Source organism: Gobius niger (genome assembly GCF_951799975.1).
Source record: "Gobius niger genome assembly, chromosome: 2".
Classification (NCBI taxonomy): domain Eukaryota; kingdom Metazoa; phylum Chordata; class Actinopteri; order Gobiiformes; family Gobiidae; genus Gobius; species Gobius niger.
Window position 1 is genome coordinate 11940141 of NC_136853.1, and position 58672 is coordinate 11998812.

Consider the following 58672-nt stretch of genomic DNA (forward strand, 5'->3'; position numbering starts at 1 on the left):
TGTAGATAACATCTCCACAACTGATAATTCATGTGAATGATATAAAGTAATATGGACTGTCATCGATTTTTATTTAATAATTGTGTTATTATTGGGTACATTTTGCAACAAGTTTGTAACAGCTACTGCACATGAAAAATCTGGTTCAGATATGTATCAATACTCAGCATAAATGTTACAATTTTCATAGGTCTAATTATTAGTTGTTGCTAGAGTTGTTTGTATTTATGGCTCCGTATTTACTTCCGTGGAGGTTAAAATGTAACTGAGAAAATTCATATTTCCGGTATTTGAAGTTCAGGAAAGAGACAGGTCCACACAAAGAACAATATTGTGTTGGGTCAGTCACTCTTGGAAGTATTAAAAGTTGTGTTAAATTATTGTACTTTTCTTCCAAGCGCATATAACAGGTTTGAGTACGTATTTCATCACAACATATCCATTTAAAAAAAATGCTCACACTTTTTGCTAGTTTCCTTTCCTGGCAATTGGCACAGGATGTAATGTAAGAAAAGGTAAATAATCTGTAACTGCCTCTGTGAAATGATACTGTACATAATGGCCATGAGCGAGTCTGCTTCTTGTATGCCACTGTGCATAGAACATAAAAAACACACACACACACATCTTTTTTCAGCTTATTATCGCAAAACTGTCACTTCACGGTTGTAAAGCTGTGTTTAACACTCACCAGACATGATCCCAACCAAGTATAGTAAAATGTGATAACCGGCCTTCGTAGCTTAAGCCTCTTTGTCCACCAATGGTGCAAATGCCTACTGTAAATAATAAACTGTAAGTAATAAAAAGATATTACACTGTTTTTGCCAGATCCAAGTTTCCACACAAGGCACGGACACAGTTAGTTTAACTATTTAGCTACAATGCGCATCTTTGAAATGTTTTCTTCATGGATGTTTTCGACACGGCGGCCCCTTTAGAATCCCTGAACTCGTTGTGTCTTTGGGCAAGGCACTTCACTCAGATTGCCCGCGTGAATGTGCTCATGACTTGTGATCAAAGTGGCGGCAGACTGGCAAACCACGCTCGTCTTCCACTTTGACCCAGAGCAGCTGTGTGGTTGTAGATTACACCGGTTGAATAGTGGGCCATTGTTGCACTCGGAGAAGCTTGTAATGCACTATGTAACTCCATGCTACTATTGCTATATTACATTATTATTATATTATTACTCTTTCCTAGGTCTTAAACATGCGATATAAATAACAATGGGAGCCATAGTGTCATTCTTTGAGCGATTGTTTGGACAAGGAAAAAAGAAAGGTAAGATCATCGGATTCTGTTCTTTCCTCTTTTTTTCATTTCTTCACGGTTCCTCTTTATTTTCAGAGGTGGAAAGATTTCTTCGCGCCAATGACAGGCCTTTCAACTTGTCTTACCAATATGCTGTAAGTACTGATGTAGCACCTGTTGTTATTGTTGGTGGAAAAGTGCTGCATGAATGAATTATGTTTGTCTTAAATATTGTAGAATTTGAAATCTAATAATAATTGTTAAGTGTCAGGCAGTAACATAACAATGAGCTGATTTCTGATTTCTTCACTCTCTTTAGGACAACTCCATTAAAACCTCCAAATACAACATCATCACCTTTCTACCGCTGAACCTGTTTGAGCAGCTACAGAGGCTGGCCAATGTGTACTTCTGCTTCCTCATGGTCCTGCAGGTGACCAACGTTTCAATCGACTTTATTTATTTATTTTGTAATCATTATCGCAGCATTGTTAAAGCGTCACAAACAAGAAGGTCCTGGTTACGAATCCCGCACTAGACGGGTGAGGTGTCCTGTGGGGTGTTTGCATGTCCCGACCGTGTCTGTTGCCTCATGGTATACCTCAACCTTCCAAAACAAAAAGCTGGACAGATTTTTTTTTTTTTGTGTGTGTGTCAAAATGTTCAGTTTTGTTAGATTGTACCAACATTACAATATATGAAAACATTTATACAACTTTCAAATAGGAAAAAAAGGTGTCTAATTATAAGCTGGACAGATTGGCCCATAGACACAGACGGCATCTCGTCATAGAAGGGGGCGTGGCCTCGCCGAGGGGGAAAATAGAATCTTTTGGGAAACAAAATATTTCACTCTTATTTGCCATTTTGAATGTGAACTTATTTATCACACATAAATAAAGTCAAGTGTAAATCGGGCCCATATGGATATTTTCTCACAGCGGATTGTTCAGTAGAAGTGAAAAAACGGCAGTTGTGGCTAGTGCTAGCTAACTGTTAGCATTAGCCCGATGCTAACATGTAGCATCAAGTTAGCATTCTCTGTTATTTCTGTATTTATGGGCTGTTGAACCACGTTGCACCTCTCCATGTCTTTGTATCTTTATTTAGTAGAAAACAATATTCAGAATTCAGAATTTGTTGAGAAGTTATTGAATAGTTAGAGAAAGATTACATTTCTTTCAAAACTGTTTTCAAGCATGACCATATATGGGCAATTCCAGAGATGCCGTCTGCACTTCACTTTACCTGTAAAAGTCTCAGCACTGAAAAGTTTGATTATATTTCTACAACTATATTTAAACATGTACCTGATTTTCATTTGTTTTGACTGGACTGATCCAAAGCAAAGCATGGGGTCATCGTAATTCTTTCTCCATTTCGATAGATACAGACGGCATCTCGTCATAGAAGGGGGCGTGGCTTCGCCGAGGGGGAAAATAGAATCTTTTGGGAAACACAATTTTTCACTCTTTTTAGTCATTTTCTGGTGAAATATGAACTTATTTATCACACATAAATAAAGTCAAGTGTAAATCGGGCCCATATGGATATTTTCTCACAGCAGATTGTTCTGTAGAAGTGAAAAAACGGCACTTGTATCTAACGCTAGCTAACCTTTAGCATTAGCCCGATGCTAACATGTAGCATCATGTTAGCATTCTCCGTTTTTTTATGTTTATTTGGGCTGTTGAACCACTTTGTGCCTCTCCATGTCTTTGTATCTTTATTTAGTAGAAAACGATATTCATAATTCAGCATTTGTTAAAGTAGTTTTTGAATAATTAGAGAAAGTTTAGATTTTTTCAAAATTGTTTTCCCCCTTAACTGCTTTCAAACATGACCATATATGGGCAATTACAGAGATGCCGTCTGTATCTATACCATGCCCTCAAAATTAAAGAATAAGGCCCGGACCTCATGCATATAGGATAGTGTATTGTCATTTCATCATTACAGTGTTCTCAGTGTCCATTCAGCTCAATCATTTGTAATACTTTTTTTCCTTGATAGCTAATCCCTGCAGTCTCCTCTCTGTCCTGGTTCACCACCGCAGTGCCTCTGACCCTGGTGCTGGGCATCACTGCAGTTAAAGATGCCTCTGACGACATTGTGAGTGGATTCATTTGACACACATTGCCATGCTCTAAAATAACATTGCCTTTTGTTTTATTTTGCAGAACAGACACAAGAATGACAGACAAGTAAATAACAGAAAGACAGACGTTCTGCTGGATGGAGAGTGAGTCTTTCTCTTAAAGCTTTTAAAAACATACCCGGAAATATTGCCTTCACTACAAAGCACGTAAAATAGATTGTTTTTTTGTTGATTTTTTTTACTTGCATCAATTCGCCCCATCTTGATTTGACAATGCACCTTTTTTTTTCGTCAGGCTGAAAGAGGACAAGTGGAAGAATGTGAAAGTTGGGGACATCATTCGACTGGAGAATAATGAGTTTGTCACAGTATGTGCAGTGCTACCCATAAGACTGTAGATATATTATGGCTTGTCCTGTGGCATCCTCAGTCAGAGCTAAGGGTTCTTATCTTATCGTATGATCACTTAGCCTTATCTCTGACTTGTGTTTTATTTTCAGGCTGACCTCCTGCTGTTATCGAGCAGTGAACCTCTCAACCTGGTCTATGTGGAAACCGCTGAACTGGACGGGTATGATTGTTTGTTTGTTTATTTTGATCCCCACTAGCCATTGCCTTGACGATGGCTGGTCTTCCTGGGGTCCAGATTAAGAAATCACATTTTCGTACAATTAGCTCAGATCACATTCGAAAATATTTGTGCAGTATTTACATTATATGGATCTACAACATGAATACATAATTACAACATTAATTTCACTTCATGATTTCATTAATTGCAGTCTTTTCAAAAATGTTGATGTCTGCAATGTTAGAAATATCTTTCGGCATATTTCCAGGATTTCATTCCTCTGAACGTAACGGCCTGCTGTCCAGTCTGACCGTTACATGATGATGATGACCGATGCAAGATATATCGGGCTATAAGATCAGAATAATAATAATAAGCACATTTATGATCTAGTTGTGGAGACTGATGCAATTCTCCTGTGATTGATGGACTCTGATCAGTTAAATACTCAGAGCCGTGGGAAGATATTTTAGATAGGGGTGCTGAGGGACAAAATTTACCCCCAAAATACTTTTTCTGTGCATAAATCCTATTTATTAACCTCTTAACTCCCGCCTGAACCGAGAGCATTTTCTCCAGTTCAGCTTTACTCAAATCCTGTAGGTTTTCATCAATTTTTTTGTTGGGCAGTCATCTCATTTTTGTCAAATTTTTGTGACTTTTTTGTCACTTTTTCGTCAAATTCTTCGCATTTTTTTGTCAAATTCTTGTCACTTTTTCATCCATTTTTTCTCAATTTTTTTGTCCAATTTTTGTCAATTTTTGTAATTTTTTGTAATTTTTTTGTCACTTTTTCGTCAACGTTTTCTCACTTTTTTCACATTTTCATCCTTGTTTTCGTCTCAGTTTTGTTGCTATTTTCACACCTTTTTTCCAGAAGCTTTTGGACTGGGGTAACACTGGAGAAAATGTGCTCGGTTCAGGTGGGAGTTGAGGGGTTAATATTGCCTGCAGTTCACAAACTATCCACCGGGGGGTGCTGCAGCGCCCTCAGCACCCTGGGTTCCCACGGCCTTGTAAATACTTTAATAGTTTATACAATTTGCCTGACGTTGATATATTTGTAACGTTCCGAGAATATTTTTTAGTCTGAGATAATTGTATTTCTCCCTCTCTCCCAGTGAAACCAATCTGAAGGTGAGGCAAGCCCTGACGGTGACGGGGGAACTGGGAGACTCCATCGAGTCCTTGGCTTCCTTCAACGGTATGTCAACACAAGTTACTTTTACACAATCAGCCTCATTTCTACTGTGCTCTTCTTGGCCCGGTGCTTAGGTGAAGTCAGATGTGAGCCTCCTAACAACCGCCTTGACAAGTTTAAAGGAACCCTGATCTACCAAGAGCAATCATATGCACTGGATAACGACAAGGTGCTGCTCCGGGGATGCACTTTGAGGAACACCGACTGGTGCTTCGGCCTGGTTATTTTTGGAGGTAACTCCTGGTTTAAAGCATTGCACGTCAAATTGTAAAAATATATGTATCCAGATGCAACCTGTGACTGTTGGTAAACGTATACAGTATATGCTATAGTTGGGACTGGTACTCTTAACAAATGAATGGCCCCATAAAGTAGTATGTTGGATACTAACACTCACCCAGCTCATGACATCAGCCTGCAATTTTGGGGGAAATTAGGCTTATTTAAAACAAATATTGTAATTTTTGGGCAGGGCCGTGGGAAGATATTTTGGCTAGGGGGTGCTGAGAGACAAGATTGCCCCCCAAAACGCTATTTCTTTGCTTATTTCCTATTTATTTAATATTGCCTGTAATGCATAGACGATCCACCAGGTGGTGCTGTAGCGCCCTCAGCACCCTGGGTTCCCGGCCTTGTTTTTGGGACAATGTGACAAACGGATAACTTTTAAATATCCTAACAAACTGTGTGACAATTGAATGAATGTGCGAGAAAATGGATGTGATGTTTTATGAAAACTGTCTTTTAGTTTCAACTGTTATTTTGATATTATATATTATTCTGTTTCTGAGGTGCTGACACGAAGCTGATGCAAAACAGCGGAAAGTCGATGTTCAAAAGAACCAGCATTGACCATCTCATGAACGTCCTGGTGCTTTGTGTGAGTTCATAAATAATACAATTAAATCCATTACAAGTACATTGTGATGTCTTTATTCTCTGTTCCCTGTCCAGATCTTTGGTTTCCTGGCCTGTATGTGCGCTGTCATGGCCGTCGGGAATGCCATCTGGGACTCAAGGGAGGGCTCCAGCTTCCAGGTCTTTCTTCCTTATGAACCTGGGATCAATGCTCAGCTCTCCTCGTTCCTGTCCTTCTGGAGCTATGTCATCGTGCTCAACACTGTGGTGCCGATTTCTCTATATGTGAGGTATAGCAGCGTTCACCTGTTACTTCAAATATATCGGAAAAGAGTCATGATGAAATGAGTCAATGATGTAATAACGATTTGACAGACAATAATGAAATATACTATTATTATTTTTCGATGCGAATTTTACGTATCTCTTCTATTTTATTTCTGATTAGTGTTGAGATCATCCGCCTGGGGAACAGCTTCTACATAGACTGGGACAGGAAGATGTACTACCCCAAGAGTGACACCCCAGCGCAGGCCCGCACCACCACGCTCAACGAGGAGCTGGGGCAGATCAAGTACATCTTCAGCGACAAGACGGGAACTCTGACCCAAAACATCATGACATTCAACAAGTGTTCCATCAACGGCAGAAACTACGGTCGGTAATCACGTGCCTTAATTTTAAGAAAGTGCAAGGATAAAGAAGCAAGCACTTAATCACAGTAAAATGTGAAAACTTCAGACAATTGTTTACTTCAGGAAGGCAGATGCTAACAATATACTAAAAACTTGTCATTTTATTATGTTGATGGGAATAACGGGAATTGGGAATTGTTGTGATATCCACTTTTATTGTAATGATTTCGGGGTGGGCGTCTATAAGCTTTTGCTTCGGCCCACTCCTTTTGAGCAGAATTTTAACTGCTCAAATGAACAAATAAACTAAACTAAACTAAACTACGAAACTTTTTTCATTAGGAGTCGTTACACAGACGTTTTTTTTTTTTTTTTTAAGAGTTGTGTTGTGAATTTACTGTTTCCATGTTTGTGGATGCTAGCAAACATTTTCCATAGACTAACATTAGCTAAAAACACTCTCGGTAAGCTGCTGAGTCACTTACTGGTAAATACATCTAACACACTGTGGTGTCCAAGTGTTTTAATGTGAACAATAACTCTGGTATTTTACCTTTTAATATCTCCATTAGTTTATTATTGCTGCAAATCCCATGATGCTTAGCGATATGACATCACAATCCTCAACCCTATATTGTTTTAGCTACTATGCTAGCACTTTCCAACACAGAGGAATGTTGAATTCATAATATTTCATCCCAAACACTATTCTTAATTCCAGATCCTCATTCGCTCTCAGTGTTGTTGTAACGTATTACAAAAGTAATGAGGCGCAAAAATATATAACTTTTTTCAGCATCTTTTGAATATGACATATTACTTAAACAAAATACAAAAATATATTACAATCCAAGTAGCTCAAGTTACAAGTGCAATTAAATGGTTTGTTAATGTACGAACAAATAATTCCACACTCTGTCCAAATAAAAAACAGCACCAAATCAAGTTGGGCACTGGAAAACAAAACATGAGAGAATGGGGGAAAGCCAAGGAAAAATAAATCTTTGACTGCACTTTTGCTCAGTGGCCTTTTACCGTTTTCAGTTTATATTTTGCCAAAAGTGACTCAAAGTAGTGAAACAGTAATATGTGATACAAACATGTTACATTTTTGAAGTTGTAGCTACTAATATACTGTAGAATATATTACAGTTTTAAAGTAACTTTCCCAACACTGTTAGCTGCATACCTATATAATGTTTACATGAACCGTTTACCGTGCTTACAGCAGATACTAGAATGTTACATAACGCTGAGAGTAGTGGTTAAGGATTCTGCACATCGGCCAGAACACTTCTGTCATATGTGTACCATTGATACTTGACTGAATGTCTCTCCTCGCTCTTCATCTCTCTTCATTCTCGACAAACACAAACACTCTTGAATTAGACTACAGACTTTTCCGCAGGGACTTTGTTATGACTCAGGTGCTCTTCTTCATGAGATGATTAATACACAATCATATTATTTGTTTGGTTGTTTTGCAGGAGAGTTGTTTGACTTTTCTGGACAAAGAGTTGAAATCACAGCGGTAAATGATTTTTTTTTTTTTCTAAATCCCCCATTGTACTGCTTCATGTGTTAACACTGTACTGTGACTAACAAACTGTAGAAAACAGAGAAAGTGGATTTCTCGTGGAATCAACTGGCAGACCCCAAGTTTGTCTTCCATGACCACAGTCTGGTGGAGGCAGTGAGGGAGGGGACCTTAGAGGCACAGGCTTTCTTCAGGCTGCTGGCTCTGTGTCACACCGTCATGCCCGAGGAGAGGAGTCCGGGTAAGCACTGAGGGACTGTCTAACAAAACTTAAGCATGACAAGAACTACATGGGTGTTATCAGGACTTGTAGCACTCAAGACTAAAAAAAGACATTAGAGATCACGACTTATGAGTAACTTACAATTAACGTGTGTCAACGATCACATAACTTACCTGTTTGCCAGCGTACTTGCCGTATGTGGACGTGCTTCAGCATGCTCATAACTTATACAAAACTTACCCATAACTTATCCAATGTATTTGTCAGATTTATCATACGTGGGCATACGCTGGCTAAATCGTCAAGGTGTGACTGCCCCATAAGTTTAAAGCTGGACTAATAAGCCTTTTCCAGTCGTACAATACCTATTCAGCATTCCGCTTTGCTCTACTAGGCACAAATCTACTTGCCTTTCATTCATTTTCACTTGGTGCTAGCATCTTGGAGCATCTGGCATCAGGCACTAAAAACATGTACAATAGGCCAGGATGCATGATGTGTGTGGGACATGTGTGAATGTATGATGGTGGTGGTGCAAATGTGTGCTGTCGCGACTGCGTTTCTGTCACTTTCCCTCAGTGGAAACTGAACACCACCGAGTATGGAGTGAATGTGTTCTTCTTCTTCTTGTTCTTCTTCCTGTTCCTCTCCTTCTTCTTAACCAGGACAAAGCTACGAATATGGTCAAAACGAGACCTAAAGGAAGGAACATGGACAAAACCTAGTCTAATGATCTAAATCAGAGGTGCCCAAACTTTTTGTCTCTGAGGGCCAAAATGAAGAAGAAAGAGTCGTGGGCCAAACACAGCGATGTCAAGTGTGAAACACATATAACTGCAAAAAAAAGTTACTTTATTTTCTTTTTCGGCAGCCTATACATTTGCATTTGATTCTACCCATGCAAATACCATGCTACAGTAATATAAATGTTAACCAGAAAAAGCCTAGTTTTTGTAGAACAAAATCAACTATTGCAGCAATATAGTGCAAAATACAAACAACAACACCTGTATCTACAGTACCTACAGTGACTTTAAATCATTCATTTGTTAACTCAAAGAAAATGTGATATTAGATCATTTTGAAAATGTCAGTTCAGCATAAATTATTTTATACGTATATTTTTAACATGTACATGGCAACAACTTTTGCAGCAAAGGTTGGAAAACTGGGAAAGTTGATGCTACAACACTCTGTGATAAACACCACAAGTGTTTCCTTAACTTTACAAAAGGAGTGAAACAGCGCCCCCAATTTGACGCTAGTGGCCAAAGAGTGTACTGCATCCATATTTACCATTGAGAATGAATGGGAAGAGAGTTAGTATTAACCATACACTGAGCAAAAGTAGGTCACCCTCTGGCGGGCCAACAATATTGTTCCACGGGCCAAATTTGGCCCGCTGGAACAATATTGTTGATCTAAATAAAACTGAAATAGATCCGGAGTAGTTGTTGTCGACGTGTGAAATTGTGAAATAATTCATACACAACGGCCATTTTATTCCCAGGTGATCTTTGCTACCAGGCCCAGTCACCAGATGAGGGCGCTCTTGTAACAGCGGCCCGAAACTTTGGCTTCGTTTTCCTGTCCCGTACCCCTGAGACCATCACAGTGGTGGAGATGGGGAGACACGTCACATACGAGCTCATTGCTGTCCTGGACTTCAACAATGTCCGCAAGAGGATGTCTGTCATAGGTGGGTCTGATGATGGCCCTCGTCTCATCTAATGGTTACTTCAAATATCTGTTTTTTCTGTTTTGTTTGTAGTGCGTGATCCTGAGGGCAAGATCACACTCTTCTGCAAAGGAGCTGACACTATCATCTATGAAAGACTGCATCCATCTTGTGGCAAATTGATGAAAATAACAACCCAGCATCTGAATGTGAGAATGCAATCATATATTTCTTCTAAATGAAGGTATGAATCTATATATTGGATTTGAAGGTGCATCATGGAACTTTTTATACGGATAAAAAAGTTGATATTTGTGCGTACTTGAGCCTGTTGTGACCCACCTTATTGAGCTCTCGGAGAACATAGCTCTGGCTTACGAGAAGCATACTGTTACAATTATATACTCTCTGAATACTGCACTGAACACCTTGTACTTCTGGACACTTCAGGTCAGGTGCTGAACACGGCAGCACTGGTTGATAATGGATTCCTGATTGCAATTGTGTCTTTTCTTGCCATCTCATTTCTTCAATATTTGTTTAAATTTCGAGAGAGGTGCATCCCTCTGACCAGCTTTAAACCATGTGTGACTTTTCAGGGATTTTAAGATGTTTTTTTAATTCCCATTTTGTATGAGGGAAAATTGCTGCCTAATAATTCTGCACGCTTGATTCAGAGTGCGTACCCCTCTGCCCTTTTCTACGGGGCAGTCTGTAAACTGCTGTAAACACCTGGACAAGGTGCTGAGAAAGGCCAGCAGTGAGATTGGAAGGTCCCTGGACTTGCTGGATAGTGGATGCTGTGGTGGAGATGGGCATCAGACAGAGGCTGGATGCCATTTTGGATAATGGGAGGCTTCAATCCAACAGCCATTTTGTTTTACACAGTTTGGAGTTTGAAAAGTGAAGAAAAAACAACAGTTTGGTTAAAAACTCACTTGCATACTAATTGAATTCATACAAACATTTTTTGTGTGTGTTAGTGCCCCCTGAATAAGTCCAATGGCCAAGATTGTTTATCAAACCACTGAAAAAAACAGAAATACAGTTTATTGCAGAATTATTTTGTCATTGAAAAATACATACTGCTGTGAATGTTAATCACTGTTTGTGGCTGTATTTATTAGGGCTGGGATTAAATATCGGATCGGACTTGGATCGCAATACTGTGCTGCAATACCAAGCAACGATACTTACATACAATACTTTCAATACTTGTGTTTGGAGACATTTTTATCACACACTCCTTTGTTTTCCAGTTCCAGTTACATTGCACTTTGTTACGTTTTATGTTGATGCACTTTTCAATCTTTACACTTGGTTTATAAATTTAGACACATGACTTTTTTACACATTTTAAACATGTTACTTATCATAATTACTTGCTGTATCGCCAAACGTATCGGATCAGCCCCTGAGTATCGTGACACACATCAGCTTGTGGCAAAAGTGCATCGTCCCAGCCCTAGTATGTGTAATCCTAATTGGAATCATAATGGTCAAATTCCCAGGAGTACGCGGGAGACGGGCTGCGCACACTGGTCCTGGCCTACAAAGACTTGGATGAAGACTACGTGGAGAAGTGGAAACAGCGACACCATGAAGCCAGTATTTCCATGGATGACCGAGAGGAGAGACTGGACGAGCTGTATGAAGAGATCGAGAAGGGCCTCATGGTATGTACAGGTTACGTTTATAATGTGACAGCTGCGATTTCCTCAACTTACACATCTGTTTAAAGTTATTAGGATCGTCTGCTGTGGAGGACAAACTTCAGGATGGTGTTCCGCAGACAATCGAGCAGCTGGCTAAAGCCGACATAAAAATCTGGGTGTTGACTGGAGATAAACAGGGTGAGTTCATGAAGCTACAAATGACAAGGCAATATACTGTGAAAAAGAAGTCTGTTGTATTTGGTGTTTCCTTTTTTTATTTGGTTTTACAGAAACGGCAGAGAACATTGGCTATTCCTGCAACATGCTGAGGGAGGAGATGAAGGACATTTTCATTATATCAGCTAATACACCGGAAGGAGTGAAACAAGAGCTGGAGTACGTCATCCGATAGACTAAAGAGAGATAAATCCTCAAATCTAGTCCCAATCAATTCTAATCTGAAATGTTGGTCTTCAGAACTGCTCTGAGGAAGATGTGTCCCGATGCCCCGGATGTGCCTGTGGTGAAAAAGTCTCGCGCGGGGCTGTTGTGGATGCAAACCGCACAGAGGGTCCCAGACGACAAAGTGGACGGAGACTATGGACTTATTATAAACGGGCACAGTTTGGTGAGAACAGTTTCCAGGAGTTCCCCCACAGGTCCTGGCCCGTCTGACCCACGTCATGTCACGCATTCTAGTTTCAAGTAATGCCAGCTTATTATCTGAGTTCAGGATACAATATAGTGGCCTATTTCCATTCCCTCAGTTTTAACTTAATTTTATTACTTTATTATTTATGCATTTATCTGCACCTCAAGAAACATCATATGGAGTCTCCCAGTTGTGGGTCTATGTCCTCTCTCCTCTTACGCTTGTCTCGCCATTCCTCTGTTCTCCTGTCCTCCTCTCTGCACTCCTCTCTCCTCTCTCTGCTCCTCTCTGTACTCCTCTCCCCTCTCTCCTCGTCCTCTCTGTACTCTCTCTCATCCTGCCCTCCTCTCTGTACTCCTCCCCCCTCTCTCTGCTCCTATCTGTGCTCCTCTCCCCTCTCTCCTCCTCTCTGTACTCTCTCTCATCCTGCCCTCCTCTCTATACTCCTCTCCCCTCTCTCTGCTCCTCTCTGTACTCCTCTCCCCTCTCTCTGCTCCTCTCTGTACTCCTCTCCCCTCTCTCTCCTCCTATCTGTGCTCCTCTCCTCTCTCTCCTCCTCTCTGCACTCCTCTCCCCTCTCTCTGCTCCTCTCTGTACTCCTCTCCCCTCTCCCTCCTCCTCTCTGTACTCCTCTCCCCTCTCCCTCCTCCTATCTGTGCTCCTCTCCTCTCTCTCCTCCTCTCTGCACTCCTCTCCCCTCTCTCTGCTCCTCTCTGTACTCCTCTCCCCTCTCCCTCCTCCTCTCTGTACTCCTCTCCCCTCTCTCTGCTCCTCTCTGTACTCCTCTCCCCTCTCTCTGCTCCTCTCTGTACTCCTCTCCCCTCTCTCTCCTCCTATCTGTGCTCCTCTCCTCTCTCTCCTCCTCTCTGTACTCCTCTCCCCTCTCCCTCCTCCTCTCTGTACTCCTCTCCCCTCTCCCTCCTCCTCTCTGTACTCCTCTCCCCTCTCTCTCCTCCTATCTGTGCTCCTCTCCTCTCTCTCCTCCTCTCTGCACTCCTCTCCCCTCTCTCTGCTCCTCTCTGTACTCCTCTCCCCTCTCCCTCCTCCTCTCTGTACTCCTCTCCCCTCTCCCTCCTCCTCTCTGTACTCCTCTCCCCTCTCTCTCCTCCTCTCTGTCCTCCTCTCTCATCCTCTCCCCTCTCTGTCCTCCTCTCTGTCCTCTCTCCTCCTCTCTGTCCTCCTCTCACCCTGTCCTCCTCTCTGTCCTCCTCTGTCCTCCTCTCTGTCCTCTCTCCTCTCTGTACTCCTCTCTCCTCCTGCCCTCCTCTCTACTCCTCCTCTCTCTCATCCTCTCCCCTCTCTCTCCCCCTCTCTGTCCTCCTCTCTGTACTCTCTCCTCTCTGTACTCTCTCCTCTCTGTCCTCTCTCCTCTCTGTACTCCCCTCTCCCTTCATCACCCAAACGTTATTTGCTGAATAGTGTGTAAGCTCATGAAAATCTTCATCTTAATGATTCTTTTTTTGTAATTGTTTATTTTCTCTTCTCCTCCCAGGCGTATGCTCTGGAGAAGGACTTGCGTCTGGAGTTTCTGCGGACGGCGTGCATGTGTCAGACAGTTATCTGCTGCAGGGTCACCCCTTTGCAGAAGGCTCAGGTCGTCCAACTGGTCAAGAAGTACAAACAGGCTGTGACTCTGGCCATAGGGGACGGGGCCAATGACGTCAGCATGATCAAGGGTATGTGCGTGGCATCAGGTGGAGGGCCGTAAATCTAAAATAAACTCTTCTAAATGTCAGTGCCAAAAACCCAGATAAATGTTTTATTCATTATTAGCAAGAGAAAACCATGGCCTTTCTTCACAGATTACAATAAGCAATATGAAAAGGTGTGTCAGGGCTTTGCTTTGTGTCCTTAGCTGCTCACATCGGTGTGGGGATCAGCGGGCAGGAGGGCATGCAGGCTGTGCTGTCCAGCGACTTCTCCTTTGCCCAGTTCCGTTACCTGCAGCGCCTCCTGCTGGTGCACGGCCGCTGGTCCTACATACGCATGTGCAAGTTCCTCTGTTATTTCTTCTACAAGAACTTCACCTTCACTTTTATGCAATTCTGGTACGCCTTCTTCTGTGGCTTTTCTGCACAGGTGAGAAATTTTCATTTCGGAGAAGTATTACAAAAAGGATGCTTGTAATTACTAAGACTTGTAAATGCTTGTTTGTTGTGTAGACAGTGTATGATGAGTGGTTCATCACTTGCTACAACTTGGTGTACACAGCCCTCCCTGTCCTCGGCTTGAGCCTCTTTGAGCAAGTATGCATAACTCAGACAGTATTTCATAGTATACCCATTTTCCATAATACAGTTCATTTTTTATGTATATATTTTAGGATGTGAATGACCGCTGGAGTTTCCAGTACCCTCAGCTTTATGTCCCAGGACAGCTCAACAGCTACTTCAGTAAAAAGATCTTTGTGCGTGTGATGTTGCACAGCTGCTATAGCTCCCTTGTCCTCTTCTTCATCCCCTGGGCTGCGATGGTGGACACAGTCCGAGATGACGGCAAAGACATCGCAGACTATCAGACCTTTGCATTGTTAGCGCAGACAGCTCTTCTAGTGGCGGTCAACTTTCAGGTGCCAGAAAAACATCCACACCAAACTTCAAAATGTCCATCTGTTCAAAAGTGTATTAGTCAAATTTACATTTTCTGTGTTCTTTTCAGCTTTGTCTGGACACTCACTACTGGACTGCGATGAACCAGTTCTTTGTCTGGGGCAGTCTGGCTGCTTACTTTGCTGTGAGCTTTACCATGTACAGCAACGGGATGTTTCTCATCTTCACATCAGCTTTCCCCTTTATAGGTGAGATAATCTTTAGTGTGTCTTTGACTTTTTGGAAAAAAAGAAAAGCATATAATTGCTTCAACTATTGATCAAAGAAGTTACTATAAATTACAACTTTGCAAATGCATTAACTTTATACTTTATCTAAAGTTGTAATGTTGTGTTGTGTCCAGGGACAGCGAGAAACTCCCTGAATCAGCCCAACGTGTGGCTGACCATCCTGCTGACCACTTTGCTCTGCGTCCTGCCTGTGGTGGCTTTGCGCTTCATTTTACAACAGCTATGGCCTACAATCAATGATAAGGTAGAAGCTACAAAGCAGATTAGATTTGTGCCTCGCCCTCGGGTTAATTATTGATGCATTGTTAGATAAGGCCGTGGCCTCTACATCAACTCTCTCTAAAGTTAAAGATTTTCATTGTGACCAACAGCAATTTTAGCCAGGCAAGATGGCCAGTCCAGCTTTCTTTTTTGGAATGCAAGAGCATCTGGAATTGCACTCATAGGCAAATATTGTTGTGGTTTTGAGCTATACCAAATGTTTCGATTCAATCCGTAGTGCACAATATTTGTACCACTTCACTCCGGAAGACCTTTCCTTTTAAATAACCTAGTTTACCCAGATAACTTTATAATTTATCTCACCTCTGAATAACATTTTTATCTTCAGCTTTCACCAGTTGATCAGAAGATGGCGGTGTTGTTCACTTCTCTGTGTAAATGTCTTCATTCTTTTCCTTTTTCCTTTAGTAAGCCATGATCTCCATGATTATACAAACTGTCTGGTTATTCTGCCTGTCAATCATGCTCCTTTGAACTTTGGTTTATAAGAGGGAATCCCATACTAGTCCTTGAATAGAATAGGAAAAAAAAACAATTCTGACCAGGCCAGTGTGCTTTCATGCCCTACTACATGCGATCGTTGTTCATGAAATCCTTTTTGTCTCTGGTCACAGGTGAGGTATAAGACGAGAGAAGAAGCTCTCCCGACCCCCGCTCCTCGCCGCCCTCCGCCTCGCCGGATCAGCACGCGCCGCTCGGGATACGCCTTCTCTCACAGCCAGGGCTACGGAGACCTGGTCACCTCCAAATGGGTCCTCCTCAAGCACAAGAGCAGAGCGCCACTTTTCACCAAAACCACGGACTCCCCTCTCGCTCCAAACCAGCCGCAACACTACCGCACCATCACCGAGCAGAGCGAGGAGGCGCAGAGTCCGTAGGCTTTAAGGACTACAAACATGGCCGACGAGTGTTTAGTGTGTTTTACATATAAGTGCACAGTGGATGCACAGGGTAAGGTCCTTTTTTATGTAAAGAATGTGATATAACAGAGATTAGCCTTAAGTGAGATTGTGTCAAAGTAGATTATTTTTTGCTACATTTAGTACTACATTGGTTTCAGACCTGTTTACGGACATCTTTAAATTATTGACTTGCATTTGATATATGAAGGACTTGGCATTATAAAGTGTGGTGGACACTGGGGCACAGCCAACAAGACTTTATCCTGTTGTTTTGAACAGGCAACTGTCCTCATTCTACATGACTTGAGACTCCTGCCAGCTTTTACACTTTGCTTTTAATCTCACCAGCACATCTCTTAGTAAATGAGAATAAACATAGCACACATACTCTTACATACAACTTCATTATGTTTTTACTGCATTATTATTGGATTTAATTAAGACTAAACAAAGTATTGTCCCCATTAAACCATAAATGGACCCTGTATAATCCGGAACTTTGACAATACCACTACTTCTACTACTACTACTACTACTACTACTACTACTACTACTACTACTACTACTACTACTACTACTACTACTACTACTACTACTACTACAGTAGAATAACAATGATGCCAATGTTCATGCTGATTTCTAAAAACAGTCAACTGAAATTATGTCACTAAAATCTAGCAAGTGCCTTATTAAAGCAGAACTAAGTAACTCATGCCCCTAGAGGCCATAAGCGCCACTGCAGGTGTCGTAGCATGTTACCGTTTTTTTAGTCATTATTGGTCCGTGAGAGTAAATACTACGCTGACAGAAAAAATAAAGGGAGAGAGAGATATTGTTCATCCAATTACACATTGGAGATAATATTTTTCACTCCAACTTGGCTGTAAATACTGTTTAAGTGGTGCTAGCCCGCAGCTAGCTTTGCCCGTTAGCCTGTTAGCTTCTTCTTCGTGATTCCATTAGTGTGCATTGGTGACTCCAGCAAAGTTGCAATTGTGGTTTCCTGGCCAGAGACACCAGGGGGAGATGAAAGACCCCCCAATCATCCCATTAACACTTGTATTACCTGCAAAGAGACTACGAATCCGATTTATTATGGTAAACAAGTTACTTAGTACTGCTTTAAATGCACACACGTTTATTTACATACTTTAGATTTTTGGAGAAACATAAATATACATAGTCAATAAGCTCTTACACTGTCATCTGCAGTGTAAGAGTTGAATGTTTCCAATGATCTTTGATTGTCAGCAGGTTGAGCACAGTGGGAGGATTCTCCTGTCTGGTCAGTGTAAGATAGTCTTCTGAGGAAGGATAGTCTTCTGTGATTACTCCAGCCCTAAGGCTTACCATATACCCTCATTTGTGTCATGAAATCTAACATTTTCACAGCAGACCGTCCATCCTGAACAGACTCCTTAGCACATTGCTGTATTTTTATTTCCTTCTGCGCAGCCAGGGAGCAGTGTTACCCTTTGTGTCAACAATAAACGCTGCGCCATCACTTATTTGTAATGTCTGTCATAACAGATCAATAAAGGTTGGTAATATTATTAATGTACTTACGGAAAAGCAACTTTCCATAATTTGCATTAAGTAATAAAAGCATCATGTTGAATACATCCTGGATGACGGAGAGCCGGCACAAACATAAATAATAAATGTGAGTTTTGTTTACTTTATTTCTTCTTCTTTTTTTTGATATACAAACTGCCCAAAAGCCAGATATGCATTAAAGGGGCTAGATGCAAGTTAGCCATTTTATACTCACTACTGCCACCTCAGGTCATACGTGTAACTGCACCTTCTATATTAAGCTCATGTGGTGAACAGGTCTGAGCTCATTCTACACATTCGGACATTGTTGGAACATTTAGGCAGAGGAAATTAGATAACTTTTACCATGTTTGATGATTCAAAATGCAAATAGAGGCAACAATGCTCTAGTACAGAGTCACAGAATGTCCCAATTGCCATAAATATCTGTTTCAGTGCTAAATAAAGAATGTAGACGCTCCTCTTTTCGGGCCTTGAGTCTTGTGCTTTAGTTATGGAGGACGTCCTGTGCACATACTGTTCCTCCCTCTGTCACTAAGCCTTTCACCTAACATCTACTTATCACACGTACATGAGCCATGATCCGAACCTAGTGGTGAATAGTGATATTATGATAGTGTCAGTAAAAGTAGTTTAGTGACGTCACTGAAATCCCCAAGGGCAGAAGAAGTAACTATTATGAAAACATGGACAGAAAAAGAAAGAAAATACGGCAAAATAAATTCAATTAAATGAATGAATGGAGGTGTATTCGGTTACAACATGGAACAAAATGTATGTGCAGCAAATTTTAAAGAAATGTTCATGAAGAAGAGGCATATTGTGAAGCGGTTTTAAGTTTTACTGTAACTATAACGAGACAAGATATTGCCATGGTTATGGACAGGTTCACAACTAGGAATAAAATATAACACATAACTTAAATAATAAACTATAAAACAATAACACTAATCAGGAATACGTAAGAAGATTAAATTTAAACTATGATAAGACAACAGCGTGAGTGTATGACAGATGTTCAGCTGCCTTAAAGGAATAGTTAACCGTTTTTTCATACTGATATATGTTCTCACCTGAGCTTAGACGAGTTGATACGTACCTGTCTGGTCTTTGTGCCCGTGGAAGAGCGTGGTAGCTTCCAACCTCACCCCGTTTGGAGCTTTAGGAAGACATTGGGAGAGGCCAAATCCTATCAACATCTTTGGTCGTTTTGCGTGACTGAGGGCACGCACAAAGACCAGCCAGGTGCGCATCAACTCGTCTAAGCTCAGGTAAGAACATAACTCAGTATGTTAAAACGGTGAACTATTCCTTTAAGTTTGTTGTTTTATGTTAAAAAGCAAACAGTTAAGTTGTATGTGACTTGATCATATGGTAATATATACCATAAGAAAGAATCTACAAGAGGGTCTACACCCAGGAGTTAATGTTGCCTGGCCTGCCAAACTACATGCTTTCTCATAGATATTTCAAAGACATATAGTCTGGGAGCAAACATGATCTCAACTATTTCCCGGTGGGTGTGATTGACAGACGGCATCAACCAATCAGAGCAACGCTAGATACGTCGCAGCAACAAGCGGCAGGAAGCCTTTCCAAAAACCTCCTTATTTACGAGGAACGCTTCGAACGCTGTTTCTTGCTCCAGTTTTAGGGATTAACTTTTTTTTTCAAATAATTTAAAACAGACAAAGAGCAGAAGAAAACACTGTTTCACTCGCCGCGCACACCATCTCTATTGTTTTGGTAGAGTGTGGTGACGGCTTCCCAGTGCTTGATTTGTAAATGAGTAGTTTCAGGAACACTTTTGGTCTGATGTGATGGGTTTGATTGGGAACAGGCCAAAACATTTGCCGGAACACTCTCATTAAACACCATTATATCAGATGAATCTTTTGCCGGATCCTCCAAAATATTTCCTGAATCCTTTACCCTGAAAAACTGAGAATTGGGGGAATGCGTTAATTAAATCAAGCACTGCGGCTTCCACCTCTTAGGGGAAGGAAGTCCCGCCTCTCGGTGAGTGATTGGACCGATGTGGGTAAAATGGTGGAATGATAGGCTGCGAGGTGCTGTCCAGATGGTTCTTCTTTTGAACAGAAAGGAGGAGTGTCTGGCAGGCCAGGCAAGAGTTAATGGACAATGAACCAAGGATTTTCAAAATGCCTCTTCATTAAAGTTACACCGCGTAGAATTTTACCCAAAAAATAAAATTGAAATACAAGCTTTTATTTTATCACAGTTATTTTCAGCATTAAAAAATACCTTAAACAAACATGTGATTTTGCTGTGAGCGGCTCAGCTCTGCTAAGACATGACATAACTTTACCGGGAGTGGGTACGTCTCCTGCTCGTTTCCATGGAGATGTCAACTAAAGTCAGCAGAATTTGAGATTTAACAGGTTAGGTTCCCATCCAAATCCATTCTTTGATTTCTCACAGCCTTTTCTGTTGAGCTGGTCATAGGAGCATGTTTTGTAATGATGGCAACAGCATATTACAAAAAGGGTTACGCAGTGTACCTTTAAGGTTTAGAACTTGTATTTCATTAACTCCTAGCTTATAAACATTTAAACATAGTGAGTTCATTGCTAGCCCATACATGAATAACTCTTATGTGAATGTTGGCATGCCTTTTTATGGTAATGGTAAAATGGTCTCAATTTATACACAACGCTTTTCCACCTCTGCACACAGAGCACTTTTTTAAATTATCAAGTGTTCCATACGTTTAAGGGTAACAATTACTGTACAAAGTTGAGCTCGGAGACAGAAGTTATAAGTCGTCATAAATATCTGCTCCATGTTGGCATTGCTTTTTACAGACATGTCAGATTTCTCTGTCCCAGCTCAGCGCTCTTGCCCCTAAACTCTCGACCTTCTGCTGGCATGTGAGGCGGTCTGCGTTGGAGGTCGCCCATGCGCAGACAGAACTGTGGGGACTGCCCTTTTCAACATGTAAAAATAGTCCAATCGTGACTAGCTCGAAGTTATTTCAGACATTTTCATGATGTAAGGGAGGCGCGGTTGCACAGCAGTGAGGAGCACTCAGGCCTCACAACTACAATGTCCCGGGCTTCAGTCCTCTGAGTTTGCTCATGCTCCTCATTTGTGCAAAAGATCGTCAAATTCCCTTTATTACATGGATGTTTTCAAATGTTTTGGGGATTTCCTAATAAAAGAATCAAAACAATCCTTCATTTCCAAATGAACACCAACAATCACGGCTAGATTTAGGCATGACAACCTTTGTAGAGGAGGCAGTTTGAGTGCTGGGGACGACAGACTGTTGTTGTATCCTTAGGCAAGACACCTCTCCCACCTTGCCTGTGTGAATGAAACATATGAGTGAGTGTTGGATATAAGCTTACCAACAGCGGGTATGGCGCGAATGAATAATCGCTGTGAAGCACATTGAGAAATGGTAAATGGTCTCAACTTATATAGCGCTTTTCCACCTACAAGGCCCTCAAAGCGCTTTACAGCAAGGATCCACTCACCCATTCACTCTCTCATTCAGATACTGGAGGTATCTTGCCCAAGGACACAACGACAGTATGCACCTTCAGGAGGCCTGATTCGAACCCCCGACCTTCCGATCATGAGACAACCGGCCCTGTCGTGTGTGACACCGCCCAGAAACACGGATTACTCAAACTGTAGCTAAAATCTCAGTCAGTTTCACATTGAAATAGTGCCTAAGAATTAATCACTTTATAAATGGCAGCGTCGCAAAATAAGCCCCACCCAGATATTCTCGTCAAACCTCCCTGGGGTAAAGTTCAGGCTCTGCGGTGAGCGGTAAGTGTCTGTAGGGAGACACAGGGGCGTAAGCGAGAAGTATTTCACACTTGACAGTCCGACCGGCAGCAGGATGGTCACGCTGAAGATGAGCCCTTCACTAAGACAAGACCAGGAACTTCACACGCAGACATCAGCAGCAACTTTATATGAAGGGTCATTCTCCAAGCTCTTAAGGGGAGACACTACAGGCAAAACTACATTTTTTTCAGTTTTCAGGTTTTGGGCCAAATTGGTCTCTGAACATACAAGCTTTCAGCCGGAAACCAAAAATATGCCTAATCTTCACCATAACATGTTTAAATATTGCGCTGATTCAATGTTTGCCCATAGACTTATATGGGACAATTCAATTTCAAGGGCCTTTTTCTCAAAACACATTTTTCTGTCATTGTGTCAGTAGCACATAAAGATTTCAAATTTTCCAGCCTTGGACTGAACAACACTTGGAAGATTTTTTCAGAGGGATTTTTTAAATATCTAATCCCTAGCCCCATTTATTGAGTTTTGAATGTCAAAAAATAAGGCAAAAATCAAATTTTTACAAATTTTAAAACTAAACAAGAAATCCAAAATCCCCTCTGAAAAAGTCTTGGCAACTCATTTATCAATAAAATGAAACCATAAATTTGAATGTAGTTCTATCCATTATTCAGATTTTGACGCCGAAAAGATGTGAAATTTGGGGCATTTTTAGGCATAAAATAAAATGACAGAAAACTTGTAATGTCTTTTTTTTCTCACATTTATACCAGTAATCTACAGCAAAAGTTTCAAATTGATATCTGTAAAAAAAAAAGTTTCCCTATTCACCTGCAGTGTCTCGCCTTAAATAGAGACTTGGCATAGACATGAAACCAAACATTTACCTTTTATTACTGTACACCATACATGTCAGATCAAGGAGATATTTGTATTCATTTGTATTACCGTGCACCTCTCCTTCTCTCCCTGAGCGTCACAAAACACTCAGTTGCTCACAAAACATCAAGCGCACAATGTTTTGTTAAGAACAGACTGGACACTGGTGCTGCTTGGACGCACTGATGAGTCATGTGTAGGAGGAAATATTCAAAAGCACCTAAAGCAGCTGCAGTGAACCATTGTTACAGTCACATGGTCTGACTTCACCGTGTCATTACTATGTGAAACCTAAATTATTCATTAACATAAGTTAACATGATCGGAGTTTGTTGCCCATGAGTTGTTTGTTGTAACTAAACAAAGTACAACAAAGCTTAATACAATTGTAATGTGTGAAGTCTATTTAAAGGCATGCTATATAATAAAAAGTAGACAAATGAATAATTACTCTATCAAAAAAGGATTAGTCTGTTTCAGCCCCCGACCATCGCAGTTTACATTTTTGGCCCCCGCTCCAAATGTGTTTGACACCTCTGAGACTCCCACAGTGCAACTAGAGCTTCGACCAAAACAACCCCCATAAGACTAATAAAGAACGAGTCAAGCATAAAAATGTAGGACAAGCAGAAATTGAATAAGGAACCTTTTTTTTTTTTTCAAAAGAGATGATTCTAAAGGAAATTTAAAGTTTAAATTCAATAGAAATGGGATAAATGTTTAACTCAATGTGGAAAGATTAACCAAGCATTTTATTGTTACTTCTAAAGAATATTCGAAGAGGTACTTGGGTAGTACTGATGTGCTATACTGCTACTGCAAAGGTGACTCATCTTTTGGACTGTTCCAGATTTTAGCTGCATGAAACTGAAGTGTTTAGTCCTGACTCTGGGACCAGTCGGAGACCACTTTTAGGTTACAGTAGTTGAATAGTAAAATGCTTTGGGTTTCTGTTCAGAATGAGAATGATGTGTGTACCCTACCACATTCCACTTTTCATGACTTTATCCTCCACGTACACGCAACATTGAGGAGTGATCGACGACACTCTGTTTTATTAATGATTAGTGATGTGTTTGTTAAGCTAAATACAGCGTAATCTCAAATGCAAACTCTTTACTGAAAAACATACTAAAAATGTACTTTTATTTGAAAATAAAAAAATAAAAATACTTTTCAGTTTCAGTGCACCTTTCATAACAATACAGTCATATGTCATGAAAGGCTTTGTATTGTGTAACAGATTAAATTCTTCAAACCGTGCACTTACAGATGACACTGATTTCTTTTTCATTGAATAAATGCTTTTGGCGCCTGTGAGACCAACAACACAGCGTTAAGTGTTCAGCTCATGTGGCTTAACTGTTTCGATGCTGAGACTGTGCACCGAAGAGGGCAGTACAAAGAGAGCGAGAGTGCCGTCAACTGAGCCCTGAGTCTAAATAAAGGATTTGCATTTAACCTTCAAACGCGTGCCAGTGCCAGCTGCCACATTAGCAAAATGAACTGAAGTGAGAAAGTGAAAACTCGACCTACTGGCCATATTAACAAACGCTCACTGTCTAATCCAGCCAGGTTATTTTTGTCTTAAAAGGCAAACAGGCAGAAGTCCCTTGACCTTGTGTTTGGCAATGATAACCTATAAGTGAGCAGAGTCCAGTTGTGTTGACCTCAAACAGAGTGGGTCAGTTTGGTCAACGGTACACGGCATGGAGTGATGTTTGAAATATAGGAGCTCCATGTAAGTATGTGTTTCAGTGAATGTCGAAGCCTTCCAAATGTAGAAGTGCAGCCCTATCATGTTTCACACGCATGTGTGGAGCATGTGACGTGCTAATAGGGCAATATGGGGAGGCTGCTGCCTTCGCTAGATCCTCTTGTTAATATTGGATAATTAAGAACAATGTGTCACTACTTATGCAAATTAAACATTCACAAAACAACGTTTAATTCTCTCTGTTCTTTTGATTTACATGATTTTCTACACCACATGGCATTTCTATGGACCCCATCCTCTCATGTAGCTCGAGAGCAGAGCAAGTTCCCATGACCAAACTTTTACTTTTGTGTAAATCTCATTTGGATCTCGATTGAGACAAACTATGTCTAACAGTAGATAGGACAATAAAGTTACAACAGCATTATTGAACATATAATGCATAACAAAGGCCATACCACCTTTGCTCTGCCCGTCCCCGTCAGATCTTGGAAGCTAAGCAGGGAAGGGCTTGACTGGTACTTGGATGGGAGACCATTTGGAAACACGAGGAATCCTGGGTGTGAGTGAGTGGTTTGTGGTTGTCGGAGAGAGCGATGGCACAGACTGGTTGCCTCACCTCCGTCAGTCTACCCCAGGGCAGCTGGTATACAGGCTTGTAAAGCGCAATGTAAGCCAATATTATTATTAGTCATTAACTTTGGGAGTTTATGAATGGATCTTAGAAATTTCAATTTGTGACTTCATTGTGTTTTTATAGTCTCCCAGCTTTGGAATTCTTTCAATCTTTCCATGAGACATTTTACCTCAGGGAACACTGAACACCATTTTCCATGAGTTCCAAAATGGATTTCCTACACAACCACCGACAACTAAATTGCATCCTCTTTGGTCGCAACTGTTTCACCTTTAGCACACAACCCCACATAGCTGGCACATGCATGAGCACGCGCCTCTCTGTCCCTGCATGGGCTGCCCCGTTGCCAGCTTGACACAAGCAAGGACAAGCTCACCCATAAACAACAGTCACGCACCAAGTGAATGCCCCAAACATACTGAGAGAGAAGATTGGGTTTAAAAATTAAGTTTACAGTCATATTTAGACTGCATTGAAACGCACTGTAATGTAAATGTGAATTATTTTAATGTATTTTTGCTATTTTTTTCTTTAACAACCCTTTTAGGGACATTGCAAATGAGTCATGGCTATTAAATGTTGAACTCTTACATGTCAAATGTACAAACTTGTCTCGTAACGTGACACACTGCAGGCAGGCTCATCTTTTTTGTTTTCCGATTTCAGTTTTGAGCCATATTGGCTTCAAACGATGTATCCACTACAATTAGTAATCTTAATGCACATAACAGCACATTCAGTCGCTGATCCCACTAAAAGAGCAATTTTAGGGAGTTTTATGCAGAAAAAGCCAATAAAATATAACAGACATCACATACACATTTGTCAGTAAAGCCAGTTCCAAAGGCATGGCTCATTTTTTGTCCTTATTCACCTGCAGTGTCTGGTCTTAAGTAAATTATTCATGTATGTTTAAAAACAAGTGTCACTGCACATTACTTACACCGAGAGAACAATTGTTAACAAGGCGTGAGTAATATGCGTGAGACGTGACTGTTACATAACCGTTTAAAAATGCACTTGCAAAGTTCGTCCATAGCAGAACAACAGTATCAAAGTCAAATATTTAGCTTGTAAAATAGATAGTCAAATTCACTTCATTCAAAATTAGCTTTATTGCATCTTTGCATAATCCAGGCAGTTTTGAAACAACTCTACATATAAAAACAATAATCAGGTAAGACATTCAGTACAATGTGCACAATGACAAAAATACAAAAGCTTTAGTCGTTGGTTTTATAGAATATATAGTGAAAGGCACCATTATATTGACACAATATAGGGACATTTTCTCATGCAAAGGTGCCATGAGATTGAAGCAGCTTGCGTCACAGCTGAGGGGTAAACACAATGACACCTGATAAAGTGTAAGACAGTTATTGCTGGGCTTATTGCTGCGTTAAAAGTGAACAATGTGCACACTGATATACTGTTACTAGGTATTCAAGCAGCATCGGTAGAATTGACAAGAACACATTGCATTCAATCGTTAATTACACTGTACAAATGGTGGCCGTCCCTCTCCGATACACAATGATTAAAAAGTTGGTTTCTAAAATACAATTCGTTGCATGTTTCAGCTCTAACAGGTCATTCCAGGACATAATTTATACTTAACATAGTACAGTTGTGCAAAGTGACCTATTGACAGCCTTCTGCAAGACACAATAAAGTTATTTAAAATCGCAAGCTGGCATGGAAAGGTAAGGTGGCATATGCTCCGTAGTTATAGTCAAATGTACAAATCTGGTAACTGTAAGAATTGTGGATGAAGTGGTAATAACAAACAATAGATTTTAGATAAAGATACTGTAAAGGAGATGAAATATCACATTGTCATAGTGCATCAAATAAGCAGTAAAGTTTGGTATTGTTAATTACTTTACAGATTAGGTTTCTCCATCAACAGCCCCGTTATCACCTAGGCGTCAACACTGCTACAGCTGCAGATCCATTGTGTATTCAGAACATTGCCAAGCCATATTCACATTCAGTCAGGAGAAAATAACTGCATTTTATAGACATCACTCCGTTTAGTCACTACTCGCATGTCCCTACAAGATTCCCCACCACTTGTGCACCAGCAGGTCGTCTCCGTAGCCCGTGTCCAGCAGTCGGTTTCCGCACTCCTCCCAGCGGCACACCTCCCCCTTCTCCAAAACCACAAACTTCCACTCCACGTGGCTCTCGGCGGGCAGGCCGACCACGCAGGTCCAATATCCGTCCTTCGTCTTTTCTAGCGAGACGACGCTCCTCCATGCCCCCAATTCCGGCTGATCTCCAGTCACCGCAACGGTCTGGTGAGGGGACAGTGTGACGTAGTGAACGCGGAAAGTTACGTTGACGTTCTGGGGCATGGGTTGGACGGCCAAGACCTTTTTGGCACTTTCCGCGCTCTCCTCCAGACTTGATGCTTGTGGCTCGCTTTCAATGTCCTTTGCCTCCTTGCTACTAGTCAAATCTTTAGAAAAACTAGCCGCGGTCATCCATGGAAGGACTTGATAGTTCCCTTCGGTGATCCATTCGTTATGGTCCATAGTGGCTTCCATAATACTGATCTCGGTCTTTTCCGAGTCAACTTTCTCCCTGCTCTCCTTGTTGGCGACACATGCTTGTTCAGTCTTCTCAAAATGTTTCACCGTTTCCTGTGCCGTGCCCTCGCTTGTAATCTTAATATTATCCGCAGCATGCGTCATGAATTCTTCCGTGGCTTTATGGTAGCCATCTTCAATCTCGCTTCCAAACGAATCCTCATTGCTCATCAACAATTCATTGGCCATTTCTTCGAGAGCAAAAATTTGAGGATAACTGGGGGATTCTGGTCCGGTTTCCATGGCACTCGACTCTTCCTCGGTGACTTGGACAAACCCATTACTTGTAAAAACAGTATGAGAAACAGTTCCCTCAGCATAGACTTGGCAAGTTGTGAGCACGTCTTGGCCAATTACCTTGCTAGATTCCTCCTTCTCGGGGCTAACGGCCATGCTGGAAATCCCACTTTCTAAACTAGGGGTATCTCTTTGCTCGACTTGCTTAGGTGCCTCCACAGATGCGCCGCAGTTCTGAGGGATATCTAGTGCGACGCGACTTGTCAAATCCAATGGCTTTCCAGTTTTGGTAAGTAGCTTTTCTTCGGTGGTCATTTCTTCGATTACGGTTTGAGCTGTGTCACTGGTACTCGCCACTACATCAGCACGAGGGTCCTCATTAGCAACATTTCTATCCATGGGATCTTGGCAAGAAAAACTTCTATAGGAGGTTAGCTCTGAATAAGAAGTTTCGCCTTCAACATCTTCACAGTCTGACATTTCAGTAGTAGAAACGCTAGCCTCTGCAGTCCTGCATACTATAACCACTTTGCTTCTTTTTACAGTTGAATTATTGCTGGTGTCAAAAAGCATTTCTGGCTCATTTTGTTCACCCTGTTCATCATTGAGAGTCGCTGGGTTTTCTGAGACTTCTGCTTTGATGCCAGATGGAATTTCTGATACACCATTGCCGTGTTGTAATACATTTCCAAACTCACACTCGCCATTGTCGATAAGCACTTGTGATTCATTCTGCTCACTTTGTTGCTCAAACTGACAGGATGTTGTGACACTTTCTACAATTCCCTCATTGCTCGACTGAATTTTTTTTTCATCATCCACTTTCTCAATGTCGCTAATCTCTGTGCAAGAAACAGCTGATGTTCCTTCTCGCATCTGAGTGGCCATATTGGAACAATCAGCCTCGACACACGTTTCTCGTTCAACAACATTCACTATTGATTCATTGGAAAAGTTGTCATGAACGGTACTATTAATGTTCAGGATTGGTTGTACAACAAGTTCACAAAGTTGTGCAACACATTTTTTTTGTTCCAGTTGTGTGGATTGAACTTCTACGGCAGTTTCCAGCGCCAAATGTGCATCTTCAGATACAGAGATTTCTTTAACATTTTTATCAGTTTCCAAATGTTCAGCACTTTCTTCCACTAAGCAGTTGGCGTCTTGGGGATTGGGCACAGCCTCAGCCACCGGTATATTGCTACAATCATTAGGAGTTGCATTTGGATAATTGTTTTCTGAAACATCACTAATTACGTCATCTTCCACTTTTGTAATATTGTTTAGGCAAGAAACTGAATTAACATTGTCCTCTGTTGATTGAGATGAAATATTGGAGCCAGAAATTACTTCCATCTCTACTACTTCTTGACAGGTCAAGTTGTCAGGAGCAATACTAGCCTTATCCTGGTTAAACTCTGAACATTTGTTTACTTCCAATTGCATAGGCCTTTCTTCTAAGGCAGTTTGCTTGACATCCTTGTAAACTTCAGCCACCATTCGCTCCACCATGCTTTCTATTTTATCCCTTGTAGATGCTGAAATGTAAGTTGCATCCATACTCTCATCTTTTTGACAAGTTATGTTACTTGTATTTTCTGATATCTGGGATGGTATTGTGGGTGCAAGAATGGTTTCAGTATCCATTTCTGGAGCCCCCTCAAGCGGTTTCGGATCATTTGTTTGCACTGTTGTGTCAGTAACTGTGGAGATTACTTCCACATCAGCGGCAAGACCTGACGGACGGGTTTCTTCTGTCTTTATCTCGTGAAGTTGACTTTGAGAAGTAGGAGGATGTACTAAACATTGTTCATGCATCAAATCAACATTTGAACTCTGACCTTCTTTCTGATCTGCAATCTTCAAAGCATTTTCTTTGCAGATGGGCAGAGTCTGTTCTTCCTCACAGATGTCATCTTTTTGATCACTTAAATTGTCAATCTGAGATTCATAACCATTTTCAGCTTGGGGCAAAATCTCTTGACATTGATTATTCTGCACTGCTGATGTATTCTCTGAAAATAATGGCGTTTCTATCTCTACTCTTTCTGTCATTTCCTGGTGATTCAAACCTTTGCCTTCTGTCACATCAAGAGAATGAGACCCCGCCTCTAAATGTGAGACTTTTTTATTGTCATCAGAAGTTGCTTTGGGACACTCCGTGTTTACAAGTCCAATGTTTTCATGGTTGGAAATTTTGTTGGCATCAGATTCAAAATGTGATAGCTCATCAGGACAAAGTCCAGTCTTGTCGATCTCTGTATCTGAAGTTGGAGGCATCAAAGGTTCACTTTGTTGTTGACAATTTGAGGACAAGTGTGCAACAACATTGACATCAACAGAGGACGCCAGGCTGAAATCATCCTTTGTATCATCAAGTTTAAGGGGTTCACTTTCACGTGTTTCAGTGTGGCTAGCCTCAACCAAGTCTTCCTCCATTACCTCAGGGGAAGTTGTAGAAGCAGTGATTTCTTTGCACAGTACGTCTACTTTTTGCTCAATATTTGAATACGGCATAGCAGCAGGTTTGTCGCATTGTACAGGCAAGATTTGCTGCACCCCGTTGTGTACCTGCTGTATTGTAACTTCCTCATCTATGTGAGGAGCTGACGGGATTTCCTCTGGCTTCAAAACGGGGACAATGCTGTTCGTAAGCTCATGTTCCTGTTGGTTAATACTGGTCCCCTCTGCATTTTTTTTGTGGTCTTCTACACCGAGTGTGGGGGTTGGGGCGGAGCACAACTGGCTGTTAAAGGTGAACTGCACAGTCTCCTCTTCTTGTGCGCACTCCTCTTCAGAGACATCCTCAGCTGTGGAGGTGATGTCTTCACTGGAGTCTGCTTCGATCACCTAAAAGGAACAAAGGAGAGGGGATAGGTGCCCGATTAATACCTTGAATCAAAGTTTAATCTCCAATTTTAATGACACATTCGAGAAGCTTCACACGCAATCTCAAACATTTATGTAAAAACATTATGAACAAATTACATTAAAACATTAAAAAGGAGTTTAAAAAAATTAAAGTTATGTATTTTCCTCCCCCTACATGTTCCAGCCATGTCTTAACGTGTAGAATGAGCTCAGACCTGTTCATCACAACTGCCTCTAAAATCCTGCACTGCAGTTACGCATAAGACCTGAAGTGGCAGTTATGAGTATAAAATGTCCAACTTGCATCTAGTCTCTTTAAGTATACATTTAAGTATTAAGTATTACATTTACAAAAGGCGAACTATGCGTCAAAAGGTTATAAAAGTACATTTGTACAAGGCTTTACACACTATCGGAAAGTGCTTCACAGTACACAGAGTTCTGCTTCTTGACAACCTGCTGGATGAAGCTATTCTAACCTACTTCAAAATGCACAATATCTGAACAATAGCAACGCTGTACTTTAAAACGTGGTCCAATTTGCCAATTTAGAGTTGTTGCTTTTAAAATGTGTTTCTTGAAATGTAGACAATACAATGTAGGCCTACAATCCTGCTTTTACATCACTGACATTACAAAAAAATAATAAGTCTCTTTTGTGAGCATGAAGTGCTTACCTTCTCTTTTTCTTCATAGCCAACATCATTTCTCAGCCCAGGCTCCTTAGCGCCACAGACCTCTTCTGTCACATCTTCAGTTGACGGATGAGAGTCGTTCCTTTCAGAGTTGTATCTGGTCTCTTCTGCATGACCCTCTGTAGTCTTGGGGGAACAACGTTGCCAGAAAAATGAATACGACGCTTTGTCGACTGCAGCGTCTCCATCAGGTAGTTCCTCTTTGTATGGGTTTCTCTCTGGGGCAGACCTCCGTTGTCTGACATGTGCGTGGTAAGCGTGCTCCTCATCACTTACATCTGTAAGACAAGAAAGGAAATGATTAATGGACCATAGTCATTTACATACAGTATATACATTTATTCAAGTTAGGATACATCGATATTATATATTCATGAGAATTGCCACTCACTATAAAGATGTCTAGACAACAGACAGCACATTTTCAAATCAAATATTGATTGTACTGCAGACAACATCCAGTATTACATTTGATAAATTATTTGGATAATTGCCTTGAGAGGAAAAAAACAAAATTGAGACAATCCCACATGGTAGAACTTATTCTTAAACCAGTTTGCATTAAACATGAAAGAGCACAGAAGATGATGGATGGATGGGCTCTCTGAGCTCTCTCTGATCTAATAACTATAGCCAAAATCCCAGCACCGGTCCCCCATCAAGTCAAGAGCTAGTGCAAATCTTCAAGCTCAGTGAATATCTGTTTTGTATCAATATGGAGAGTGAGGTAACCGAGTTTGAGCTGTGAGGGCCTTTTAAAACCTTTCAGAGCACATATTTTCTTTACCACTTTAAACACAAATCAAACACAAGGCCATATTAGTTTTAGTACTGGAGGGGTTCGGAAAGCAATATGAACTCCCAGACACAGGGCGAGCTTGCACAAGTGAAGCAAGCACGGGCTATGGATTCTCGCAATAGATAACTTAACAGATAAACATGTTTGTTTCACTCATTGCACAACAGGTATTAAAAAGGAATTTGCACTTAAAAACTTAAAGCTCCCTTTAATAAAAAATAATTTTAAGTTTAAAAAATGATGATTCAAGACTTTAGATCATGCCTGGAGCAAACCAGTGTGCCTGTGCGTGTCTTCAACACTAAACAAAGAACCATTGTCAGTCCTGCCAGCAAATACGTCAACAATATTGTAGTTTACACACACAGAACAACCAGGTACATCTCGAAGTTTCAACTCTAACCTACTTATGCAATGCCTCTGAGCAATGTCTGTTTCCATGGCGACAGTGAAGAGCATGTCTATAGTTGCAGCATGTAACTGCTTAGAGTTTTGCTATTGTTGTTGCTGTTGTTGTTGTTGTTGTTGTGGGAGAACAGATCCGTTATGCTCCACTTAACTTTCAATGGAAGGTGAAGTGAGGTGACCAAACAGTAACACAAATGTTGCCTGTCCAGCCAGATGCTCCCGTTTTCTGTTCAAAAGAAGAACCGTCTGGACATCGCAACTGATACTGTTTTCCTCTGCTCTTTCGTCTGTTTTAACTCATTTGGAAAATATAAAATCTCTAAAACCGGTGCCAGAAACGTTCCTCGTGAATAAAAAAAATAATGTTTTTGTGGCTTGTTCCCTCATCATATCCAGTGTTTCTCCAATTGGTTGATCCCGTCTGTCAATAATGCTCACCGGGAAATCTGAGCTCACACACACTCCCAGACTACATACATACAGTATGTGTATGTAGAAAAAGATGCAGGAGCAAAGGTAATGCAAAAAGCTCTTATTTCTGCTTTTATAACATTTTGCAAAACATTTTTTCACTTTGTTACAATGGGGTATTATGTGTAGACTGATTTTTTTTTTTTCATTGAATTCATTTTGGAGTGAGGCAGTAACATAAAATGTGGGACTAGTGTATGGGTGTCAATCCTTTCCAGATGCACTGTATACAACTTCACCTCAGAAGCCACAATAAAACGCAAAATGACTGAGAACCGCCAATTGAAGCCAAGACTTCAGTTCAGTTTGTCCTAATTTGGTTCCTGTTTTGTTTTTACTTTTTGTTTTAGCTCATAATTTGACAAAAGTTGCTGAAATAAACTTTGTTCAAATTCAATGGAACGCACAAAGTTGAAAATGCAGTAAAATAGCCACAGCTGCCAATCTGTCATCACACACGCCACAGTCAAACAAGGGTGAAGTCGGGTGAAGTGCCTTGCCAAGGACTGGGCACCTCCACCATCTGAGCCACTTCCAAGGCGATAACTTCCTCAAACATTGCATTTTCCCCCCCTCCATAACGTGCAGTCCTAATGAACATCACATCTCCCATCAGCGCAGACTGAGACACCCTCAGGAATACCAACTAACTCACGAGCAGCCCCTGTCAACACCGTATAATGTTCCGACTGGAAATGTTTTTATGTTGTGTCCATCAATACCTAGCAACATTTTGTGGCTGTAGCTTCATGCATATCTGTTTACAGGACAGGTTGGCTTACAGACTAAAGGCCGTTGACTGTAGGTCTATACTGCAAGAGGCCCAAATGGAACAGAGCCATGTTGTGATATTTTTATCCCAAAGAGAGGCAGTAACATTGGAGCCGACAGGTCGCTGGAAATAGCATTTACTCGGCTACTACAAATGAATGACTTTACTTCAAACAAATGAAAATCTGCATCTTAATGAATATTCTGGGTTATATGACGTGTTAAACAAAGTCTTTGAAAGTGGACCGATTGTCATTTAATCTCTTAACCCCCACTGAACTGAGCATATTCTCTCCAGTTTGGCTTTACCCACATCTAAAAGATTCTTTATAAAAAGTTTCAACACAGCGACAAAGAGCTGAGAACGAGGATGAAAATGCAACACAAAAGCGACCAAAACACTGCGAAAAAGCGAGGAAAAAGTGACACAAATTCCACAAAAGAGCAGCTGAAAAGTCACAAAAACGCAACAAAAAAGTGACAAAAGAGCAATAGACAAAAAAAAAAAAAAAAAAAACGTGACAACACTGGCCTGTAGGCTGTGACCTTATGGATCTGGGTAAAGCTGAACAGGAGAACCACCGAGTGTGGAGTGAATGTACAATTGTCTCATGTAAAGCGCTTTGTGACTATATGTCTGTGAAAGGCGCTATATAAATAAAGATCTTCTTCTTCTTCTAGAAAATGTGCCCTGTCCGAAAACTTGACCAACCATTGAGCAGGGGTTGAAAAATAAAATTTGGTTCAGGCAAGACTAGAGTCCACTGACCTTAAGGTGAGGGCCAATGGTTGCATATGTCTCTCTAATCAACTGGGTTAGAGATTAGACTAATGGCACCACTCGGCTAAGGCGGGGGTTAAGAGGTTAACCTTGTGGCAGAGCCGGTGCTGGCCCTTCTGGGGCCCTAAGCAAAAATCCACACGGGGGCCCTACAGTTCACATCCCATGGTTATTCAACGAAGAGCGAAACCATTTACAGTTTAACTGTGCAGTCGAGCAGGGCAGAAGGTGAACATAATGACCTCAATTCAGGCCCTGTCCCTCTGTGTGAGAACCACTAACCACTAAGCCACTGTGAGACTTTATTTAGGACGACTGCTAGTCCATTTCACTACTTTTTAAAAATGGTAAATGGCAAATGGTCACATTCTCTCGCCTCTGGTCCCTGACCCACAGTTTGGGAACCGCTGATTTTAACTGACACCTGACGGTTATTTCTGTCTGACCACTGAGGATTAGCCTGAGTGTGAGTAGCTCAACTCGTTTTAGACTGTGCACATTCAGAGAACCAGAGTTACTGTAGTAACTGCGCGCATGAGAACCGTGTGGATTCAGCTCATCTGAGAGACAAATGGGCCCCGTAACAACGCGTCGATATATCAGGGAAACAACACCGTAGTCTGACTGAGATGCGGGGCCCTTGTGGCTGTGGGGGCCCTACGCACCTTGCATAGTTTGCCTATAGGAAAAACTGCCTCTGCCTTGTAGTCAAAGCAAATGTTGGGCCCAAATGTTGTTGATTTAAGCTTTTCCCTTTGAAGCCTATTTTTACCCCTGACATTCTGGGAAGGCGACCCATGTTCCAAGCAACATTCGTCTTTGCTTTTTGTTGTTTGTTTTCAGTTTTAAAAAAAGGACCATTTGCGGTCGATGAGCTACAGCGTGTCCGCGTTTAATCCGTTTAATCACCGTCCACCTGCTGGCTGTGCGTTCCTCAGCTGTGTGGAATAACTAATCAGCAGCTACGCGGTCTTAAATCAACTTCCCCCACAGAAATGCACCAAATCTCATCTTTTATTTACCCGTTGACTCTCTCCGTGAAACCTCCTCTGCTGCTGCCGCGCGCGGTTCTTCCTCTGCCCCCTGGCCGAGTCCTGCGTCTCTGTGCCCCGCGTGGCTGTCACGACGGTCGGCCCCCTCTTCCCTCCTCCTCCGCCGCTTCTCCCGCATGTTCCTGAACATGACGAAGCCCGCCAGCGAACATCCAATGACCACCAGCGTCACGAGCACCGCGGGGCCATGGCGCGCGATCAGGCAGAACAACGACGCCAGGTCTATCCTCCTCTCCATGGCCACGGTCTTCTTCAGCGGCATTGTCGGCGGCTCTGTCCCGTGGACGTGCGTGGGAATGTGTCGGGCTTGGACTGGAGGGGTGGGGGGCAGAAGGAGGGTGGAAGATGCGGCTTCTCTGGACTCCCCACTCGGCCTCCACGGATCCGCTTTGAGGAGAGAGGAGTGACGGACTGACCTCTTGTTGCTGCGCAAAGCTGCTGTGCTGCAAAGGAGCGCAGGTGCACGAGGGTGATTGGCTGTGGGAGGATCACGGGGGCAGCGCTCATTCATAAAGAAGGACGAAAACAGAGAGAGAAACGCACGGTTTGTTTAACAACAATTCTTCTAGGTGTTAAAATTGGCTATTGCAGAGGAGGATTTCTGATTGTATCGTAGTATTTTACATATAAATTAAGATTCTCAGTTGGGTCTCGGTTTATCATCCTGGTGATGGTGAGTCCCGACGCCATAACGGTACTAAGTAATAGTGATGCGCGGGTTGCGGGTTCCACCGCGGGCCCCGCGGTCTGCCCGCGGTTCGGGTCGGGTCGGGTCGTGAAATTCTCCTTCGATCGCGGGGCGGGTTGGGGCGGGTCAAAAAATGCCGGTCGCGGGCACTCTATGCCTCCGTACGCGCATTCATTGAATTCATTCACAACTTATTCCGTCGTCTTTACAGCAGGTTTTTAGCGTAAATATACGTCGGATTTTCATAAAACAAGCAGCGTTTTGCAGCTTGTGATCCAGAGAACGCTTTTGTGGAGCTCATGTTTCCTATTTTCCACCGTATGTACGACTGTGTGTGACTTAGCGTTAGGCCGACCTCTGCTCTCTTCCTCTCTCCCTCTTGCCCAGCGCTCTTCGGAGGGGGAGAGAGAGAGAGAGAGCGCGCGCGCGCGAGGGGCTGACAACCGGCGTCGGTGCTGTTCATACGGATCATAGTTGTAACGCGTAATTTTTAATGGTTGCGGGTGCGGGGCGGGGCGGGGCGGGCTGTAAAAATAGAACAACGTTGCGGGGCGGGCCGGGTCGGGTTAGAACCTGCTCTAAATGCGGGACCCGCGGGTTGAAAAAAACCCTGACCCGCGCATCACTACTAAGTAAGCTAGAGCCTATAAAACAACCAAATAGATAGACGAATTCAGCACAGTAACAACAGAAATGTCACCTGCCCAGTGCCCTACAATGTCCTTTAAATATGATTAGCCTATAGAATATTGTGAACTCCAATTATCTTGCTGCATTAAAGGAGCTCTCCTTGATTTTTTTTATTTTCTGTTATTGGAGTAAAATTTGTTTTGTCCTTTAGTACATGGTTAAAGCAGACATTTATCCAAAAAAACAAAAACAAAAGCCTTTTAAACAGTCATAAAATGTCAGGCTAGTTGTCATATTTTACAGTGAAGTGACAGTTTTCTCCCTGAAAGTTGTGAAACCTGGTTTAAACTCAGTCCCTGTGATGAATGTTGATGTTGTTAATGCATTAGAAAAGTTTGAGATGAGTTGGACCAGAGAAACAGTGACCCTGTTTCTTTGCACAATCAGGTATAGCTCCTTTAAATGTATCCTGAAAGGAATGCACTTTAAGTTAAAGGTTTTTCCACGTAAAAAGTTGCACAATGCACCTTTAAGTTAAGTTGTAGGCTACTTTATTAAATTTGTGCATGTGACCAATCCTCGAGGAGCAGTGGGTAGTCGGCCTGGGCTGGCACCGGAGACCCATCTGCTAATGTTGACCCAGGCTCATGGTCAGAAAGACCTGACACCTGAAGACCGTGATAAAAGTATATTAATGAGATGTCTGCAAAGAGCAATGATACTGAGATGATATAGAGATAGTCTATACCTATAAAGGCCGGGCCCATACACAAATTCTACAGGCGAATCAGAATTAAATACAAATTAAGTGGATTTATATCCTCAATAGAAAAAAACAAAAACAGTCTTGGCTCTAACCTGACTGACTGTGTTGGTGTTTCCCTCTGAATGTGATGCTAGTGACCCTTAGTGGTCAATATGAGTAATTGCATTAATAACTGACTTTTGGTTTCAGTATTTATGGATGTAAGTTATGAAGGCTTTGTGAGTTGGCTTGTTCCTTGTTCCTCATCTTAAGATCGTATTATAATAAAATTATAATATTTATTAAATTATTATGCCCTGACAAAGACACGTCGTGTCACAACTCGTTGGCTGTCCATTTTTTCCATTAAAGGACTTTTACATTGTTTTCACTTAACAGAGTGCCTCAGACTTCTTTCTTTTGACATTTGATCACTCCACCTCCTGCACTTGCTCTGCAGCTTAAATAAAGTCAAATCCTTCCTGATCTTGGATGAGCACCTGTTTGTTGGCCTTCAACAACTACACGGACCGTCAAGCACTCACGTTTCCTGTTTTGAACTAATACATTATTAATGATAATTGATATGATTCATCTAAGTCAATGACCTTCTCGGTGTCAACTGGTGCTTATCACTTTTGTCCACTGAACAGCACTGTTTATGGACTTTGGTTCATTTATTCAGGAATATTTAGTTTAATATTTTTGTTATTGGGGTTCAATGATGAGCATAGCAACACTGTTCTGAGAGGTTTTACTTTAGCAGCAGGCTATAAAATGTCCTTTGTTTATTTTCCCATGGAGAGCTTTACATGTAGTTACCACTTATGTCCACTAGATGGTCCTGTGTAACAATTTAACATGGCCCACAGGCTTAGCTTTGTACTGTACCCACACCCTCCCCTACATCGCTGTTGTCAGTCAGAGATCTTTGCAGACTAGTTTGTTTGCGGTTTATTACTCAGCGAAGCAGATTTAAAGGATCTGTAACCGGATTTTTTTCTTCACAAACAATGAAACAGGAAGCAGAACTAGTTATCCAAACTAAGATGAGTTTATGAGCACATTTCACAACTTTCAGGAATCAATACTGTCACAGTAAACGACAACACTTAGCTGTTCACCATATATAAAAAAAACTTTCACAAATATCTGCTCTTGTACTGTGTATAAAATGACTATAAAGTTATTCATTCATTCATTCATTTTACAACATACAAAACAAATGTCATTGTTGTAGAAAAAGATCAGGTATAGGCTCTTTAAGGACTGACTGTCCTGATCTGGGGTGCATCAGGGCGATAGCATGTTCAACAGTGTAGGCCAGTTCTGAGGGAACATCAACTATACAGTAGCTTATCAAGTAAAGGGGAATCCAATCCCTGCATTTATGTGCTCCCCACATGACATAAGCATGATGTAGCCCACCACTCTGTGAAAACACCACTATAAACTCACATTTGAACTCTGCAAAGACCCCATTTCTCCTTCATCACCATCACAAAAAACAATATTATCTCAGGTAGCATACAGTGACTTAATAACTCATTACCGCCCAGTCCCCAGGGCTCTTTTGCTCCGGTTTCCAACTTTTTTTTAATAATGTTTGCAATCACCCAACTCCCCTACTCTCAGTCTGGCTCCTGTCAGCCTCTCAACATCTTGAGGTGGAGCAGGGCGGAGATACTGCACTGCAAGGCATAAATAGAGAATACTTTGGGGATTTAACTTTTGTTTTATAGCTTTTTTTTCAAGTCAAACCCTCTATTAAAAAAACAGAATGTGTTTTTGCTTACATTTTTCAATAACAACTTAACGCTAGAGAACACTTTATTACTTACAATATGAGCTATATTACTAATAACTATACATCATTAAAAACAAGTATGGGCTTTGTGTTTGAATTGCCAACAGAATTAAGTGCACTACAAAATAACTAGAGAGCACTTCATAGAGTAGGAAGGACAAGCACAGGTATGTTTGTGAATGCAGAACTATATTTTAACTCTTCCAAAAGCACCAAAGTTGAAAGCTGTTCTGACTCTTCCATCCCCGTGTCTGTTTGTTCCATTGGCTCTGTCCTCTCAGACTGTGTAATTGTCTCTTAATGAACGGGGCGTATTTAAAGCAGACACATTTTACTGCTCTCATGACCATTTCTCCAGTGACTCAATGTGTTTTTCCTGCGTCTGCGTCTTTTTACCACATAAAACTCAAATCAGTAGTGGCCACACTCGACATCATAAATGCGCTGTGGCCAAAAAAATATATAAAATGAAAAGCAAGGTGATAAATCAAAATCAACTCCCAAAAGTGTAACTCAGCAACTCTGTTTTTCAGCTCAAAGTGTGTTTTCCCGGGGCGTTGACGGAGCAGAGATTGTCTTGTTTAGGGGAAAACAGGCCCCCTGCATCACACCTCATAAAGCAGCAGTGGGGATGTGGCACAGACATGGCACATGATGAATGGGGCAGTATGGACATGCTGGTGGAGTTCAGTCATTTCATCAAAACAAACAAAGAAAGAAAAAGAATGTTGCATTAAAGCGTTCTGTAATAACCAATAGTTTAGTCAAATCTGTTATGGACGGAAGTCGGAAGAGCAGCCAAAAAATGCATGTACTCAAGAAACTTTTTGAAGTAATTGTACTTGTTTTGCTTGAGTAAAATCAAAGAACTGAGAGTAAATCTTAACAAATCTTCATTTTGACGCATAAAAAAAAAATGTTTTACTTAATTCGTCATAATGATTTATTTTATATGTTATGATCACAGATATTTTAGTTGTTGAAAAATATCTAATAAATACAACAAACACACATAAGACCTGACTATAACTTTACTGACAGCCGGACGTCTCCAGCTCGTCACCATGGAGACGTTGACTAAAGGCAGCCAAAAATGAGATTTAGGTTAGGCCCTCATCCAAACTCATTCTTTGATTTGCCACTGCAAAAAATAGCATTTTCTGTGTCGAACTGGTCCAACATGTTTGTATTGCTGTCAACAGTGTAATCCAAAATTACAATGTGCCTTTAAAATTGAAGGTTAGTGAGACAATACACTAACCATCAATTTTAAAGGCACATTGTAATTTTTTCAGAGGATAAATTTGTCGTCTGCATAAAACCCATCCGTCAGTACCACATGGGACAACCTGTAAACAGCTGTGGGTGACCCCTGGACGCCATGTGAGCTCCTCAGATACGTCACTTCATGATGCTTCTGATGGTTTTGCAGTATTACCCAAATACGGACGGACAATCAAAAGTGTCTTTTTTTTATTTTTATTTTAACATCCTTGTAGACAGACAGACATACAAACAATGAATAAAAATGTGCTTTTAAAGGTAGAAGGACTCCACCCAGAGCGGCTCATTGGAAGCGCCGTCTGGGAGGAGCGCAGGTCCGGTAGGAGCAGCATGGGCTGAGAAGCTGCAACAGATGGAGGCTACAGGAGGGAGCTGACAGTAGTACAGTAGGGTAAACATAAACAATATATATATATATATATATATATATATATATATATATATATATATATATATATATATACCAGTACTATAATGCCCAAAAGAGTGCCACGCTTTTTCAAGAATCTGTAATTTTTTTTGGTCTTTAAGGGGCTAAAAGCAAGTTAGTCATTTTATGCTCACTACTGCTACCTCAGGTCATATGTATATGTGTGACTGCAGCTCCTATATTAAGCTTGTGCATGACGGCAATTAGGACCCGAAGTAACACCTTTTTGAGTGACAGAGGCACTTGTGGTGAACAGGTCTGGGCTCATTCTACACCATGGGACATTATTGGAACATATAGGGAGATGAAAATACATAATTTTGACAGTTTTAAACTCTGTGTAGATAATTAGCATCCATCCATCCATCCATCCATCCATCCATCCATCCATCCATCCATCCATCCATCCATCCATCTTCCACTTTTCCATTTCCGGGTCGTGGGGGCAGCTGTTGGAGTTGCCCAAATCACATTGCACCAGCCCCTTATGGCTCCTCCTGCAGGTGGTGGGTCCACAGAAGAACGGCCTCATGATTTACCGGGCCTGTTGGTCTCTCATAAGGGGCTTCTGAACCGCTCTTAGTCTGACCCGTCACCTAGGACCTGTTTGCCATGGGAGACCCTACCAGGGGCACGAAGCCCCCGACAACAGAGCTCCAGGATCATTCGGGTGCTCAAACCCCTCCACCACGTTAAGGTCGCGGTTCCAGGAGGGGATCCGTTGTGGGATTTAAAAGGAAATATCTGACTCAGAATAACTGTCAGCTGGTTTAAATGTGTTTTGTTGAATTGAACAAAAAGGGAACCCTTCGTTTCTATTTGGAGGATAGTTTTGTGAAATGTATCATTATGTAAGACATGCAATTTAAGTAATAAATAGGTGTAGAGTGATATTGCTTTGACTTTTTTGTCAGTCTAAAAAAAAAAAAGACAGAGCTGCAATGCATTTCTAAATTAAGGTTATAGACCAAAATAAACTACAATTGACACAGCCACCAGAGAGAAGGCAAGGCAGGTTCGTTTTTGACTGACACAGGCATACAAGCAAAAATGCAAGTTTTATTCTATATATTTAGTTTCAATACATTTTTATTTGTTGTTTTGGTTCACAATTCATCATTTCACCATTACAATTTGGTCCACAATTGTTTGTTCACATTTTCAGTTTCACATTATAATCATGTTAATCCCAAAAAGGAGTCCATGAACCAAGGTAGAAAGACATATCCGGCAGCGCCATCATCGCGTCGGTGCGGGCCAGACCGCACTGGCAGGAGGAGATGCACAAAGGCGACATGTCACATATGCAATTCCATCATCTATTATTATCCCAACATATTCCTTTTATATGAATATAAAATCTTGTTTGACCACAAAACAATCTAAAATCAACTCTCTTACAAAACCAAAGAATGGCGAGCCCCTTTTGTCTCCATGGCCTTTTTAACAGCAACAGGTACACAGCACATTTCCTCTACTACCTATTGTGCAAAGGCCTTGTGCGCAGTCAAAGGTCACGTTCATAAATCACGCTCCCAAAGACCGGCTCGTACGGGGCGCACACTTCAACTTGCACACAGCCCGTTTCCTGTGTGACTTGGATTCTGGTCGGTATTTGAACAGATGTGGGCAGACTGTGCGCGCCCGGGCCCCCCCTTTGACCCGGCTGTGCACTTCCTGAGCCGTAAGCTAACACCCATGCAGAACAATCACAGCCTGTAGTGTAGCCGCTCAACACATGCTAGCTGAAGGCCCGGAGATATGAGGTCAGCAAGAGGCGGTAAACACGGCAACACTGGAGGGTCACATGCAGAAAAGAATCAACAAAAACAGCTAATGAACAGTGTCGCATTTGCCGGGTCGTAACAGTTCATTAGCGGGCGGACAGAGCACCAGTCATTTGGCAAAAAAAATAAATATTTACCTGATTTTATAGGAAGACTGTGCATTTTAAAGTGGTTTCAGTACAGCCTATTGCAGGGGTAGGCAACGTCAGGCCCGCAGGCCAATTCCGGCCCTCCAGCACAGAACCTCTGGCCCTCGAGATTATTTTGAGAAACATTATTATGCAAATAAGAGATCAAATTTCTTTTACAGTACTCTAAAAATGCAAGAAATAGGTTCCTGGGTCCTACAGTATGTAACGTCAAACAGTGATTCTCAACTGGTGGGTCGGGACCAAAAAGTGGGTCACGGAACCTTTTTCAGTGGGTTGCGAGTCTATTGGAAACTTTTTTTTCAATATTTTCCCTCTGAAACTGCATGTAATTTCAGATTTAAAGGCATATCTACTGGTTGTGTGGGAAAACACAACATTTTGTACGATATGACAAATAAAGGCTTTATTTGGGTTATTTGGGCCTGTCATCCGAGGGTAACGTTGGGTCCCGACTTGGGAACCACTGATGTAAAACTTTGGCATTTGAGGAAAAAAGCTCTTTACTTCAAGCTACAATGCCCTTGGTGTTTTTGGAGAAGATGAAAATCGGGCCACCTCAACGCAAACTTGCCTATCCCTGGCCTATTGAGTTACATTTTATTCCATTATAAATGATTTAGGGCAGATACCTCGACAGTGTCTAAAGATAACAAACGTGTCTTACTATACTACACCAGTATTTTTATCTGTCACCCAAGTATTCTACCTCACACTGAGTTGCTTTGATAAGTGTATTGCACTCTCTAGGACTCGGAGTGTTAAGAATTTGCCATGTCTTTTTGAGAGAAGAAATAAGTGGGCACTCCAGAGACATGCCTTTTGCGTAATCTTTGTGTGAAGTGTTAAGCATGTTTTGAGAACAGTAAGACAGTGAGAAAATACAAGCAGAGACATATTTCTGGGGTCAAAGTGCGCGCCTGACGACAGAGGAAACAGGAGGTGTCCAACAAAAGCAGAACGAGATAGAGCCGCCAGGGGGTTACAGATCTGAGAGACGGCGAGAGTTTGTGTCGCCTTTTTTCAAGCCAACTGCTACACGGCTTAAGACAGTAATCTAAAAAGGAGGACGGTCTTCAGTTGGTTTAGGTTGGCGGAGGGGAAGGCACTCATTCTAACATTTATAAAATATAATCAGTGACATGTTGACTTTAAAGATGATAAAACATCAGTCTTACACATAAAGGGGGACCATATGTCTACATACACTTCACAAAAAGACACATTTGCATTTTTTTTTTTCACTGTCTGACATGAAACCAGAATGAAATTTTGCTTTTTGAGGTCAATTAGACCTAAAAAAAAAATATTTCTATTAATCAAATGCCAGAAGAATGAGAGATAGAGTTTTCAATACATTTTTTTAAATTACTTTTTACAAAGTCAGAAGTTTACATACACTAGATTACTACACCTTCAAACAATTATGAAAGCGTAATGATGATGACATTGGAGACAAGCACAAGTCTGGTTCATCCTTGGTGTAATTTCAAGACACTTGAAGGTCCAGGTACATTGGTTAAAACAATGACGTAAATGTCCAGTCATCATACAGATCAGAAAGAAGGCGGGTTCTGTGTCCCAGAGATGAACGTGCTGTGTCTGAAATGTGAATATCAACCCAAGAACAAATGCAAAAGAAAAGACCTGGTGAAGATGCTGAACCTGGCAAGAGTTTGACATGGGCGGAGAGGAAACTCTGCCAGGAAGAAGCCCTTACTCCAAAAGAAACATCAAAAAGCCAGATTGAAGTTGATGAATAAAAAAAAAGGATAAAGACTCCGGATAGAGACATATCCTGTGGTCTAACAGAAAACAAAAAAAAAAATCACCACATTTGGAGGAAAAACCTGGAATCTTGCAAGCCTGAGAACATCATCCCAACTGTGAAATACGGGGGTGGCAGCATCATGCTGTGGGGTTGTTTTGCTGCGGGAGGGACTGGTGCACTTCACAAAATAGATGACATCATGAAGAAAGAACCCTATTTGGAAATATTGGAGCAACAACTCAAGACATCAGCCAGGGAGTTAAAGCTTGGGTGCAGATGGGTCTGACCCAAAGCAAACTGACAATACTGGTTACAAAGTGGGTTAAGGAAAACAAAGTCAATATTTTGAAGTGGTCGTCACAAAGTCCGGATCTCAATCCAGTTGAAAATATATGGTATTGTGAGAGATCTAGTGTGAGAAGCTTGTGGAAGGAAATCCAAAACGTATGACCCAAGCTATACAGTTTAAAGGCAATGCTACCAAATATTAATGAAATGAATGTAAACCTTTGATTTTGTAAAAAGTAATTAAAAAAAAAATGTGTAGAAAAGTCTATCTCTCTTTCTTCTGGAATTTGACAAATGGAAATATTTTTTAACATTCTAATTGACCTAAAAAAAAATTATATGTTAATTCTGGTTTCAGACAGTGAGAAATAAATGGAAATGTGTCCTTTTACAAAGTGTATGCAAACATATGGTTCCCGCTGTATTTATGATAATAGACAAAAGCGAGCCCAACAAGCGATGCCATCAACCCCTCTGACCACCACCAACCGGTCACTACACCACATTCATACAGTGAGCACCCGTCTCTGAATTCCTGGACAAATGCTCAAATCACAGAGCAACTGTTTGGCTGCACTGCCTTTAAGCTAAGGCTCTGGTGTTTGGCATACATATTGGAAGGACATGGTAGGATGCTAAAAGCTTTTGAGACAAAATTGGGGGATACAGAAAGAAAAGAAAAGCGTTTGCGAATTATTGAAAAGCACTGGGTTCATGGACTTTGCAGCCATGAAGTTGGTCCAACAAAACCAAACGGAAAATCTCCTTTGGTTGACGTCCCACAGCGGAGGAATTACCCTGAGCTGAGCCCGTCCTCCAAATCACTCCTCATATCGTCTATTTATATCTCTCGAGTTTCTCAAATCAGTCATTATCTACGGCTTCAAGCAAGTCCATTTTATATCATGGTTAAGTGTATATCAGCAGACCAGTGCGGCTTCATGGGTGGCTGGACCGGCCGTAAAAAGGAACCTCCTCAACTTGTGCAATGAAATGTAAAATTATTACTGTCGGGTTCACGCACAATTCAAGCCCGTAAATCAATATAGAAATGAGATTGATCACAGGAGGCCAGCACTGAAGTGTGGCCACAAACAGCAGTCCACGAGCCACTGGCAACAGTACACGCGATTTAACCATGAGGCAAACAGATCAGATGGGGCTGGTCGGAACGTAAGCCAATAAATACATTATCTGAGGCAGTTCATCCAAGAATTATTTCAGTTCAGGAAGGTGATGATAGTATTAGTGGTTTCTTAGAGTAATAAGTTATGTAACGGCACAAGGCAGAAATCAACAACATGTTCCTAAGCTACTGAAAGACGATGAACTGATTGAAAGGCATCCAATACATCACCTTGAGGTTCTCTATGAATCATTGATCTTTTTATATACCTTTCAACACCTTCATCTTTTATAACATAACAAAACTTACAATAATGCAAGACAGTTTTTGTAGTGACTATGTGTAATGAAAATAATCAAATAAAAGTTCATTAGGGAAACACCTCATGACATCAGGAGGTGGAACAGAGCGTTGAGCTCTTGCAAATGAATCAACAAAAAATCTAAGTTATGTTTTTGTTTAGGAAATTAATGCACATTACACATGGAAAATACTCACAAAGTCAATAAACTATGGACTTTCCTCCAGCTCTTGAGCTTAATAAATGCACTTACAACTTTCTCCAAGTCTCAATATAAAATGAAGTCATATACAACTTGGTTGATAGAGGCATTTTAATGACATTTACATATAAGCAGCTAAGCGGGGAGTGTGTGATTTACACTGACAATGCCTGAGTGCATGTGTGCACATGAGACTGTGAAAAAGCATGTTGTGACATCAGCGTTTCCACAGGAAGTTGTGTTTTCCAAAATTCTGCTTTTCCACTCTGCTGCCTTCCTCTGGGCCAGTAATCACTTTATTTCCCAGGTTTTCCGTGTCTCCTGCTCTGTGGTGCTCAGTAGTGCCAGTAGCGACAGAGGAAGTTTAGCGTTTCTTTGATTATTGGTTTGGAGAACCCCAAAATACAGAAGTCAAATGAGTGTCCAAGTTAAAGAATAAAGTACGGGACCTACGTGAGTTAAAGTTAAAATTAGCATTTGCTTGCTTTTTGCACCATTGTAGCATGTCTAGGCTAAAATGTCTAAAGTTAGAATGGACTGGCCTTGTGGAATATGCAAAAAAAGATAAGGTCCAAGCACTCACCATTTGCAAAAAAATAGAAAAATACTTTATTTCAGGGCCAGAAACATGAAATAGCACACCAACGTGCGTTGGTCAGTCAGGGTGGCCTTGTGGAATATTTTTGTTTTGTTGCTATTCCATTTACATCAATGCACCTCTCGATAAAAAGAACTGTGACTCTCACTTTCACTGGCCAAGGAGGCCCATTACTATCAAATGCATCAGACAGGGTCATGCACTTTGTGATGACTCTGAGCCAAAAAGACCAAATGGAAACAGAAATGAGAGAATAAAGCCCTCTTCGCACAGGATTAGAATTACCTTTGTGAAACTGAAATGACTCCAGGACGTTGGTGAGACTCAATGATGACAACCATCCTCATATTTATTCATTATGCCTATGCCACTTCTACTATCTTTGGTTTCTTTGTGTGTACTTTGCAATTGAGGCCATAAGCTGTTTCCTTTCTACTACAAACGGCATCCATTTTGCCCTCCTCATAAAATAGGTTTTGTCTTTTAATCTATAACTCTGATGCCTCTTTGCACCAAACACATCCACACTTTCCCAGTTTGAGCCGATGTTTCCTTCACAGATTCTACACAAGTTAAATGGCCAATTTGCACAGGGCTGGAAGTACCTGAGCTCATTGCCTTCCAAATTACAGAGGAACTTGCAAACTCTACACAGAGACCATCAATTAAACTTTACACCTTTTGGCTGTGCGCCGCTGTAGCTTACACGTTGAGAACAGCTAAATCGTGTCAGCGAAGTAGTGACCTGAATAAAGGAAACCACACACCTGCTTGATGCATTTACCACATGCTGCAGACTCGACGGTACTCGGAGGACACATAAACACTCATATACAGAGAAAACAAACCTCCATCATCCATCCCACTTCCTACTCACTCCCCACACTGAGTGGACCAAACCACGCAATCACCCAGAGGAGATAGGAAATACTATGCAAACATTCATCTCCAATCATCAGCAAATGGCAAAAACCTAAGACGTCTCTGTGTGAAATTATGATATCTCAAATCAAAGCAGACGGTTTTGCAGTCCTATAATAATCCTATAAAGGGAGGTTAGAGAATCACGGGCAGTATTTGGGTAATATAAAGTTACTGTGTGGATGGACTCATGTGACGCTTTCACAGTGAGGAAATAATGGGATATGCACAATGTCCCCACGTGATTTCTTAGCGCTGTTCTTCTACATTCACGATTAGCAGGGTCCCAAACAAATGAAGCGATAGCTCAGGATTTGGAAAAGGACGAGTTACTGATGGACAGTCACTGCAACGTGTTTCAAATATCATGTTCAGTGTGAATCCTGCCCCTTTTGCTTTGGAAACAAAGCAAAGCAAACATGAAATAAAAGAAGAATAAAATGTTATACACAACAGCATCATGTGCTGAGGAGAGATTCAAAGCTGCACCCCCACACCCCCGTTCCAAACGCTTAAAGCTGCACTAGACTATGTCTTTTGGATTTTTTTTGCCGGTAGGTGTCAGTAGTGAACCCCCACAACCCTTGAATGCCTCAGCCTCCTGGTGCTGCTTTGCTTTTTAATCATGAGGAGGGAAAAAGACCTGACAGCTCCCTGAAGATTTTGGATTAATAAACAAACGGGAATTTCACAAGGATTTCAGCTGCACCAGAGCAGGTTGCTCAGATTTGTTTGTTTGTTTGTTTGTATACTTTATTGTCCCCGTAGGGAAATTTGTCCTCTAGCGGCATCCTTCGTTGCGGCATCCTTCGATGCCGCTGGGGCAACCCGTAAGGAGCAGTGGTCGACGGCCGTGCCGCGCCCGGGGACCCATCTCCATAATGTGGAGCCAGGCTGATGGTCAGAATCACCTGGCTGGAGGATTCACCTATTGCACATGTTTTTTTGTTTTAGTGGTAGGGGAAACCGGAGGAAACCTACGCAGACACGGGGAGAACATGCAAACTCCTCACAGAAAGGCCCCGTCCTGGTGGGAATTGAACCCGGGACCTTCTAGCTGTGAAGCGGAGGCGCTAACCGCTGCGCTACCGTGCCGTTTATCAGTTCACCAACTTTTTGTAAACTTCTGCAATAATGCTAAACTGTTAGTTTAGCATTAAATAATGCTAAACTAACAGTTTAGCAATAAACTGTTAGTTTATTGCTAACAGTTAGCAATAACTGTTAGCAGTTATTGCTAACTGCTAACAGTCGTCTGCTTCAAACATGTGCGATCTCTTGTTCATGTGTTTGTCTTTACTTGGTGCGGGGGGCATGTGGGGGTGCGGTGTGTGTTGGGGGGTGTGCTGTGAGGTGAGGGAGGTGCGGCGCCGGTCTCCTTCTGCTGTTTGCGTGTGGTGGTGCATCTAGCGGCGCTTGATGGGAATACAATGTTACCGGACCGGCAAAACGGGAGTAGCTTTAAAGCAAAAAGATAGATCTGAATGAACGAGACATTCTGTTGAAAATCTTTCTTCATGTGTGTGTGTGGCTTCCACGTGTCTCCCTACTACAAGCTCCTGATGAGACGACGGATGTTCTGCTGAGAGGTCTTCTCCGAGACACGGACCAGAGCAAAGTCAACTCCTGGACTGTCTGTTCATAGTTTATTATTAGGATCCCCATTAGCTGTGCTTAACAGCCAGCTAGTCTTCCTGGGATCCTTCTTAAAAAGACAACATTTCCAAAATATTGTCAATATGACAGATGGCAGACATATTTGAAATGTAACTTTTCTATGCAATAAAAATAACTGCATGGGCTAAAGCGCAACTGCAATTCATACAACAATACATGGCATCATATATTTATTTACTTTACAGATAGTCAACTCCAATGTGTGTCTTCAGTTGTCCTTTAAAGATTGACCTCTTTTCTATTTTGATCTGTTTGAATGTTTGAGATTCCTGTCTGTGGTGCGATGGTGGATGGACGAGGCATGAGGGCCAGCACACCACGAGACATGGAGGACAACAATCCTGCAGCAGGACCACTCTCTGCTCCGTTATGCACAGAGGAACAGGAGGAACACTGCCAGAGCCCTACAAACTGACCTCCAGCATTTGTTTGGTCAGAAGCCGACTCCATGAGGGAGGTATGAAGGCCCGACGTCCACAAGTGCAGTCCGTGCAGTCCGAATGGCATTTGCCAAAACCAAGGTTGGCAGATTTGTCATTGGCACCCTGTAGTATTTCCTCAGCATAATTCTGTACCTTTTAGTAACTTTTACAATTTGAATGCTCTGAGCACACAAATTAAAACCACCATTTAAAAAATATATACATTTACTTTCAAAAAGACTATGATTTCAATAGCCACAAGTGTGTATGATCACCATACCGCCATCACTCTTCTCCCAGACCCTTTATCCCATGTGTAGCTAAACATTTGCCCTCGTATGTCGTCATTCCTTAGTATAGTGATAAGAATGGGTGTTGGTCCTCTGCATGTGTCACAGATAAGCAGAATATACAACCAATTCTTATTAGAAAAATGGAAATATGGCCAAAGAGATTTCCCGTTTCCAGTTTCAGGGCTGATCAATGTGGAGTGATAAGCCAACACCCAGACGGCATCACAGACAGGGAGGGAACCTTTCTCATCAAATCAATTTGACAGATGGGAACACTGTATGCTTTCTCATTCACCCCTGATTGAACCACAGATTAAAGCCATAAATTGTTGAATAGTGGGACTAATAAGAATAAGAATTTTGTTCTAATTTCCACCAGGTTTTGCTGCTATGGGCCAAGGATGTTTCAAGAAAATCACTACTGCAACAGAGGTTCAAGTACAGGTTCTGGTGCTCTCCTTTTACAAACATCAAATTAGTTGTAAGTTGCAAAGGTATAGCAAGGGAAGCCTGCACTTTGGACACTTTTTGATGAGAGTCAAAAAAGGGAGGAATAAAGCGGCTAAAAGGCAACTATGAAGGTAAGCTAATGGGGTGTAACATCTGTGCTGTTTGGCAAAGGACTGTAGGGTAATGGACCCGTTCTAGATCCGAAAGAGTGGTGTGTAATTCAAAATGAGATCCAAAGTCAAAAACTTTAAATGGAAAAGCCGGCAATTTACTTAACATATAATAATAGACAATACACAGACTGCTTAGCTTCCAAGGTCTGACGGGATTGGGCAGAGCAAAGGCGGTTTGGTTCTGACTTACCTTTAAAATCAAACCTTTTATATTGTTTTGAACCTTTGAGTTGAGTTCAATAAAAGGTATATATTACACTTATTTCCTTATTTCAGTAAGTTTTGTTTTATGACTGGTCATTTAGTTATTTGTCAGTGTTTTGAACTTAAACTTTTTTCTCTTAACAATTTTTAACTTGCTTTAATTTAAAGGGACTATATGGAGTTTAAACATGTTAAAATTAAGTATTTTCCTCACCCTACATGTTTCAACAACATCCTAAGGTGTAGAATATAGAAGCTGCAGGAACACGTATGGCCTGAGGTGGCAGTAGTGAGTATAAAATGGCTAACTTGCATCTAGCCCCTTTAAGTTTAATCTTCCTTCCAGGTTTATATTATTCACTCTTTTCAAACAAGTTTTGTCACTTCACTTTCATTGATCCAGTGAACAATTATAGGTTTGCAAATAACAATATTATGTATCTTCTAACTGTCCAAAAGCTTAGCTAAACTTCAATTCAATAGCAATATGCTTTGAGTTCAACATATGCTCCCTTCAACGTCTGCTCAAATCCAGTGGGAAAAACTCCAAACCCAAACCTTGGTCTGGTAGTGAGACTCTGTTGTTGATGATCCTGAGAATGTTCCGTTGGTGACTCGCCTCGATCTCAACCTGATCCTGGTCCAGAGTCCAAGTTCAAAGACTGGGGTGTTCTCGGGGTGCAGAGAAAACCTGGCCTGTAGAGCAGACCAAATAAGTAGCACAGTTAGTGTAAAATATAATTACATCCAAATAAAAACACGAATCAAGCCGTTTTACAAGGCTGCGGAGGCTACGTAACTAAGGAGAGAAACAAAAAAATGGCAACCGTTTTTAGCTGAGCCGCTTACTATTACCACTATTACCATAAAATGAAGAACCTCATTGTGACCGACAAAAAACAAAACGTCAGGTTACTGTTAATCTGGTCTATGCTGTCTCAGGCAAGAGCTTATCTGCGACAAACACTGTACAATAAATACGCTCGTGTTAACTCCAGCTGCTGAGCAAAACAGAAACTTTCCAGATACGCAACTCACCGAGACTTTTCCCGAAAGTTTCACGTCTCATAGTCATACTCTTCCTCCAACCTGGTAAGGTAAACAGTAACCGGAACCGGCCACTGTTTTTCCATACTGAGATACGTTCTTATCTGAGCTTAGACGAGTTGATGCGTAACTGTCTGATCTTTTTGTGTGCGCTCAGTCTCACAAGAAGACCAAAGATGTTGTTCGCATTTAGCCTCTCCTCCTCTCCTCTATGGGGCCAAAGGGGACGAAGTTCCTTTAAGATAACTTTTTTGTTTTTGTCAGGTTTTTTTTCCCCTCTCCTCTAGCACATCAGAAGCCAGCAATCTGTTGACGTCCCATCAGGTGTTTGCTTTGTCCCGGGTTGGGAAGACTCCAAGTTGAAATGCTCCAGTAGTGGTTCCTGCTTTGTGCTGCTATTCGCCACATAGAGCCTCATCATAAGACACGCACAACAGCTCAGAATTAGCCCTAGTTTGGACCTGGTTTCTTTGTTTAGTCCTTTGGTTTAGTTCTGGTTCAGTCCAAGTTTTGCATCGTTCCAGATTAAACCTTGTTATGGTTGTAGCTACTGTTTAGAATTGATTTAGTTGCTGATCTAAGACGTACAGACTATATGAAGGTCCATGAAAATGAACAGAAAATATCATGAGCTTCCCACTGTGCTGGAAACCCCTTATTCCACACAGGCACACACAATATGTGCTCAGAGCAGGCCTGAACCGGTCACCTTCCAGTTCCCAGACAAATACTCTGAATTGGGCATTCAATCTATGCCACCCACATGCAGGTAATTAAAGAATTTGTCGGTACCCAGCCCTGGTAATGTAGTTAAATACTGTTTTAAAGCCTTTTTTTCTCTCTCCATCATGCGTGTTTTGCCTCTATCAGTCACATCTGTTGTTCTTGGACAGAATATGTGTTTCATAGGATGTCAGCTTGACTCAGCATTCTTTCCGTTGGTCCTATCGTGTTTCTCTATGGCCTGTGTGCTATTGTTTTTGTTTCAAATTCTCTGCATTTGAAAACCCCTGATTCCCGTTGCTTGAATTTTAGATCACTTCCCACGAGAAATATCTAGGCACAAAATGGTTTGAAATGTCCAAACAGACATTTAATTGAGAACATCAATAGTGTTCACATTATAGGGTGTTTTATATTGCTGCATGAGATTTTGCTACAAAATGACCACTGAATGCATTGGCCTCTTCTATATTACACAGCAACATGTGCATTATCATTATAACATTATCGTACTTTGATCGTATGTTCATGTTTGACCAGCTGCGATCCTCTTGACCAGGAATAGCTTGTCCATAGCTTATGTTGACTCAGGCTCTTCTGTGGTCAGTGGGCAGATGTCTTGATGTTGTCACTTAGCAGCGTCTTCAGTTTTCCCTTCTCTCTATTTCCCATCACCGTTCCCATGAGTAAACTCCTGTCCAGCTAATATGCAACACCACAGCGTTTCATTTTCTTTTTGTCCATATTTTTTTGGACCCAGCTGTCCAACACAGGGGCTAAATCCCCAGCAAAATGTTGCGTATCCACCACGTTCTGCCATGCAAATGCCCTTGCAAAAATATAGGATTTGCCAGAATATTAATAATTTCATACAAATCTAATATGTTTTATAAATATATGGAGATCAATTTGTGTAATGCTTTTATTGTAATTGGTAAATATGTGATTGAATGTGTACACATTCATTCTGTGTTACATATGCAGGTGAATTGGTGAAATGGTCCTCCTCCTACAGAGCATGTTCCAAAAAAGCACAGCAACAAGCCTCGTCAGTGCTCCTGGGCCTGTTCATCAAACAACAATGCAACAACAAAAACCTGCGTGGTTTCATAAACTGTTCCCACCCCCGAGTTGTCACAGGAGGAATAGCTTTAGAAACTCTTAACGTTCTTTGAAACCAGCCTTAAAGTTGTTTTAGACATGTTTAAAGGATCTGTATCATGTTATTTTAGGCTTTTATATGATATATTTTACCTCTACCACTATGGAGTACTCATTTTTGTGAGAAATATTCTGGAGGTAATTTCAAACCCGGAAGACAAGGCGCTTGGATTCAGTTAACTCCGCCCCCTCTCCCCAGGTTGATGCAGCCGATGCAACTTTTGCAGTAGTAGAAATATAAACATCACAGTAAAAAGTGAAGTTACTTCACAATGCAGTTATGAGGAGTTGACATTTGCAACACAGCTTCATGAATGGCTATCACACGTTTGGATTGACTCCCCGCTCTGGCCGCTCCATCGTTGCTGGTTATAAGAGTTTAATCCACTTTGATTCTGGCCAAGGTTCACCAAGCATCCATCAGTGAAGTGACGGTCACAGAGAAACATTATTTTGGCTGATAGGAAAGAAATTCCAATTTCTGGCGAGTGGCGTCTTCTTTAGGAGGGTTGAATAAGGATCTGTACCTCTTGTAGCCAAACGTGCATTTTCGCCACATTGTTGAAAAAAGAACAGGTGTCCAGAGTAGGTTAGAAAGAGCTCCTTCACAGCTCTTTCTAACCTTCAGTGCAAACATGACATCTGTTCGGACGCTCATGGGTGTGTTTGTTTTCTCTGCAGGGGCAGTGTGGCACGGGCACGTTCAGCTCTTCATTTTTATTTATTTTTTATTTATTTGTCTTTCTTACAACCATTGACGGTATAACAGAAATAATGAAAAAGCTGTTTTACAAAATAAAATCAGGCCGTAAGACAATACATTACAGACGCCGAGCAGTTCTGTTCCGCTGTGACGACACAACTGAGCAAGTCAGTCGTTCACCAGGAGAGGGCGGAGCAGCTGCCCAGAGAGCAGGATTCAGGAGGATTACTGAGAGCTGCGTGAATGAAGCCAAAAACCACTCTGGGGCTGTTTGTGATGAGGAAATAGTAAAACAACATGGTTAAAAGCTCCAAAAAGTCGATTTTGCGTGATATAGGACCTTTAATGTCCCCCTAGGTTTTCACATTGCACTGGCTTTTCTGAATTTATGCCTGGCCACTAGGTGGTGGTATAACAGCAATATCAGCCTAATGCCATGACAGTCACTTCCTCGCCCATTGGCATCATGTTAAAATAACACATTTACGTACGGGGATCATTAAAGTATACCTTAACCTCCAACCTCATTTTCAAAAGTTACAAGCTGAATTAAGACTTTAAAGACACTGATCTCTTCTCCACACCCCTTTGAAACTTTTGGGGGATTTTTGTTGTTGTTATAACAATACTTTCAATGAGACAAGGGAGAATCAACAAGTGAGTCTTGTGCACAAGGAGGGCGAAGCAATATAGCAGCATGAGGCACCTCCAGTCAGCTTGTGCTGGAACCAAAGCTGTTGACTCATCTCGGTTTTGTAGTTGGAGTCCTATTATTCCAATAGTGTAATATGACAACAGCTACAATAGTTAATATAGCATTAAGAAAAGTTTACTCAAACATGTGACATATAATAGGGACAAGACTCCACTTAGAAGAGACACCAAGACCAAACATCCAGAGTTCATATAAATAAGTGCACATCCACATATTGAAATGGAATCGTAAACACAGACAGTCTTCTTTAAACAAGTACATTCATTTATGTGTCACTATTGTCACTATAACACACAGCAAGTAGGTCAGAACACTAGTTTTAAACAACACAGCACAGTTAATAAACTACAGAAGTACCACAGAAGCACCATGAAAGATACAAGGAAGGTTTGAAACAGGGACTGTAGGTCTGACCTGTTAAAATGAATTTATTAGATCAGTGATTCTCTGATGCGTCAGGACCCAAGAATGGTTCATTGTGAAATCTCAAAGCAAATGTTGACCAATATGGTTAATTTAGACAAAATCGTTCTCTTGCAGACGGCCTATTTTTGTGGACATTATATCTGTGTGTTAAGGTGATGACAATACTGCAAAGTTTTCAACAATGCATTTCATTTTTATGTAAGGCTAATCTGACAAAGTCCATGCGCAGCCTACATCGTTTACAAACTAATCACATGAGGCATATCTTGAGTTTTAATCCAGATCCCGCTAATGTTATAAACAGCTCAGATAGAGTTTCAGATAGAGGAAGTGAAGCTGACCGAGACAGTGATGAAGCACAGCACATGGCTCAAATCTGGGAACTTGCATTTAGCAAAGAAAGCATCTGTCGTATACTTTTCATGCATTCCATCCCAATCACATTATCTCACTTCCTATCTATTCATATGTAAAGCCCTGTGCCTTTCAGATCAGCTCCAGATTTACAGTCTTACAGTGGTTCTGGAAGTTTTCAGACTCTTTTAACTACTTCTTACAAACCTTATTATGTAGCAATATGATAAAAAACAACAACATGCATTTACATTGACATCAGTATTCATACATACAGTTGCATTCTTATTTTTGTAGTGTCTGTTAAACTACACAGACACAGGGCACTTTGAGCAATACATGACGTGAGACAATCGGCAAAAAGCTGTAGGCATATCTCACTCAGATCGTCAATTGGCTTTTGATTCAGAAGTCGTAAGTTCTAAACTCTGCAAAACTCTCAAAAAGGTGTTACTTTGGGTCCGAAGTGCCGTCATGCACAAGCTTAATATAGAAGGTGCAGTTACACGCATGACCTGAGGTGGCAGTAGTGGGCATAAAACTTGCATCTAGCCCCTTAAAAAAGAAAGCTGTGGGGTGGCTGTAGCAAATGAGCCGTGCACGGTGTTTGGAAATCTTTTTCCTTGACTTTTCACTTTCTTTTTATAATGTATGGTTTACAGATGCATGTGATGTGACACGGGATGTCTGAGTGTAATCTCTGTAGCTTGCGGTTCCTCGCTTGCTGAAAAATAGATTCTTAATCTCAGTGGGACTATCCTTGTTAAATAAAGGTCAATAAAATAAAAAAAACAGCCAGCAGGCCAGTGCGTCATTTGAAATCTAAGACCCGCAAAACTGATCGACACAGATCTTTTTCCTTGTGTTGCCACATTGTTGCATTTTCATCTTCTTTTTGTCACTTTTTTGTTATTATTATGTGTCATTTTTTCATAGTTTTTTTTTTAAATCATGTTTTTGCCCATTTTTGTTGTGTTTGTCTCGTTTGGGTGTGTTTATACTAAAGACATCTTGGCGCTATTTTAATTTTTATATCGGTGAATTCCTTGATGTTTTGAACATGACGCCAGTAACTCACTGTCTGCCATGTAATCTTGAGGTATTTATTATAAGACTTTTACTAACTCATGGGTAAATAACATGAGCGGATGAGCAGCGCCTCCTGAGGATCCGCTCAGAAGTCACGTGACCCTCGCGTGTATATAGCCCAGTGCTCTCAGTGGTGCTGGTTTTAAACACTCCACGGTTTAGGTCAGTGACTTTCATTTTTTTCATTTCATTTTGTAGACCTCGGAAAAACCATGGCGAAGAGAGAGGAGAAAAAGAGCCATGTGACGTAGCAGGTATCGTGGTTGTACAGGTCCCGCCTCCAGAGCAAAGAAGCCTCTATATGACCCAATGACCCACAAACACGCTGACATATGCTGCGTTCATTCATTGTGCGCCTTGTGTCGAAAGCGTCAGGAGAGCTACAGGAGCAGGGGGCTGAGTGACATGTTCATCGGCCTGGCTGTGGGTGTTCCTCAGCGGGTGACCTCTGATTGAAGTGAGGCGCTAAATGTCGGGGCTTTGAAGTGGGGGCACAACAGCTCCTGTGTTGGCCGCGTGTGTGTTCATTTACACATTCTTTACATGCCGCTAGGACGGTCACACGCTGAAGTACGAACACGCGTGTGCCCGGGCCGGCGGAGATGCAGATGTGAGGACCACGGGAAATCCCAGCTCCGTCATTCCGTTAGTCGTGAACCTCATTAATGTAGAACAATTGCACGCTTGATGGAATCACACTAATGCCATATTTCCTGATACACAGCAGCTGTAGTCCATGCACATAAAAGCTTATAAACACATATTTTACTATGGGTTGGGGTATTTTGGAAGCAGGGGGTGTGTTAAGTGCCTTGCTCCATGCAGGAGATTGCACATTAGCGGGGTAGGGGTATGAGTAGGGTTTTGTGAATGG

General features: G+C 41.4%; 3 protein-coding genes across 3 annotated transcripts; 1 reads left to right on the forward strand and 2 right to left on the reverse strand.

The window, feature by feature from the left end:
* Positions 1-1229: 1229 nt before the first annotated feature.
* Positions 1230-15335, forward strand: LOC306959980 (phospholipid-transporting ATPase ID-like; the record flags this gene model as incomplete). Its single annotated transcript, XM_079552237.1, has 26 exons — positions 1230-1284; positions 1351-1409; positions 1574-1687; positions 3268-3366; positions 3435-3496; positions 3648-3720; positions 3853-3923; positions 5045-5127; positions 5199-5357; positions 5916-6004; positions 6079-6272; positions 6431-6639; positions 8105-8148; positions 8230-8395; positions 9888-10076; positions 10149-10264; positions 11567-11731; positions 11797-11908; positions 12001-12106; positions 12188-12338; positions 13855-14038; positions 14218-14441; positions 14525-14608; positions 14686-14931; positions 15021-15095; positions 15315-15335. 26 exons carry the CDS (start codon positions 1230-1232, stop codon positions 15333-15335), a joined length of 3150 nt encoding a protein of 1049 aa, XP_079408363.1.
* Positions 15336-26903: 11568 nt separating this feature from the next.
* On the reverse strand, positions 26904-29615 carry stbd1 (starch binding domain 1). The gene has a single exon (XM_079552132.1). The coding sequence runs from the start codon at positions 29602-29604 to the stop codon at positions 27013-27015; it is 2592 nt and encodes an 863-aa protein (XP_079408258.1). The 5' UTR covers positions 29605-29615; the 3' UTR covers positions 26904-27012.
* A 401-nt stretch (positions 29616-30016) lies between these two features.
* LOC306959915 (uncharacterized protein) lies at positions 30017-36160 on the reverse strand (the record flags this gene model as incomplete). Its single annotated transcript, XM_079552170.1, has 4 exons — positions 35605-36160; positions 31335-31630; positions 30299-30636; positions 30017-30050 (listed from the first exon to the last, which is right to left on the reverse strand). The coding sequence occupies exons 1-4, from the start codon at positions 36143-36145 to the stop codon at positions 30017-30019; spliced, it is 1209 nt and encodes a 402-aa protein (XP_079408296.1). The 5' UTR covers positions 36146-36160.
* Between the last annotated feature and the right edge of the window lie 22512 nt (positions 36161-58672).

Coding starts and splice junctions, on each gene's coding strand:
- stbd1 (XM_079552132.1), bottom strand. CDS start 29,604: ATGCATGAACAATGTTTAGTACATCCTCCTACTTCTCAAAGTCAACTT.